This window comes from Castor canadensis, chromosome 8, assembly GCF_047511655.1.
Source record: "Castor canadensis chromosome 8, mCasCan1.hap1v2, whole genome shotgun sequence".
NCBI lineage: Eukaryota > Metazoa > Chordata > Mammalia > Rodentia > Castoridae > Castor > Castor canadensis.
The window spans coordinates 104152269-104224357 of record NC_133393.1 but is presented as its reverse complement, the minus strand read 5'-3'; the positions used below and the strand labels follow the sequence as shown (position 1 = coordinate 104224357).

The 72089-nt window shown below is 38.3% G+C and overlaps 1 pseudogene; it reads right to left on the bottom strand.

Annotated features, from left to right (window-relative positions):
• Nucleotides 1-13682: 13682 nt before the first annotated feature.
• On the bottom strand, nucleotides 13683-55871 carry LOC141425953 (bifunctional purine biosynthesis protein ATIC pseudogene; annotated as a pseudogene).
• Between the last annotated feature and the right edge of the window lie 16218 nt (nucleotides 55872-72089).

Below are 72089 nucleotides of genomic sequence, written 5' to 3'. Positions count from 1 at the left end.
AGTAACTATGGTTTGGGCAATGGGAATAAGGTGACAAAGAAGTGGACTTCTGATTAAACTAAATTATTATTGTTCACATTGGAAATTGCATACTCCAGGACAGCATGGAAAAACTCCAAAGGAAATATGCAATCTAGCTGATCCTTGCAGCCTCTCCTAGTACACTTTAAGCAAGAACTCCTTTATGCTTTATTGGGACACCTCTAAAAGCCTGCAGACTAGTACCACTCCTCTCAGCATAAAGCCTGCAGTGCTTCAGGACCTAGGCCTAACAAGCTTGTCAAAAACTCTGAATTCCTCTCTGAACAACAAGTTAAGGGGTGTTCATCTCTGGAGCATTTATAAAGAGTGTTTTCTTTCTGCACTTGTAAATGTAACATTCCAGCTCTTTGCATCCTTGCTTGAATGTCTCAGGATAGCTACCATTTTCTGGTGTCCAACTCTTACAGTTATAGGTAACTATACTCCCTTCTCTCAGTTTCTTGCAGCAAGATTGTGAGTACTATGTCCTCTTCCTATCAGAACTCATATATCTGCTGGGTTGGTATCATATGCCTTGTAGTTCTAGCACTCAGGAGGTTGAGGCAGTAATCCCAAGTTTGAGGCCAGTATGGTCTACATAGTGAGACCCTGTCTAAAAACAAAACAAAGCAAACAAAACCCTTTTCCTTTCCCCAGAGCTCATCTATCTTGGAAATGAGTCTCACTATAGTCACCTTCAGTCACCCTTGTGATAAATGACTTGCTTTTCAGATATAGTTTATCATGGTGTCTGAAATTTATATCATTCATGGTCACTCTTCAGGACTAAAATAATATTAATCACTATTAAATTGAAGAAAATGGGGATAGAAGTAGAACACACATACTCAAGGCCCTGGTTTTGATCCCTAGAACAAGAACAACAAAAAAGTATTAGATATAAATGGTTTTATTCCATTCAATCTAGACACAATCAGAATTTTCAGGGACTGGGATTCAAGAAAGGTAAACACTGTTGAGGAATGGAGTGAAGGAAACTGGGAAAATGTAAATTTGGAGTACTTTCAGGGAGGACAGACATGGCAGTGCCTCACAGGAAGTCCTCTGAGGAATCAGAGTCACATTAACACTTAGATCCTGAGGGATTTCTGCTGGGTACATGGGTCAAAAACATCGGAAGTGATAAAGCTATACCCAAAAGTTGGAAAAAGCAGATTGAGCTTCTTCTCTGCCTATTTGGAAATACAAGCTTCATTAATTTAAATCATTAGTGCCCTAGAATCAGTAATAGTGATTGCCTTAGAACTGGAGACCTTGGCTATGAAAGTCCTTTTGCTGATTGGGGAAGGGAGTAAGACAGCAAGAGGAATCAATAAATGCATAGTAGATGAATGGAAAATATGCATTCTTTTTAAAAGATTTGTGTGGGAGGTTTCTGAGAGAGCAGAATTGGGAAATAAAAATAAAATGATAGAAAGGAAGGAGACAGCAAAAATAATGCTAGTGTGCTGATGGCATTTATGACAGAAATAGAAGAGGGAGGGAGGGAGGAAAGAGAAGATAGAATCACAGCAGTTCAGAGACTTCCTCTGGTATCAGCACAAAATGAAAGTCATAGAAACAATGCAGCAAAGGAATGAAAGACCAGAATTGACATATGATCTTTTGGCTGAATTAAAAACCTACCAGGGAAATTGATGGAATTGGAGAACATCATTCTGAGTGAGGTTAGCCTGGCACAAAAGACCAAAAACCATATGTTCTCCCTCATATGCGGACATTAGATCAAGGGCAAACACAACAAGAGGATTGAACTTTGATCACAAGATAAAAGCCAGTGCACACATGGGAGATGTGAGGATAGGTAAGACACCTAAAAAATTAGCTAGCATTTGTTTCCCTCAACACAGAGAAACTAAAGCAGATACCCTAAAAGCAACTGAGGCCAATAGGAGAAGGGGACCAGGAACTAGAGAAAAGATTAGATCAAAAAGAATTAATCTAGAAGGTAACACACATGCACAGAAAATCAATGTGAGTCAACTCCCTGTATAGCTATCCTTATCTCAACCAGCAAAAACCCTTGTTCCTTCCTATTATTGCTTATACTCTTTCTTCAACAAAATTAGAGATAAGGACAAAATAGTTTCTGCTGGGTATGGAGGGGATGGGAGGGAGAAGAAGGGGCCATAGTGGGTGGTAAGGGAGGGGGTGGAGGCAGGGGGGAGAAATGACCCAAGCATCATATGTACATATAAATAATAATAAAATAAAAATTAAAAAAAAAAACCAAAAAACCTACCAGGGTGTTTTGTGGAGTTATTGACTTGGCAAGGAAACTTCTTTGATGTGTTCTGTTTCTGACTCATCTAGTTCTATGATGAGAAACATCTTACTTGGGAAATAATATTGTAGCTAGGAATGCATCTAAAAACACTTTCCTAATTCATATAATTTCTTAGTGAATTTCCCCAATGTACACATAAAGAACAAGAGGTATGGGAGTAAGTTTCTTTACTTTATTACATTTATGTTTGGTTTAACTGATTCAACCACTCTTACTTAGTGTATGTATTTCTTTGGTTTATGTTCCCCAATCATTAGCACTAATAAAAATTTCATACTTTTTCAGGAAGATGTTCTAGTCCTCTTAATTGGAAACATGAACACTAATTACAGCTACTATACTGCTTGTGTCATATCCTTATACTTAATGATATGAAATAATTACCTGTTATAGAACAGTCTTTCCTTGAATGAGACCTAGGGATTCTGGAATAGTCTATACTAGAAAAATTAACTCTTACTTCCACTCCACGAAAAAAAAATTATAAACATACCTTATAAACTTTTGATGGCAAAACCATTTTAATGTAATTAGGAAGTAGTTTAAACTTAAATTAGAAAATTCAGAAACCAGAGGTAGAAATCACTTAGAGAGAGAAAGTTAGAAAGAACTTGGGAAGTGATTTAGCAGTCTCCTGGTTTGATAAAGATAAGGTATGAATATTTATGAAGAACTTGGAGGAGACTTGGAGGTCTGAAGCCACCCAGATAGTTAATGGTGAAGGGAGGATTAAATCCTATGTTCCCAACTTTGTTTCATGTTATCTAGAATTAATAAAAAATTAAAAAAACATTTTTATGATATTTTAGAAAAACAGACAAAATCAAACATATTAAATGATAGTTCAAAAGGGATTTCACAAATTATATTCATAGAGAGAATATTTATTCTTATCAGAAAAATAACTTAGGGATTTATAGCTGTATGACTTAGTTTAAGAGAGCTTAAAGAAAAGAAATTTTTTTTTGTGTTCATTAAAGACAGTGAAGAAAAGATTTTTAAAAACAACCTGCCTTGATTTGTATTCATGTTTTGATTTTTTTGTTCTCTTATTTCATTGAGCTGCAAAGATATTCACTAAAGCCCAGTGGAGGTCTTCTTTAATACATCATCAAGCCATTTGGCATTCTTCTTTTTTTTTCATTAGAACCATATAACTAATGAAAGTTCAGCTAGGTTGTTGAAAGTATGTCTTCCTCTTCTCATCTAGCTCAAGTATATTTAATTCATAACTTACTATCCATTACAAAAACATCACTGTGTTGCATAGGAGGAAAGTGTTATGAACAAAATGACAAATTCTATCTTCCATTACACTATAACAATAAAAGCAAATTTCTTCTTTGTTTTGAATAAATTTTAATATATTAATCAAAAGCAGATAGGATGACTTTTCTATTTGAAAATTTATTTCCTATTGTTTTTTCCTTTTGGAAGCTTGGGAAATGAAATAGGTGTTGGAATGAACTTTTTGTAAGACTTACTGTGGACACAACAACATGATAATGTATAAAACTTATATCTGTACATCTCAAATGATTTTAGAACTGACCAACTATTATAAGATGAAATAAGCATAAAATGATCTTCTAGACAAAGAGAATCTAATCATTACAAGACTTGAGCAAGATTGAAATGCACAGCGGATTCCAAGATGGCAACTAGAGGGAGGAAGCAGAAAGCGAGCCTCCTATAGTGAAATCTTGGAGAGACGCTGGAGACACACTTTGCAGGCATAATCACTGAGAAGAGGCATAACTTTGACCCCTCCACACCTCCAGCCAGCGCAGAGAATCTCCACTTACGTTAAACGGAGAAACCAGGAGGGCTCCCGGGCCGCCAGTCACCCACGCCCAGATGGCTTGGGAAGACGCGGACCAGGTGAGCTTCACGGTACCGCAGTACTCCCACAGACAAGCCTGGGCCAGAGCAGCATAGCCCCCTGGACAGACTGACCTCCACCCGGGGAAAAAAGAGAAACTGAGTAATAAGCAATAAGAACAAATAAGACACGCAGGAAAGAGGGTGGGGTGCACTGAGCACCAAAGATTGGGGGAAGGGAATCCTTACCGGGACTGTAAATAAACAAGCTGGGCGGGCCGGAGAGGCTCTGGTGGGAGAGGGGGCAGGGCATGCGCCCAGCAACCAGGAGCAGGAAAGCTTGTGAGAGTGGTGGAGGGAGGAAAATCCACAGGAGAGGAGGGAAGACCCACTTCCCATGTGAACTGTAAACAAACATGGTGGCTGGCAGGAGCAGCAGCACCACCCAGTAATCAGGAGCAGGAAAGCTTGTAAAGGCGGAGGTGGGAGGAGAACTGCACAGGAGACGGGGGAAGACCCACCTCCCTCATGAACTGTAAATAAACACGCAGGCCTGATAACGCGGGTGCAGTGTCACCTTTCCCAGTGCTTGGAAAGGGGAAAGCTTGTAGCAGAGGCTCCCGCACAGGAGAACTCTGAACAAACAAAGCCTGCAGGGCCAGGTGAGTGCTAAGCTCACCCCAGAGATCTGCATAAATAACGCCTCCAGCAACAGCAGGCTGACAGCAGCAGGCAGGCAAGCCACAGCTGCAGATACAATTCTCAGAACTGTCTCCAGACTCTTTTTTTTTCTTTTTCTCCCTACCTTTGATGAGAGAACAACCAAATTACACCTGAAAGCAGAAAAACTTACTGAAACTGTACTGCATTTGAACTTGGGACACTTGGTGGGGTTTTGTGTGTGTGTGTGTGTGTGTGTGTGGTTTTGTTCTACTTTATGTGTCCCCATTGATGAGACAACTACAGAACAACATCTGAGGCACCAACTCCAGGACTGGAGATTGAGACGGACACCCAAATTATTAAGACTGAAACTTTATTGCATTTGAACTTGGAGGTTTTTTGGTTTTTTGGTGTTTTTTTTAAAATTTTCTATATTCCATTTTATTTTAATTCATTTTTATATATAGATATTTCTTTCATTTACTTATTTTTTATTTTTATTCTTATCTTTTTTTTATTTTTTATTTTCATCCTCTCTCTGTCTCTCTAATACTGTTCAGCTTACTGTCAATTATTACACTAATGCTCCCTGTTTATACCTTTGAAACTTTCTTGTCTGAAACCTTGTTCTGTTTTCTTCCTCTTGTCTGTGCATTTGTTTTCCCCTCTTCTTTAACTTCTTGCTTTCCATCTCAACTCACCCTTCCATTCTAAACATTACCATTATTATTATTACAAGCTAGAAAATACTTAATTGCACACAGTACAGGGACAGTAACAACACCAAAGACAATGATGGGAAGACAGAAAAAAGAGGGAAACCAGTTTCCCCACAGCAAAAAATTAGTACAGGAACCAGAGGGGAATAAAGAAAACAGAAACTCAGATCCAGACTCCAACAAAATGAAGATAAACTATGCCAAAGGACCCAATGAAGCCCACAAGAATAATTTAAAAGAAGACATACTACAGGTACTAAATGAGAATTTTATAGAGATGATACTGTATAGGGTCAACCAAAATTTACAGGAGACACTCAAGAAATTCCAAGACAACAAAAACAGAGAATTTGAAAAAGCAAAAGAAAAAATAAAGGAAACCATAGAAGCACTGTATAAACACCAAAGTGAAAGAAAGAACATGATGAATAAAAGGATAAATGAACTCAGGACAAAAATAGACAACATTAAAGAGGAAACCAGCCAGGATATGGAAAACCTCAGAAAAAAGAATGAAACAGAACTGCAAAACAAAACGGAAGGCCAATCCAGCAGAATAGAACAAACAGAAACAGAATCTCAGAACTTGAAGATGAAATGGTAATTAAAGGAAAAACCAAAGAACTATTAATTAAACAACTCAAGACCTGTGAAAAGAAAATGCAAGAACTCACCGACTCCATCAAAAGACCAAACTTGAGAATCATGGGCATCGAAGAAGGACAAGAGGTGCAAGCGAAGGGAATGCGTAATCTATTCAACAAAATAATAACGGAAAATTTCCCAAATCTAGAGAAAGATATTCCCATACAGATGCAAGAGGCCTCCAGGACACCAAACAGACCAATCAAAGTAGACCTACCCCACAATATATCATCATTAAAACAACAAGTTCAGAAAGTAAGGAAAAAATTTGAAGGCTGTAAGAGAGAAAAAACAAGTAACATACAAAGGTAAACCCATCAAAATCACAGCAGACTTCTCAACAGAAACATTAAAAGCAAGAAGAGCGTGGGGTGAGATCTTCCGGGCACTGAATGAAAATAACTTCAACCCCAGGATACTCTACCCAGCAAAACTATCATTCAAAATAGATGGAGCAATAAAAGTCTTCCATGATAAGCAGAAACTAAAACAATATGTGACCACAAAGCCACCACTACAAAAGATTCTTCAAGGGATTTGGCACACAGAAAGTGAAACCCAATTTAACCATGAAAAGACAGTCAGCAACAAACCAAAGGAAAAGAAAAAAACAAGACAGTAGAGAGTAACCTCAACTTAGGTACACACAATCAAACCTTCAAACAACTAAGACAACTAAATGACAGGAATCACCACATACCTATCAGTACTAACACTTAATGTTAATGACTTAATTCACCCATCAAAAGGCACCGCTTGAAGAAATGGATTAAAAAGGAAGATCCAACAATTTGTTGCTTACAGGAGACCCATCTCATTGACAGAAATAAGCATAGGCTAAGGATGAAAGGCTGGAAGAAGATTTACCAAGCCTATGGCCCCTGAAAACAGGCAGGAGTAGCAATACTTATCTCTGACAAAGTAGACTTCAAACCTACATTGATCAAACAAGATAAAGAAGGACATTCCATACTAATAAAAGGGGAAATAGAACAAAAGGAAATAATAATCATCAATCTGTATGCACCCAATGTCAATGCACCCAATTTCATCAAACATACCCTGAAAGACCTAAAAGCATATATAAACACCAACACAGTGGTTGTGGGAGACTTTAACACCCCATTATCATCAATAGATAGGTCATCCAAAAAAAAATCAATAAAGAAATCCAAGATGTAAAATATGCAATAGATCTAATGGGCCTAGTTGATGTCTACAGAACATTTCATCCAACCTCTACACAATATACATTCTTCTCAGCAGCCCATGGAACCTTCTCCAAAATAGATCATATCCTAGGGCACAAAGCAAGTCTCAGCAAATATAAGAAAATAGAAATTATACCATGCATACTATCTGATCACAATGCAGTAAAAGTAGAACTCAACAACAGAAGTAAAGACAAAAAACAAGCAAACAGCTGGAAAATAAATAACTCATTACTTAATGAAGAATGGATCATCAATGAAATAAAAGAGTAAATTAAAAAGTTCCTGGAAGTCAATGAAAATGAAAACACAACCTACCGGAACCTATGGGACACAGCTAAGGCAGTCCTGAGAGGAAAGTTTATAGCCATGAGTGCATATATTAAAAAGACTGAAAGATCCCAAATCAATGACCTAATGATACATCTCAAACTCCTAGAAAAACAAGAACAAGCAAATCCCAAAACAAATAGAAGAGAAATAATAAAAATAAGAGCTGAAATCAACAAAATAGAAACCAAAAAAACCATACAAAGAATTAATGAAACAAAAAGTTGGTTCTTTGAAAAAATAAAAAAGATTGACAGACCCCTGGCAAACCTGACTAAACTGAGTAGAGAAAAAACCCAAATTAGTAGAATCAGGAATGCAAATGGGGACATAACAACAAACACCATGGAAGTCCAGGAAATCATCAGAGACTACTTTGAGAACCTATATTCAAATAAATTTGAAAATCTTAAAGAAATGGACAGATTTCTAGATACATATGATCATCCAAAACTGAACCAAGAGAAAATTAATCACCTGAATAGACTTATAACACAAAATGAAATTGAAGCAACAATCAAGAGTCTCCCTAAAAAGAAAAGCCCAGGACCTGATGGATTCTCTGCTGAATTCTATCAGACCTTTAAAGAAGAACTGATACCAACTCTCCTTAAACTGTTCCATGAAATAGAAAGTGAAGGAAAACTGCCTAATACATTTTATGAAGCCAGTATTACACTTATCCCAAAACCAGAAATGATACCTCCAAAAAGGAGAACTACAGGCCAATCTCCTTAATGAACATTGATGCAAAAATCCTCAACAAAATAATGGCAAACTGAATTCAACAACACATCAAAAAGATTATTCACCACGACCAAGTAGGCTTCATCCCAGGGATGCAAGGGTGGTTCAATGTATGATAATCAATAAACGTAATAAACCACATTAACAGAAGCAAAGACAAAAACCACTTGATCATCTCAATAGATGCAGAAAAAGCCTTTGAAAAGATCCAACATCATTTCATGATAAAAGCGCTAAGAAAACTAGGAATAGAAGGAAAGTACCTCAACATTATAAAAGCTATATTTGACAAACCTACAGCCAGCATTATACTTAATGGAGAAAAACTGAAACCATTCCCTCTAAAATCAGGAACCAGACAAGGATACCCACTATCTCCACTCCTTATAATGACATTCATTAAGGAGATTGAAAAATCTACTATGAAATTTACATGGAAACACAAGAGGCCATGAATAGCCAAGGCAATACTCAGTCAAAAGAACAATGCAGGAGGTATCACAATACCTGACTTCAAACTATAGTACAAAGCAATAGCAACAAAAACAGACATGAAGACTAGTGGAACAGAATAGAGGACCCAGATATGAAGCCACACAACTATCACCAACTTGTCTTTGACAAAGGAGCTAAAAATATATGATGGAGAAATAGCGGCTTCTTCAACAAAAACTGCTGGGAAAACTGGTTAGCAGCCTGCAAAAATCTGAAATTAGATCCATGTATATCACCCTATACCAAGATTAACTCAAAATGGATCAAGGATCTTAATATCAGACCCCAAACTCTAAAGTTGATACAGGAAAGAGTAGGAAATACTCTGGAGTTAGTAGGTATAGGTAAGAACTTTCTCAATGAAACCCCAGCAGCACAGCAACTAAGAGATAGCATAGATAAATGGGACCTCATAAAGCTAAAAAGCTTCTGTTCATCAAAAGAAATGGTCTCTAAACTGAAGAGAACACCCACAGAGTGGGAGAAAATATTTGCCAACTATACATCAGACAAAGGACTGATAACCAGAATATATAGAGAACTTAAAAAACTAAATTCTCCCAAAATTAATGAACATATAAAGAAATGGGCAAGTGAACTAAACAGAACTTTCTCAAAAGAAGAAATTCAAATGGCCAGAAAACACATGAAAAAATGCTCACCATCTCTAGTAATAAAGGAAATGCAAATTAAAACCATGCTAAGATTCCACCTCACCCCTGTTAGAATAGCCATCATCAGCAACACCACCAACAACAGGTGTTGGCGAGGATGCGGGGAAAAAGGAACCCTCTTACACTGTTGGTGGGAATGTAGACTAGTACAACCACTCTGGAAAAAAATTTGGAGGCTACTTAAAAAGCTAGACATTGATCTACCATTTGATCCATCAATACCACTCTTGGGGATATACCCAAAAGACTGTGACACAGGTTACTCCAGAGGCACCTGCACACCCGTGTTTATTGTGGCTCTATTCACAATAGTCAAGTTATGGAAACAGCCAAGATGCCCCAGCACTGATGAATGGATTAAGAAAATGTGGTATCTATACACAATGGAATTTTATGCAGCCGTGAAGAAGAGCGAAATGTTATCATTCGCTGGTAAATGGATGGAATTGGAGAACATCATTCTGAGTGAGGTTAGCCTGGCACAAAAGACCAAAAATCATATATTCTCCCTCATATGTGGACATTAGATCAAGGGCAAACATAACAATGGGATTCGACTTTGAGCACATGATAAAAGCAAGAGCACACAAGGGTGGGGTGAGGATAGGTAAGACACTTAAAAAATTAGCTAGCATTTGTTGCCCTTAACACAGAGAAGCTAAAGCAGAAACCTTAAAAGCAACTGAGGCCAATAGGAAAAGAGGACCAGGAACTAGAGAAAATATTAGATTAAAAGAATTAACCTAGAAGGTAACACACATACACAGGTAATTAATGTGAGTCAACTCCCTGTATAGCTATCCTTATCTCAACCAGCAAAAACCCTTGTTCCTTCCTATTATTGCTTATACTCTCTCTACAACAAAATTAGAAATAAGGGCAAAATAGTTTCTGCTGGGTATTGAGGGGGTGGGGTGGGAGAGGGAGGGGTCGAAGTAGGTGATAAGGGAGGGGGTGGTGGAGGGGGAGAAATGACCCAAGCCTTGTATGCACAAATGAATAATAAAAGAAAAAAAAAGACTTTAGCAACTACAAAAATTTACATAGAATTATAACTAGAACTATTCTGGGGATATTTTCTTGAATTTGCAGTTGTAAGTGAAGCACCTAAAGTGATTGGACAAAAAAATGTTCTCATCAATGGAAACTTTGATAGACTAATACAGTATCCCTATGAATATTCTATTTAAAGTTATTTCCTGCCTATTTAAGATGTCATTGAAACAAGATAAGCTAGGTAAATTCTTATTTTCTTCAAATGACTTTAATTATTTTTATGTTATCCTCTTCTTCAGAAAAATAAGTGTCTTGCTTAATGTAATAAATTGTGATTCCTGACAAAAATCTCAGACTTAAGTTAATAAGGCTTGTGTGATTATTATATCATTTATATCTAAATTCACAAAACATTTATTTGAACTTTCACATGTCATTTCATTCTAAGACTTTTCTCTTCTTGAAACAGTCATCTTGATAAAGTAGAGGCTATCATTTCACCTATGTATAGATAGAAAAACTGAGGCAAAGGCAGCCTGGTTGATTTGTTAGAATGCATTCTAGATATAAAGTTTTCTTCTCTTTAACACATGGATGCCTTTCTAATAAGCAATGTTTTTCAAAATGGGCACATAGAGATGATAGATAATCTAATACACTACAAATATATACAAATACCCATTCTGAATCACATGGAAGATTACTTTACATCTTAACAATCGTAAGGTTTTGGTGCTCCAAATTGCATTTGTGGTTTTTGTTTTCATTTATGTCAAAAGAAGTTCAAAAGATTTTAAGGCTTGCTATAGAAACAAAGGCTTGTGATATATGAATCAGAGGCAACTGTAGGGAGAAATGAGTCAGTACAAGATCAGAATTGTCAGTGCCAGTTTCAGAAAAGCCTGCATTATAGGAAGCTGTACCTTATGCATTTTAAGAGCTGATGTACTGAACAGCTTATAATTACTAGTAAATATAGCAATAAGTAAACAATGAACAAGTATTCTCATTCTGATTTCAATAGCAATTGAGTAAGAAATAAATTTAATGCATATTTTAATAGCACAAAAAGCTAATTCACAGTGAACTATTTGGTTGTATGTAATTAAGAGACAATGACATTTGAGGAATGAAAACAGTATATATGAAATGAGCTTGTTTTGAAATAGTCAATAAACCCTTGAAATTTTGAAAGACAATTTTTAATAATCTACTTTTGTGACCAAGGAACTTCTGTACAAGTATCAAAAAGTCAAAATACAAATACTGATTGAATATAGAAATAGCCAGAATGGACAGTCTCTTTGCTATTGATTTCAATATTGTTGAGTTGTTTCAGCAAGCTACATTTATTACATTAAATCAATAAGTGAAAATTAGCATACTGAACAACTGGAGCTCTTGAGAAGTAAACCAATTTTGTCTTCCATTATTCCTTAAGATATATTTGGTATTCTCTTTGTATGTTAAGAGATGATATATGGGACCAGGGATAGGCCTCCACAGCTTGTCGTAAAGGCCATCCATTCCCTCAAAAGCAATATAAAGTCCTCTGGCTATTCTAAGTTGCAAACATAATTCAATTTAGTGTTTTAAACTGTTGAGTTCAATACATTAACCACTTTTTTTAGCCAAAAGTAAGGCTTCTTATTAACATGCACAGCAGGCACACAGCTCCTACCTGAAATGAGCTGCAGGTGGTAGAAATGGAAGCTTGCTTGGAGAGGATGGGCATATTTTTATTCATGATCTCTATCCCAGCTTCAGGATAAGCACAAGAAAGGCAGAGGAAAAGGGGTTCTAAAAAGTTCTTGTTTGGTGACTTTCTAACATAGTCCACCTTCGTGTTCTCAAAACTTGGTGGAAGTTTAACACCACTTATGACAGGGGTTCCTTTGAAACTGTGCCTTGCTCTGCTTCCCTCCTTTTGCTTACTGCCACCCCTTTCCCCCTTATGCTAAGAGAAGGCCTTCCTCAGGTTCTAGTTAACTAGTGACAGGGGAGCAAAGTGTTTTATGTGTTTCCTGCAGAGAAGATGAAAGAAGACACACCTTTGAATGACCAAGACCTTGCCTAGCACATGGACTTCCTGCCTGTTGTGTCTCTGTACTCCTCCTTTTTTCTCTGATAAAAGCTCTTTGCACCCTGAAGCTCTCCAAGATAGACATTTGAGATGAAGAGGCTCCTTTGTATTGTTTATGGCCTTCCACCCATTTCTGTTACCCACATCTTTGGGATAGTGTTCAACACTATGAACCTCCAGTAACACTCTTGGGTTCCTCAGGAATATTTCCAGCCTCATGTTGGTTCACTCTTTAGCCTCAACAGGCTTCTTCTTTGCCCTTGGTCCTGAAAATTTCTACTCTACCTTACCCTCCCCATTGGTCCTCAGTTCTGTTTCTCCCATGTGACCCCCCACCCCATTTACTCTATGGGAAACATTCATATTCTTTTCATCTTGCAATGTGTGAAAATAACTATATTCTTATGTATGACATCTATTCTGTCTGTTGCCAAAGGTGATCTCAGCTTTTCCAGATTGCTTAGGACCAGTTTGTGGTGTCCTGCAATTGCAGAGAAAGCTGATCAAGTGAAGAGGAGACCAACTACCACTTTAGTGTGGTAGTTGTGGAGGAGAGATTACAACCTAGACATGAAATAGCATTGTCCAAAGCAATGTTCCTTCACCTTTTATGTAATAGCACACATAGAAATGGACCTTGTTGATGTGAATTGCCTAAGTAGAAGTAAATTGAAAGGGACTAAGGGGCATTATTGTAAGACAGAATTTGATATGATAGTAATTACTTAATTTTTATATAACTCCTGGTTTGTTTTAAATTGTGAAAATTTCAGCTCACTTCCATGAAAACCACTTTTGAATGTCAACTTTTAATTTTGAAATTTCTAAGTAGAATTCTTGATCAAAAATTTTAATGAGGATTTCTTTCTTCTTTTAAGGAATAATGTTTTTTTTAAATGTGTTTTTAAAATTTCCCACATCACTTCTTCACCTCCCCATAAACAGATCATGAAATGGTATGTGGTGAATTCAGTGGTGGAAGAACCGAAGGGCCACATGAGCCAACTGAGAGCTCAGGTCATTGCAAGCCTTAGTCATACCCTGTCAGCAGCAGAACTGGAAAAGCTGTAATGTAGGCCACACTGCTCTTTTTAGCTATCTGCATTATCCCTGAAAGGAAAGAAGTTATTGGCACTACCAGAAACTCAGTTTGTCCATCCATTCCTTCTCTGCCTCAGTTAATTACTCAGAGACTTCCCCAAACAGTGCTTTCCACTTCATTAAATCTTCATCCTCACCATGGTGCCCGTCAAGTATTGACTTGTGGGTGGTGTCTAAACCACCAGAAGTTTGCCTTGTCACCTGAATGGCATGTACAGTGTGTCTGAGGCTGTTGTCTAGCTCCACTGTCAAGAACCTGCCCATTGTTGACATAGCACACAGTCAGACTGAGTATACTTGACAGCAGTGGTTGCTACAGTGAGTCTCTGAGGGCAGACTCAAGCAAGACTTTATTCTTGGTAACAACATTGCTAAATAATGACCTGCTGATGGCACCATTACTTCTCTTCTGGTTTAAACAAAGATCAAAGAGAGTTTGAGCTTCATTTTCATCTGGTTTGTAAGACTGGTCCATCTGAAGAACACAGAGGTTTCCATTTTCTTTTTTAGAAAGTATTTTCAAGGCTTTTATTTCATATCCAGGAGTGACAATACCATCACACACTTCTGTGAGGATACTTTTCAGTCAGGACATCACAAGCATTAGATAATACAATAAAATCACCAAATGAGACATTCTACCAGCCCCTCTTCCTCTTGCATGTGCAGTTGACACAGGTGCAAGGGCTGTATAGCAGTCATTGAACATTTACTGAGTGGACTTCCAACAACAGCATCTGCTGAGCTGACATGTTTGAAAGATGACATGAGTTTGGAATGTCTAAAGTGTCTTTGAATTTCTTTGACAGTTGCCAGGCATTCAAAGCTTCATACAGGTGTATGAATCCAGGGGCTCCAGTGAGAACTGTGATGGAAAGCTTGAGCTTCAGGGTTCACAGCTGTGTAGGAGTCTGATGAGGGTTCTTTCCATATCTCCAAGGCATCTGAGATATTCCTATATTGTACTGTTTCTTGAAGTGGCTGAAATTGCTCCATTATATTGTGCTGTATGAGTGAATGCCTTCAAAGCTAACTGGTGTCTTGTCTACAAGGATGTATCCTTATTATCAGAGCTCTGCATTACTGTAGACACTGACATAGTCCTCTGGCTCACACATAATTTGTCACTTGAGCATGATTTTTGGCTGCTATGCTCAGTAAGGTTACTCCACCTATATCCATTTGTTCAACAACCTCCTCATCAGTTATACCTGAAGAAGCCAGTGCCTTCACAAAGAGATACAGATTACAGGTGACAACTCATAAGACTGAAATTGAGGCTGGCCATGTCAGCATTATCTTCTGATACTTTGAGCCAAGATTCCAGCAGGTACTGCAGGTTGCAAGGTTTTCACATATTCCCCCAACATTTCAGGAAATTCTGTTAGCTTAAAGACCTTTGACTGCCAGGCCAACTTCCCTGAGAGCTTTAGTCCCTCCAGAAGCAACTAGATTCAAACCAAGGGAATGAGGTTTCTGAAAAATTCCACAAGGCCAGTTTTGTAGGGACACTAAAAAGGGTCAGCTGGCTGAGGCCATGGCTGCAGTGCAGGGTCCAGGGGAGCATGGTGGCCCTGACAACAGAGACAGAAAAATCTCATAAAGTCCTTAAAAGATACATCTGAGGGGAAACTGAACGATGGCTAATAATGAATGGAAGAAAAGAATACATGGTTTTTCTTCTTTCTATTGGTGGAAATGTTTTTTACCACTGGCTAAATGGGACTTTTGTCTCATGTAATTTAGATACAACAGATGGAGTAGCCTTAAAATGTAGATATGTACAATGATTTCATGGGGCAGTGTTTGAATATTCATTCCTTTTCTAGGAAAGGGAGGAGACTTTTAATGTGCATGCTCTACTTTGCATGTTTCTTAAAATAGGACTGTACATGTTTTAAAGCCCCACTCTATACATGTGTTAAAACCCCAGATATTATACCATTCTAATGGATCACAAGAGGGTAGAATGCAGTTTAAGATCAGTTCTAGTCAGATAATTTTCTCCATCCATCATTTTGGTAGTCACCCTTTTTAACTGGTTTGCCCACAGCTGTCTGTTTTGCTGTGCCTGCTTGCATGTCCTAGCTATAGCCAGATCTGCTGGTTCCCTATTTTACCTTCTCATTAGTAATTGGATTTTGGATGTTGATTCTGCTGTATCTCAAGTGTATGATCATTTATACTTTCTTTTATTTCTTTCACTGCAAAAATTGTAATTGGAATTCATATCCAGTTAAAAGCTTTCATATCAATTACTTCAAATTTACAATGATACTCTTTATATTATTCTTTGTAATACTTCTTTAGGTAGTAACTGATGACTAGTTAATGAAGTATTAACTAGGCATCAATAGAGAAACTTTTAATTCATTTTCTAAAAGTTTTTAAAGATTTCACATGTTGATTGGTTTTTTTTTTAGTAAGTTCAGTGAGGTGCTTACATAATATAAAAATATTCTTAATGTAAAAATGTCATGTAAATTATTACTTTTAATAAAAATACCAAGGATGATCTTTCTTTTTTTATTATTCATTTATTCACATTTACATACATTATTTGGGCCATTTCTCCCCCCTGCCCCACCCCACCCTCTCCCCCCACACCCCCTCACTTCTAGGCAGAATCTGTTCTGCTCTTATCTCTGATTTTGTTGAAGAGAAGACATAAGCATTAATAAGAAAGACACAGCATTTTTGCTAGTTGAGATAAGGATAGCTATACGGAGAGATTCCTAGCATTGCTTCCATGTACAAATGTGTTACAACCCAAGTTGATTCATCTCTAACTGATCTTTTCACTGGTTCCTGATCCTCTTCTCATGTTGACCTCTGTCCCTTTAAGGTTTCCATATTAGTTCCTCTGGAGTGGGGACAACAAACATTTTAATGTTTTGGGTTTTCTACCTATCCACATACCTCCCATATGTGCTCTCCCCTTAGTGCGTGACCTAAGTCTAATAACATTGCTGTATTTGCCCTAGACCTAAAGTCCACATATGAAGAGAACATATGGTTTTTGGTCTTCTGAGCCTGGCTAACTTCGTTCAGGATGATGTTCTCCAGTTCCATCCATTTACTTGTGAATGATAAGATTTCCTTCTTCTTCATGGCTGAGTAAAATTCCATTGTGTATAAATACCACATTTTTTTGAGGATGATCTCTTTCTTGCCCATCATAAACAGTCCTGGCCAACATCCCTGTAACAAAAGGCAGGTTAACAAGAGAAAAGCATAACAAGTTTAATTACATGCATAAACACAGGTGTCTTCAACATATGAAACTCAAGAGTTCAGACAGTTGAAGCTTACATATAGTTCTTCGTAGGCCAGAGGGATGTTGAGAGGGCTGTCAGTAATTTTTGAGGGATAGTAAATACTTTTTAGGAGAATGAAAGGATCTGGGGGCTAAAAATTAACTTGTGAATAATTCTCTTTGGAATTTCAGTGAGCCAGAGAGACAGACATTGTTTTGTCACAAAGTCACCCAGGTGTGGTTGTGTTTCTTAACCTTCTTTTTGTGACAGATGAGGTTTCAGGGAAGGGATGGAAGGTAATTGTATTTTTTTATTTTTGATGGGTTCAGTTTGAAGGCAGATAAGAGAACTCCAGAAAGCCCCCTTCTGTGTTGGAGGAGGTGGAAAGAAGACAAAGGTTAGAGGTACCTCAATTCTGAAGCAACTTCTAAAGCCTCTTAACATATCAAAGCACCAATCTTTGGAAGATCATTGTCTGAGCTCCAACATTGCTCTTTCTGAAACATTCCCAGACATTTCATACACTAAAAAGTTGAGTTGATGGTTCTAGAGGAAAAAATTAGATTAGTAGCTATGTGGCAAAAAATCCTATTAAATCAAGGTTCCATTCCTGAGATAGATCAATCCAATTAAAAGTTGTCTCTGCTTAGGAGGTGGTGTTTGAAGGCATCACATCAATGTTAAGGAGATAGGTTTTTAATAAGACATATTCCCATGGAAATGGAAGAAAAACAAAAGTTAATTGGAACCATTTATAAGCCATATTTCTAAGTCTGGGGTAGCCAGCTGAGATTTCTACATATGGTGTTCAAAACATCTTCATTTGGAGTTGAAAGAGGTATAATGGCAATCTGACAGATATTCCTAATTTGTAGTTTGTGGTGATTTCTCTGAAGTTTACATCAAATTGACCAATTTCATCTTACAGAGCTTTAGGAAAAACACAAGTCTTACTTCCCTTCCTTCTTTTCCTCCCTCCTTCATTCCTTTGTTTGTCATTCCTTCCTTTCTTCAGTGCTGGGCCTCACACATGCTAGGCAAGTGCTCTACCACTGAGTTATATCCCAAACCCTAAAAAGCAGTTTTAATTTCAGTGATTGCATGTCAGAATAATGTGGAGGGAGGGGCTAAATATTACTTTAGAGAGTTGCAGGCAGATAACTGAAAATTCAGAATTTAGTTCAGATTGTAGGTAAAGAAAATCTCAAAGACAAGCACCTATAACCCTGCAACAGGTACATTATAACTTTTCTTTTGAAACATTTTCTCTCTCTCCAGTTTTCTGAATTATATTTTTGTCAAAGATCATCACAGTGAGTTCGGTTTACTTGTAAAATAAGCTTGGTATCATTAAACTTGGCCTAATTATTTGCAAAAAAAATAGAATTGATATAGGGTTTAGGCAGAAAGTTAAGAAACCTGATGGGTGAGAACAATGGGTTGGATGTTGATAAAGGAATCACATCTCAGACTGCTGACCTTTCAGAATGACTTGTGACATACAGCAGGGGCTTGCTGACTCCCAGCTCCTGCAGCCCTAGTTTGACCACCCAAGGTGTGGGAGGAATTGATGACACACAGCCCAATCTCCAGAAGTTAATGGCATATTACCTAGTTTTCAAGGACTAACCACCCTCATGTCCATAGACCCCCCAAAAAATCTTGAAGTCTTAGGACCTCCAGCGCAGGGCTCCTTTTTAAGCCTATACATTCTCTTATCTGAAAGTGCTCTTTTGCTTTGCTTTGCATTAATAAACCTGCTCCCGCTTAAGTCTCCTCTGTGCCTGTCTTTAAATTCTTTCTCTGATGAAGAGCAAGAATTTCCTGGCCCCAGACTTTGTGACTCAAATCTGGTGAAATTATAGCTCTTTTTTTTTTTTAAGTACAAGGAGTTAAACCCAGCTCCTCATGCATGCTAGGCAAACACTCTACTACTTGGGCCCTCTGATGACATATTTTGGAAAGCCAAACTAAGAACCCCAGGAGACCCTTACTCAGGGGCAAGTGACTATTTTTCTCTAACTCTGGTAAGCCTACTTGATTCCTTACTGATATGGAAGGACCATCTTTAGTCTCATTCTGGATATTATTTTGCAAACTTTGCACAACAAGGGAGATTTACTCTTCTCTCCTGTGTCTAGAAAGACCAAATAATTACTCATCAATTTGCCTTTGTATCCTAAACTGTAACTACAGGGTTAACATGCAAATATTTTGGGCTGTTTATACATTTTATTTGTGTATTTCTCTCCCTTTTGCCTTCTTGCTTATACTAAGATAGTTTTGCTGTGTAAAGTCATTGGAAAGTTTTGTTATCTTAGCCAACCCTATTTGGAATGTAATATTCTGTAATGCTTGGATTCATGTAAGACCAAAGGAAAAGCAATATGCCAAGTCATTCTTTTAAAAATCCTAGCAACAAAGTTTGTATATCTCAGCTATGTTACCAGACATTGTCAACCAAAGCATACAGGAGGCACTCAAGAAATTCCACGACAACAAAAATAAAGAATATGAGAAACACAAAAACAAATAAATGAAATCATAGGAATCCTAAATAAACACCAAAGTGAAACAGAAAACACCATAAATAGAGAGATAAATGAATTAAGGACCAAAATTGACAATATTAAAGAGGAAGTGACTCACAATATGGAGAACCTAAGAAAAAAGAATGAAAAAGAAATATAAAACAAAATGGAAGGCCATTCAAGCAGAATAGAATGAACAGAAGACAGATTCTCAGAACTTGAAGATGAAATGGAAAAACTGAAGAACTATTAGTCAAACAACTCAAGACCTGTGAAAGGAATATGCAAGAACTCACTGACTCCATCAAAAGACCAAACATGAGAATCATGAGCATTGAAGAAGGAGAATAGGTGCAAGCAAAAGGAATGCGTAATATATTCAACAAAATAATAATAGAAAACTTCCCAAATCTGGAGAAAACTATGCCCATTCAGATACAGGAAGGCTCCAGAACACCAAACAGACTTGACCATAATAGAAATTCCCCACAACATATTTTCATTAAAACAATAAGCACAGAGAATAGAGAAAGAATATTGAAGGCTATAAGAGAGAAAAAACAAATAAAATACAAAAGTAAACCCATCAAAATCACAGCAGATTTCTCAATGGAAACCGCAAAAGCAAGAAGAGCATGGAGTGAGGTCTTCTGGGTACTGAATGAAAATAACTTCAATCCTAGGATACTTTACCGAGCAAAACTATTACTCAAAAAGGTGGAGCAATAAAATTCTTCCATGATAAGCAGAAACTAAAACAATATATGACCACCAAGCCACCACTACAAAAGATTCTCCAAGGAATTCTTCACACAGAAAGTGAAAGCAAAAAAAAAAAAAAAATATATATATATATATGAAAGGGCAGGCAATACCAAACCACAGGAGAAGAAAAGGAAATAAAGTAGAAAGTAACACTGATGCAGCTTCACACAATCAAACCCTTAAACAACAAAGACAACTAAATGACAGGAATCACAAGATACTTATCAATACTAACACTGAACATTAACAGACTTAGTTCCCCCATCAAAAGACACTGTTTGGCAAATTGGAATAAAAAGGAAGATCCAACAATCTGCTGCCTACAGGAGACCCATCTCATCAACAGAAACAAGCACTGACTGAGAGTGAAAGGCTGGAAGAAGATATACCAAACCAATGGCCCCCCAAAACAGGCAGGGGTAGCAATACTTATCTCAGACAAAGTAGACTTCAACTTATATGATCAAATGAGATAAAGAAGGACATTCCATACTAATAAAAGGGGAAATACACCAAAAGGAAATACAATTATCAACCTATATGCACCCAACGTCAATGCACCCAATTTCATCAAACGTACTTGAAGGACCTAAAACACATATAAACTCCAACACAGTGGTAGGAGGAGGCTTTAATACTCCCCTATCACCAATAGATAGGCCATCCAAACAAAAAAATCAAAAAAGAAATTATAGAACTAAATCACAGCATAGATAAAATGGACCTAGCTGATGTCTACAGAATATTTCATCCAACTGCTGTCCAACATACATTCTTCTCAGCAGCTCATGGAACTTTCTCCAAAATCAATCATATCTTATGGAACAAAGCAAGCCTCAGCAAATATAAGAAAATAGAAATAATCCCATGCATTCTATCTGACCACAATGCATTAAAACTAGAAATCAACAACAAAAACAGCAGTAAAAAACATGCAAACAATTGGAAGCTGAACAACACATTGCTCAATGATCAATGGGTCATTGATGAAATAAAAGAGGAAATTAAAAGGTTACTGGAAGTTAATGAAAATGAAAACACAACCTACCAGAACCTAAGGGACACAGCAAAGGCAATCCTAAGAGGAAAGTTTATAGCCATGAGTGCATATACTAAAAGGTCAGAAAGATCTCAAATCAATGACCTAATGATACATCTCAAATTTCTAGAAAAACAAGATCAAGCAAATCCCAAAACAAATAGAAGGAGAGAAATAACAAAAATAAGAGCTGAAATCAATGAAATGGAAACAAAAAAAGCCATAGAAAGAATTAATGAAACAAAAGGTTGGTTCTTTGAAAAAATAAACAAGATCGACAGACCCCTGGCAAACCTGACTAAAATCAGGAAAGAAAAACCCCAAATTAGTAGAATCAGGAATGCAAATGGGGACATAACAACAAACACCATGGAAGTCCAGGAAATCATCAGAGACTACTTTGAGAACCTATATTTGAATAAATTTGAAAATCTTAAAGAAATGGACAGATTTCTAGATACATATGATCATCCAAAACTGAACCAAGAGAAAATTAATCACCTGAATAGACTTATAACACAAAATGAAATTGAAGCAGCAATCAAGAGTCTCCCTAAAAAGAAAAGCCCAGGACCTGATGGATTCTCTGCTGAATTCTATCAGACCTTTAAAGAAGAACTGACACCAACCCTCCTTAAACTGTTCCATGAAATAGAAAGGGAAGAAACATGGCTTAACTCATTTTAGGAAGCCAATATTACTCTCATCTCAAAACCAGGCAAAGACGCCTCCAAAAAGGAGAGCTATAGGCCAATTTCCTTAATGAACATCGATGCAAAAATCCTCAATAAAGTAATAGCAAACCGAATCCAACAACACATCAGAAAGATCATTCACCATGACCAAGTGGGCTTTATCCCAGGGATACAGGGGTGATTAAACATGCATAAATCTATAAATGTAATACAGCACATTAATAGAAACAAAGACAAAAAACACTTGATTATTTTAATAGATTCAGAAAAAGCCTTTGACAATATCTAACACCACTTCATCATAAAAGCTCTACAAAAACTGGGACTAGAAGGAATGTACCTCAACATTGTAAAGGCTATTTATGACAAACCTACTTAATGGTGAAAAACTGAAACCATTTCCCCTAAAATCAGGAATGAGACAAGTGTGCTCACTATCCCCACTCCTATTCATCATAGTCCTGAAATTCCTAGTCAGAGCAATTAGGAAAGAAGAAGAAACAAAAGGAATACAAATAGGTAAAGAAACTGTCAAAATATCCCTATTTGCAGATGATATGATTCTACACCTTAAAGACCCAAAAACTCCTAGACACCATAAACAGCTAGAGCAAGGTGGCAGGTTGCAAAATCAACTTACAGAAATCATTAGCTTTTCTATACACCAATAATGAACAAACTGAGAAGGAATATATGGAAACAATTTTATTTACAATAACCTCAAAAAAATCAAATACTTAGGAGAAAACTTAACAAAGGATGTGAATGACCTCTACAAGGAGAATAACAAACCCCTGAAGAAAAAGATCAAGGAAGACTGCAGAGAGGGAAAGCTCTCCCATGCTCATGGATTGGTAGAATCAACATAGTAAAAATGGCTATTCTACCAAAAGTAATCTGCATGTTTAATGCAATTCCCATTAAAATTCCAATAACATTCATCATGGAGATTGAAAAATCTACTCTATTGTTCATTTGGAAACACAAGAGACTGTGAATAGCCAAAGCAATACTCAGCAAAAAGAGCAATGCTGGAGGTATCACAATACCCAACTTCAAACTATATTACAAAGCAATAGCAATAAAAACAGCATGGTACTGGCACAAAAACAGACATAAAGACCAGTGGAACAGAATAGAAGATCCAGATATGAATCCACACAACTATACCTACCTCATTTTTGACAAAGGTGCTAAAAATATACAATGGAGAAAAGACAGCCTCTTTAACTAATGTTGCTGGGAAAAGTGGTTATCCGTAGGCAAGAAACTGAACCTAGATCCATGTCTATCACCCTGCACTAGTATCAACTCAAAATGGATCAAAGACTTTAATATCAGACTTGAAACTCTGAAGTTAGTACAGGAAGGAGCAGGAAACACTCTGGATCTAATAGGTATAGGCAAGGACTTCCTCAATAGAATCCCAGCAGCTCAGCAACTAAGAGAAAGAATGGACAAATGTGACTTCATTAAATTAAAAAGGTCTGAACAACAAAAGAAATGGTCTCTAAACTGAAGAGACCACCCACAGAGTATGACATAATATTTGCCAGCTATGCATCAGACAAAGGGCTGATAACCAGAATATACAGGGAACTTAAAAAACTAAACTCTCCCAAAATCAATGAACCAATAAGGTAACGGGCAACTGTACTAAACAGAACTTTCTCAAAAGAAGAAATACAAATGTCCAAAAAAACACATAAAAAAATGCTTGCCATCTCTAGCTATTAAGGAAATGCTAATCAAATCCACACTAAGATTCCTCTTCACCCATGTTAGAATAGCCATCATCAAAAACATCACCAACAAGAAGTGTTGGTGAGGATGTGGAGAAAAAGGAACCCTCATCCACTGCTGGTGGGACTGCAAGTTGGTGCAATCACTCTGGAAAAAAATTTGGAGGCTTCTTAAGAATGTAAACATAGATCTGCCATATGATCCAGCAATCCCAGTCCTGGAGATATACGCAAAGGAATGTGACACAGGATACTCTAGAGGCACCTGCACACCCATGTTTATTGCAGCGCTATTCACAATAGTCAAGTTATGGAAACAACCAAGATGCTGCACTAGTGATGAATGGATCAAGAAAATGTGGTATTTATACACAATAGAATTTTACTCAGCCATGAAGAAGAATGAAATCTTATCATTTGCAAGTAAATAGATGGAACTGGAAAACATCATTCTGAGTGAGGTTAGCCAGGCTCAGAAGACCAAACTATCATATGTTCTCCTGCATATGTGGACTTTAGATCTAGGGCAAATACAAAAATGTTGTTGGACTTGGGTCACATGACAAGGGGAGAGCACATACTGGTGGCATGTGGATAGGTAGAAAACCCAAAACATGAAAGTGTTTGATGTCCTCACTTCAGAAAAACTAATCCAGAAACCTTAAAGTGACAGAGGTCAATAGGAGAAGGGGATCAGGAACCAGTGTAAAGATCAGTTAGAGATGAATCAACTTGGGTTGTAACACATTTGTACATGAAAGCAATTCTAAGAATCTTTCTGTATAGCTATCCTTAACTCAACTAGCAGAAAGTGTTTGTCTTTCTTATGCTTATGTCTTCTCTTCAACAAAATCAGAGATAAGGGCAGAACAGGTTCTGCCTGGAAGTGAGGGAGGCAGAGGGAGAGAGGGTGGGGCCAAGAGTTAAGGGTGAGAAATAACCCAAACAATGAAGTTCCACTTCATTTCTCTCAGGGTGGGCATGTTCTGGTAAGATATCAAAGCATTTGTCTCAATTACTTCACTGGGAACTTTTCCATTTAAATAAGGTATTGAAGGTAAAGGAGAAACTACCAGAGCACTGCCCCCATATACATACACTTAAAATCAGGTATATTATATTGCCCAATAGCAGTAATTGTCATTATAGTGTTGCTCTATGAATCTATGGCTTGAATCCTTTTTTCTGTTTTTTTTTGTGGTACTGGGGATCAAACCCAGGGCTTCATGCATGCTAGGCAAACACTCAACCACTGAACTATATTCCCAGCCCCAAGACTTGAACCTTAATACAAAATAGTTGCTCATTCAAATGAAAAAACTCTGAAAAGTTTTAACTATTTAAGTAAAAGTGCTTAGCACAACTTACGGCTTTAAATATATATATGTATATACATATATATATATATATATATATATGTATATATATATACATATATATATATATATATATATGTATATACATATATATATATATATATATATATATAGGTAGTCTAAATTTTTAAGAATGCGTCTAAGGAAAATATCATAAATCTAAAAAACCACATTTACTGTTAAAATAAAATAAAAAGAAGAGATTGGGGGGCATGGCTTAAGTGGTATAGAGTGCTTGCCTAGCAGTCATGAGGCCCTGAGTTCAATCCTCTGTACCATACATATATACACACATAAATATAAAATACAATAACATAAAATAAAATAGGAAGGAGACCATGACTAAGATTACTACAGGAACAAAAGGCAGGTGCACACCTAGGGCCGGTATGGCTGATATTCTTCCTTACACCCCTCACTCTTAGAAACAATCATACCAATCTCAAAAAGCAAAATAACAACAAACCCCAAACCATACAAACAAGAAAAACCAGGTGCGTCATTAAGCCAGGATGCCTTTGCCTTAATGTCTCCAAGAATAAAATTAGTGAATGAGACTGTTGGAGATCACTAGAAAAGGACAGAAAGCAAAGAAATTCCTAGTCCTTTAAACCTATTACTCATTAAAAGCATGTGTTTTCTTTAGCCCCACCCATGTGTTCTCTTAGCAGCTCCAGTGACCATCCTTATCACAGGACAGGGATGACTGTACAGGACAAAGGGCCAAAAGGAATGCAACAATGACAGGGATAAGCCCATTGTCTATTCCTTTGCTAGCAAGAAAATATCTCTTGAGACTGTGCTCAGGGCCAATGAAAAACGAACAGACCCTAGCCCAGCCCTCAAACTCCCCAGTGTGCGTGAAAACCATACGCCTTCCTTTTTGTGTTGTGGCCTGACTTCTCTCTCCATCAGTGCTTTTCCTAAAACCCTTTTCCCCTAGTTAAAGCTTTTGTCTGTGTATTCATATTCTTTGCCTTAGTTTTTTATTAAAATGTATACATTAGCATATAGTGGAAAAGACTTTCATTGTGAAGTTTATATATAAGCATATAATGTTCTTTGATCAAATTTACCTCATCTATATTACTCTTTCTTAATCCCTTCCTTTCACCAGATTTTAGTGGGTTTCATTATGCTATTTTCATATGTGTATAGTATACGTCAATCATTTACACAGCCCATCCCCATCTCCTTTCCCCCTCCTTGCTTTAATTTTATTTCTATAACACTGAGTTAGACGTTCCCATCTGGCATCACTGTAAATGTAAGCAAAAGTTGGGATATTTTTTGTAAATGACTATACAGTAGTCCCCCTTATCCATGGTCTCACTCTCTGCAATTTCAATTACTCCTCATGGTTAACTGCTGTCTGAAAATATTCAAAGGAAAATTTCATTAAATAAACAATTCGTAAGTTTTAAATTTTATCATAGGTAGATATGTGTAGGAAAAAAATCCATAATACAGCAGAGTTTGGCGCTACTGGAAGTACTATCCACTGAGGTCTTGGAATGTACCTCCTGCAGATAAAGGAAATCGGAAATTTGAGCTTACCCAATCAAAGCATAAGCTAACTTCTTATATAACCATGGACTTTCAAAGAGTAGACCAAATAAGGAAAATATGTTACTGTAACCAAATATTTTGTTTTCTTTGCTTCCGTGTTCACTCTACAAAACCTTCCCTTCTTGCCCCCTCAGTGGTGCCCCAAACCAATTTTCATTTGTTGCTTACTGCTTCATGGATTGCTATTTGCCCAAATAAAGTCTTTAAAATTTTATTGTACCTCATTTTATGTTTTTTTACAGTGTGAATAATTAGGATATGGATATGATACTATACATTTAATTCAACAACAAAATTGAAATATTCATAAAATATAAATACTGTTTATCTTTCTATGTGGAAAAATACTTGGAAAATAAATGCTTTGAAACTCCAAATGCTCAGCTCCCTTTAATTAAATCACATTTAAGTATTATTTGTTCAGCATACCACTGCTAGGGATATACTGGAAGGAATATGAGTCAGGTTACTACAAGGGTACCTGCAGACCTATATTTATTGCAGCACTATTCACAGTAGCTAAGCTTTGGGAACAGCCAAGATGCCCCACTACTGATGAATGGATTAAGAAAATGTGGTATTTATACACAATGGAATTTTACTCAGCCACGAAGAATGAAATGTTATCATTTGCAAGTAAGTGGATGGAACTAGAGAGCATCATCTTAAGTAAAGTTGGCCAGGCTCAGAAGGCCAAAAATTGCATGTTCTCCCTCATTTGCAGATTATAGACCTAAAACAAATACAGTAATATTAGTGGTCACACACTAAGGAATAGGGAAAGGGAAGGAAACCTAAAATTTGAATGTGGTTGATGTGCTCACTGTAGAGGAGCAAATATAGTAATCTGAAACTGGCAGAGGCCACTATGGGAAGGGAACAAGGAAGTAGTGAAGAGCTCTGGTAGAGATGAACCAATGTGGGCTGTAATACACATGTCTATGGAAGCAACACTAGGAATCTCTCTGTATAGCTCTCTTTATCTCAAACTAGCAAAAATGCCTTGTTTTTCTTATCTTTTATGTTTTTCCTTCAACAAAATCAGAGAAGAGCGTGAAACAGGTTCTGTGCTGAAGCAAGAGGAAAGGGGAGGTGGCCCAAATAATGTATACACATGTAAGTACATGTAAAAAAAGAAAAAATAAAATTTTAAAAAGATAAAAACAACATTGTGTTTCCAAAAACAAATAATAATGCATTATGAAATTCCATCCAGCACAAGAGTTTAGGGACTTGTTATCCTCAAACCCAATAGTAAATATGTAAAGAAGTATCATGGAGCAAATTATTATAACCATTTCCTTTCATTAAATAGCACCCAATTTTAAATGACAAGGCTAGCAATCAAACATGCCTGTGATATAGCAAAAATTATAAAATGGAAGCAAAATAAAAGAATAAGTATTTGTAAGCACATGCAAAACAAATTATTTGATGATAGGTAAAGCATTGCTCAGTTTACAAAGAGATTAAATGGATGATTCAATGAGGAGCTGTTACACAAGGGTAAATGCTGTACATGAAGTTGTGTACACTAAGATGATTACCAAATTTAGGAAGAATACAGAAGGAAATAAACAAATATGCTTAAATGTAACTTCAACTGCTGTAAATTTTGGAATGGCTATTTCAAAATAATGCTATGATTAGGCTACAAGCAATTTTGACATACCTTTAGGAAACTGTGCTCCACCACTCTGAACTTTCTTTATGAACTTTTGTATCCTTATTGTCTTGACTGCCCCTATTATATTGTTTTTTAAATTTATCTAATGGTATATCTTTTTTTTTTAAATTTATTTTATTCGTATGTGCATACATTGTTTGGGTCATTTCTCCCCACCACTGCCCCCACCGCTCCCTCCCCCTCCTTACCCTGTGCTACCAGGCAGAAAATATTCTGCCCTTTTCTCTAATTTTGTTGAAGAGAGAGTATAAGCAATAATAGGAAGGAACAAGGGTTTTTGCTAGTTGAGATAAGAACATCTATATAGGGAGTTGACATGCATTGATATCCTGTACGTGTGTTACCTTCTAAGTTAATTCTTCTTGAACTAACCTTTCCTCTAGTTCCTGGTCCCCTTCTCCTATTGGCCTCAGTTGCTTTAAAGTAGCTGCTTTAGTTTCTCTGTGTTGAGGGCAACAAATGCTATCTAGTTTTTTGGGTGTCTTACCTATCCTCATATCTCCCTTGTGTGCTCTTGCTTTATCATGTGATCAAAGTCCAATTCGCTTGTTGTGTTTGCCCATGATCTGATGTCCACATATGAGGGAGAACATATAATTTTTGGTCTTTTGGGCCAGGCTAACCTCACTCAGAAAGATGTTCTCCAATTCCATCCATTTACCTGTGAATGATAACATTTCGTTCTTCTTCACGGCTGCATAAAATTCCATTGTGTATAGATACCACATTTTCTTCATCCATTTGTCAGTAATGGGGCATCTTGGCTGTTTCCATAACTTGGCTATTGTGAATAGTGTTGCAATAAATATGGGTGTGCAGGTGCCTCTGGAGTAACCTGTGTCACAGTCTTTTGGGTATAGCCCCCACGAGTGGTATTGCTGGATCAAATGGTTGATCAATGTTTAGCTTTTTAAGTAGCCTCAAAACTTTTTCCAGAGTGGTTGTACTAGATTACATTCCCACCAACAGTGTAAGAGGGTTCCGTTTTCCTTGCATCCTTGTCAACACCTGTTGTTAGTGGTATTGCTAATGATGGCTATTCTAACAGGGGTGAGGCAGAATCTTAGTGTGGTTTTAATTTGCATTTCCTTTATTGCTAGAGACGATGAGCATTTTTTCATGTGTTTTTTGGCCATTTGAATTTCTTCTTTTGAGAAAGTTCTGTTTAGTTCACTTGCCCATTTCTTTCTTGGTTCATTAATTTGGGGAGAATTTAGTTTTTTGAGTTCCCTATATATTCTGGTTATCAGTCCTCTGTCTGATGTGTAGCTGGCAAATATTTTCTCCCACTCTGAAGGTGGTCTCTTCAGTTGGGAGACCATTTCTTTTGTTGAGCAGAAGCTTTTTAGTTTTATGAAGCCCCATTTATCTATGCTGTCTCTTAGTTGCTGAGCTGCTGGGGTTCCATTGAGAAAGTTCTTACCTATACCTATTAATTCCAGAGTATTTTCTACTCTTTCTTGTACCAACTTTAGAGTTTGTGGTCTGATATTAAGATCCTTGATCCATTTTGAGTTAATACTGGTATAGGGTGATAAACATGAATAGAGTTTCAGTGTTTTGCAGACTACTAACCAGGTTTCCCAGCACTTTTTGTTGAAGAAGCTGTCTTCTCTTCATTGTATATTTTTAGTGCCTTTGTCAGAGACTAGTTGGTTATAGTTGTGTGGCTTCATATCTGGGTCCTCTATTCTGTTCCACTGGTCTTCATGTCTGTTTTTGTGCCAGTACCATCCTGTTTTTATTGTTATTGCTTTGTAATATAGTTTGAAGTCAGGTATTGTGATATCTCCAGCATTGTTCTTTTTACTGAGTATTGCCTTGGCTATTCGTGGCCTCTTGTGTTTCCACATAAATTTAATTGTAGATTTTTCAATCTCTTTGATGAATGTCATTGGGATTTTAATGGGAATTGCATTAAACATGTAGATTACTTTTGGGGCTATAGACATTTTTACTATGTAGATTCTACCAATCCATGAGTGTGGGAGATCTCTCCACTTTCTATAGTCTTCCTCAATCTCTTTCTTCAGAAGTTTATAGTTTTCCTTGTAGAGGTTGTTCACATCCTTTGTTAGGTTTACACCTAGGTATTTGATTTTTTTTGAGGCTATTGTAAATGGAATTGTTTTCATATATTCTTTCTCAGTTTGTTCATTATTAGTGTATAGAAATGCTAATGATTTTTTTATGTTGATTTTATATCCTGCTACCTTTCTGTAGCTATTGATGATGTCTAGATGCTTCTGAGTAGAGTTTTTGGGTCTTCAAGGTGTAGGATTATATCATCTGCAAATAGGGATATTTTGACAGTTTCTTTACCTATTTGTATTCCTTTTATTCCTTCTTCTTGCCTAATTGCTCGGCTAAGAATTCCAGTACTATGTTGAATAGGAGTGGAGATAGTGGGCATCCTTGTCTAGTACCTGATTTTAGAGGGAATGGTTTCAGTTCTTCTCCATTAAGTATAATGCTGGCTGTAGGTTTGTCATATATAGCTTTTATAATGTTGAGGTACTTTCCTTCTATTCCTAGTTTTCTTACAGCTTTTCTCATGAAATGGTGTTGGATCTTATCAAAGGCTTTTTCTGCATCTATTGAGATGATCAAGTGGTTTTTGTCTTTGCTTCTGTTAATGTGGTTTATTACATTTATTGATTTTCATATGTTGAACCACCCCTGCATTCCTGGGATGAAGCCGACTTGGTCATGGTGAATGATCTTTTTGATGTGTTGTTGAATTTGGTTTGTCATTATTTTGTTGAGGTTTTTTTACATCAATGTTCATTAAGGAGATTGGCCTATAGTTCTCCTTTTTGGAGGTATCTTTGCCTGGTTTTGGGATAAGTGTCATAGTGGCTTCTTAAAATGTGTTAGGCAGTTTTCCTTCCTTTTCTATTTCATGGAACAGTTTAAGGAGGGTTGATATCAGTTCTTCTTTAAAGGTCTGATAGAATTCAGCAGAGAATTCATCAGGTCCTGGACTTTTCTTTTTGGGGAGACTCTTGATTGCTCCTTCAATTTCATTTTGTGTTATAGATGTATTCAGGTGATTAATATCCTCTTGGTTCAGGTTTGGATGATCATATGTATCTAGAAATCTGTCCATTTCTTTAAGATTTTCAAATTTATTTGAATATAGGTTCTCGAAGTAGTCTCTAATGATTTCCTGGACTTCCATGGTGGTTGTTTTTCTCTCCCCTTTTGCAGTCCTGATTTTACTAAATTTGGTTTTATCTCTCCTCATTTTAGTCATGTTTGCCAGGGGTCTGTCGATCTTGCTTATTTTTTAAAAAGCCAACTTTTTGTTTCATTAATTCTTTGTATGTTTTTTTCAGTTTCTATTTCATTGATTTCAGCATTTATTTTTATTATTTCTCTCTTTCTATTTGTTTTGGGATTTGCTTGTTCTTATTTTTCTAGTAGTTTGAGATGTATCATTAGAGCATTGATTTGGGATCTTTCAGTCTTTTTAATATATGCACTCATGGCTATAAACTTTCTCCTCAGGACTGCCTTTGCTGTGTCCCATAGGTTCTGCTAGGTTGTGTTTTCATTTTCATTCACTTCCAGGAACTGTTTTATTTCCCCTTTTACTTCATCAATGACCCATTGTTCATTAAGCAATGAGTTATTCAGTTTCCAGCAGTTTGCATGTTTTTTGTCTTTACTTTTGTTGTTGAGTTCTAGTTTTATTGCATTGTGATCAGGCAGTATGCATGGTATAATTTCTGTTTTCTTATATTTGCTGAGGCCTGCTTTTTGCCGTAAGATATGATCTATTTTGGAGAAGGTTCCATGGGCTGCTAAGAAGAATGTATATTGTGTAGAAGTTGCATGAAATGTTCTGTAGACATCAAGTAGGCCCATTTTATGTATTGTATATTTTTATCTTGGATTTCTTTATTGGTTTTTTGTTTGGATGACCTATCTATTGATGTTATGGGGTGTTAAAGTCCTCCACAACCACTGTGTTTGAGTTAATATATGCTCTAGGTCCTTCAGGGTATGTTTGATGAAATTGGGTGCATTGACATTGGGTGCATATAGGTTGATAATTGTTATTTCCTTTTGGTCTATTTCCCCTTTTATTAGTATGGAATGTCCTTCTTTATCTCATTTGATCAATGTAGGTTTGAAGTCTACTTTGTCAGAGATAAGTATTGCTACTCCTGCCTGGTTTTGGGGCCCATTGTCTTGGTAAATCTTCTTCCAGTCTTTCATCCTAAGCCTATGCTTATTTCTGTCAGAGAGTTGGTTCTCCTGTAAGCAACAATTTGTTGGATCTTCCTTTTTAGTCCATTTCATCAAACAGTGCCTTTTGATGGGTGAATTAAGTCTGTTAACATTAAGTGTTAGTACTGATAGGTATATGGTGATTCCTGTCATTTAATTGTCTTAGTTGTTTGAAGGTTTGATTGTGTGTACCTAAGTTGAGGTTACTCTCTACTTCTTTTTCTTTTCCTGTGGTTTTGTGCTGCCTGTCCTTTCATGGTTATGTTGGTTTCACTTTCTGTGTGCTGAATCCCTTGAAGAATCTTTTGTAGTGGTGGCTTTGTGGTCACATATTGTTTTAGTTTCTGCTTATCATGGAAGACTTTTATTGCTCCATCTATTTTGAATGATAGTTTTGCTGGGTAGAGTATTTTGGGGTTGAAGTTATTTTCATTCATTGCCCAGAATATCTCACCCAAAGGTCTTCTTGCTTTTAATGTTTCTTTTGAGAAATCTGCTGTGATTTTGATGGGTTTACGTTTTTATGTTATTTGTTTTATCTCTCTTACAGCCTTCAATATTCTTTCTCAGGTCCCTGTGTTATCTAATGATAATGTGCCATGGGGTAGTTCTATTTTGATCTGATCTCTTTGGTGTCTTGGAGGCCTCTTGCATCTGTATGGGAATATCTTTCTCTAGATTTGGGAAATTTTCTGTTATTATTTTGTTTAACTTATTACACATTCCTTTTGCTTGCACCTCTTCTCCTTCTTCAGTGCCCATGATTCTCAGGTTTGGTCTTTTGGATTCAGTGAGTTCTTGCATTTTCTTTTCACAGGTCTTGAGTTGTTTAACTAATAGTTTTTCAGTGTTTCCTTTAATTGCCATTTCATCTTCAAGTTATGAAATTCTGTCTTCTGTTTGTTCTGTTCTGCTGGATTGGCTTTCCATTTTGTTTTGCATTTTTGTTTCATTCTGTTTTCTGAGGTTTTCCATATCCTGAGTCCCTTACTCTTTAATGATGTCTATTTTTGTCCTGAGTTCATTTATCTCTTTATAAATCATGTTCTTTGTTTCACTTTGGTGTTTATACAGTGCTTCTATGGTTTGTTTTGTTCTTCTTGTGCTTTTTCAAATTCTCTGTTTTTGTTGCCTTGGAATTTCTTGAGTGTCTCCTGTACATTTTGGTTGACCATATCCAGTATCATGTCTATAAAATTCTCATTGAGTACCTGTAGTATTTCTTCTTTTAGATTATTCTTGTGGGCTTCATTGGGTTCTTTGGCATAGTTTATCTTCATTTTGTTGGAGTCTGGACGTGAGTATCTGTTTTCTTCATTTCCCTCTGATTCCTCTACTAATTTTTTGCTGTGAGGAAACTTTTCTCCCTGTTTTTTCTGTCTTCCCATCATTGCCCTTCATATTGTTATTGTCCCTGTACTGTGTGCAATTAAGTATTTTCTAGCTTGTAATAATAACAATGGTTATATTTAGAATGGAAGGATGAGAGGAGAGGGAAAGCAAAGAAGGTAAAGAAAAAGGGAAAAACAAATAAACAAACAAGTAAAAAAAGCCAAAACAAACAAAAGAAAACCATGTCAAAGATATAAACAGGGAGAGATAGTGCACTAACCAACAGTAAGCTAAACAGGCATTAGAGAGATACAGGATAAAAAAAAAATCTCCAAGTTCAAATGCAATAAAGTCTCAGTTAGTAATTTTGGTGTTAGACCTTCAGCCTCCAATCCTGGAAATTGTGTCTCAGACATAGTTCTGTCTTGTCTCATCAAAAGGAAAAAAACCAAAAAAGCAAAAAAAACCAAAACACAACAAAGTGTCCCAGGTTCAGATGTAACACAATTTCAGTAAGTTTTTCAGCATGCAGGTGTCCTTAGGTTGTTGTCTCATCAAAGGAAGGGATAAAAAAAAAAAAGAGTCTGGAGACAGTTCTGTGAATGGCTATCTGAGGCTGTGGCTCACCTGCCTGCTGCTGTCAGCCTGCTGTTGCTGGAGGCTTTATTTATGCAGATCTCAGGAGTGAGCTTAACACTCACCTAGCCCCTCAGGCTTTGTTTATTTAGAGTTCTCCTGGGCACGACTGCCACTGCTACAAGCTTTCCCCTTTCCAAGCACACTCAGGGAGGTGGTGCTACACACACATTCTCTAGCTGGTGTGTTTATTTACAGTTCAGGTGGGAAGTGGGTCTTCCCCCCTATTCTGTGGAGTTTTCCTCCCACCTCCACTTTTACAAGCTTTCCCACTCCTGGTTGTTGGGCGGGTGCTGCCAGTCCTGCCTTCTCTGGCCGGCTTGTTTATTTACAGTTCCATGAGGGATTGCCCCTCCCCCCATCTTCGGCGCTCAGGTGCCGTGCCCTCTTTGCTACGTGTCTTTTTTATTGTTGTTGTTTATTATTCAGTTTGTTTTTTTCTCTTTTTTCCTGGGTGGGGGTTGGTCTGTTCAGGGGGCTATACTGATCTGGCCCACGGTTGTCTGTGGGAGTACCGTGTGCTGCTTAGCTTACCTGGTGGTCTTATTCTCCCAAGCTGGTTAGGTGTTGGCATCTGGCAGTGTGACAACCCTTCTGATTTCTCCATTTAATGTGGAGTGGGGATGCTATGCATGGGCTGGGGATGTGGTGGTGTTGGAGATTTACCTCTTCTTGGTGGTTTTCCCTGCAAGGTGTATCTCCAGTGTGTCTCCAAGATTTTACTTTAGGAAACACACTTTCTGCTTCCTCCCTCTAGTCACCATCTTGGAATCCTCCCCTATTATATTCTTGAAGGAAGTAAGGCAGCTCATAGTAGAGAGCATCTGTTTTAAAGATACAAATTTAGGGATTTAGTATTTGATGGGTTCTATTTAAAAACCTTCAGTTTCTGCATCTTTTCAGACATACCATATTGTTAATATGAATATTATTAGTTACATAATTCTTTTCTACGTAGGCACTCTACCACTTGATCCACTCCACTAGTCCTAATTTATATCTTGAAAACTCTATTAATGCTACAGTTATTTTTATAACAAGTTTATAGTGTTGTAACAATAAAATACTTTTTGTCTACAAGTTTTAGAAGTTCTTTCTTTAAAGGGCCACATGCTTTAAATAAGTGAGAGAAAAATCTGGATAATTTCTTAATATCCTAGAAACACAGCGATATAAGTACCAGTGGGCTTTCCAATTGTAACCTTTCAGTATCTAGACTAATAACATTAAACATTCTTTATTAATTATACTTTAACTTTATATGCAGTACATTTCATATTGGATATTTAGTCATTTGCATAGTTAGGTTAGTATATTTCATAAGTTCAAATGAGATCATACACCACATTTCTTATTTTAATATGCTATTAAATTATATTTTCCTTTTTCATACATAAGTACATTGTTAATCTAGTGTGGGGTTGTGTTGCATTTGTCCCATTATATTTTTAAAAATTGCACTAATCAAATATCAAAAATTATATCAAATATTATTTTGTAAAAATAAAATGCAGAGACAATTTTAAAATGAAACAATCCATAATGTTACTATATAATACTCAAAATTTTTAGCTGATTAGGAGACTTAAATTTCAGTGGTAGCTGCAGTAAAGTTGATATATTTTCATGGTGATTGTACCATGAATCTAAAAACATGGTCAAGTTTAACATCATTTAATACACAGTCAGATCATGTTAATGTAATTTCTTAGGGTTAAATTATTGGGAATCTTTTTCAAGCTGCTTTAAGGTGCTACCATATTTGATAGTGTTGCTGTGGCTTTTCTATTTTTATTGCTCTGAATTTTTTTCTATTTCTAGCAGATTCTCAACTAATGAACAAACACAAAGTTATACTGATTCATTTTTTTGTTGTACTTTTTAGAAAGTGATATTCTGATAAAACTGCAACGTATACTCTCATGCTAAAATAAGTCTAATTTGAGAAATTCTATTCAAGTAGAAAAGTCATGACTTTTAGAATTTCCTAGGAGAATTTCTAAGTGAGTTGCAAAGTATGTTATGAATTTTTCAGATGTTAGGAAGTTTGCCAAACTCTGCAACATTTTGGCACTTGCCATGTCTGTGAGTAGATGTGATGTCCATAATTGTGATTAAAATTGATGATATTAAGTACACTTGTATGGTAAAAACACATGCACATTTCAAAATGCAATAAAAATAGATGTGATACGTATGTTTTGTTCAAATTTTTAATTTATATATTGAATGAAAAGTCTAATTAGAAGAATGTTTTTGACCATATAACTCTGTTTAAAAATCAATATGCATTTCTCATAATAGAAATGTACAAACTGTCCCAGAAGGCTTCCAGTTGTTTAAAAATATCTAAAATGAAGGTCAAATTCATAGAAGCAGAGAGTAGAATGTTAGTTACCAGAGTGGTGGGCACATATTGGTTATAAAGTACAAAGTTTAAGTTAGGAGATCAACAAATTCAGGGACTCCATTGAACAGCACGAGTAAGGATGGATATGTTAATTATTTTTTTTTATTATTTTTTTAGGGGGTTGGTGTTTCTTTATTTTTAAATTTTTATTGTTTTATTATTCATATGTGCATACAAGACTTGGGTCATTTCTCCCCCCTGCCCCCACCCCCTCCCTTACCACCTACTCCGCCCCCTTTCTCTCCCCCTCACCGCCTCAATACCCGGCAGAAACTATTTTGCCCTTATCTCTAATTTTGTTGAAGAGAGAGAATAAGCAATAATAGGAAGGAACAAGGGTTTTTGGAAGTTGAGATAAGAGTAGCTATACGGGGAGTTGACTCACATTAATTTCCTGTGCATGTGTGTTACCTTCTAGGTTAATTCTTTTTGATCTCACCTTTTCTCTAGTTCCTGGTCCCCTTCTCCTATTGGCCTCAGTTGCTTTTAAGGTATCTGCTTTAGTTTATCTGTGTTGAGGTCAACAAATGCTAGCTAATTTTTTAGGGGTCTTACCTATTCTCACCCCTCCCTTGTGTGCTCTCACTTTTATCATGTTCACAAAGTCCAATCCCATTGTTGTGTTTGCCCTTGATCTAGTGTCCACATATGAGGGAGAACATATGATTTTTGGTCTTTTGGGCCAGGCTAACCTCACTCAGAATGATGTTCTCCAATTCCATCCATTTACCAGCGAATGATAATATTTCGTTCCTCTTCATGGCTGCATAAAATTCCACTGTGTATAGATATCACATTTTATTGATCCATTTGTCTGTGGTGGGGCATCTTGGCTGTTTCCATAATTTGGCTATTGTGAGTAGTGTTGCAATAAATATGGGTGTGCAGGTGCCTCTGGAGTAACCTGTGTCACAGTCTTTTGGTTATATCCCCAAGAGTGGTATTGCTGGATCAAATGGTAGATCAATGTCTAGCTTTTTAAGTAGCCTCCAAATTTTTTTCCAGAGTGGTTGTACTAGTTTACATTTCCACCAATAGTGTAAGAGGGTTCCTTTTCCCCCATATCCTCACCAAAACCTGTTGTTGGTGGTGTTGCTAATGATGGCTATTCTAACAGGGGTGAGGTGGAATCTTAGTGTGGTTTTATTTGCTTTTCCTTTATTGCTAGAGATGGTGAGTGTTTTTTCCTGTGTTTTTTGGCCATTTGAATTTCTTCTTTTGAGAAAGTTCTGTTTAGTTCACTTGCCCATTTCTTTATTGGGTCATTAGTTTTGGGAGAATTTAGTATTTTAAGTTCTCTATATATTCTGGTTATCAGTCCTTTGTCTGATGTGTAGCTGGCAAATATTTTCTCCCACTCTGTGGGTGTTCTGTTCAGTTTAGAGACCATTTCTTTTGATGAACAGAAGCTTTTTAGTTTTATGAGGTCCCATTTATCTATGCTATCTCTTAGTTGCTGTGCTGTTGGGGTTCAATTGAGAAAGTTCTTACCTATACCTACTAACTCCAGAGTATTTCCTATTCTTTCTTGTACCAACTTTAGAGTTTGTGGTCTGATATTAAGATCCTTGATCCATTTTGAGTTAATCTTGGTATAGGGTGATATACATGGATCTAGTTTCAGTTTGTTGCAGACTGCTAACTAGTTTTCCCAGCAGTTTTTGTTGAAGAGGTTGCTTTTTCTTCAGCATATATTTTTAGCACCTTTGTTAAAGACAAGTTGGTTACAGTTGTGTGGCTTCATATCTGGGTCCTCACTCTGTTCCACTGGTCTTCATGTATGTTTTTGTACCAGTACCATGCTGTTTTTATTGTTATTGCTTTGTAATATAGTTTGAAGTCAGGTATCGTGATACCTCCTGCATTGTTCTTTTGACTGAGTATTGCCTTGGCTATTCGTGGCCTCTTGTGCTTCCATGTAAATTTAACAATAGATTTTTCAATCTCTTTAATGAATGTCATTGGAATTTTGATGGGAATTGCATTAAACATGTAGATTACTTTTGGTAGTATAGACATTTTTACTATGTTGATTCTACTAATCCATGAGCATGGGAGATCTCTCCACTTTCTATAGTCTTCCTCAATCTCTTTCTTCAGAAGTTTATAGTTTTCCTTGTAGTGGTCATTCACATCTTTTGTTAGGTTTACACCAAGGTATTTGATGTTTTTTGAGGCTATTGTAAATGGAATTGCTTTCATACATTCTTTTTCAGTTTGTTCATTATTAGTGTGTAGAAATGCTAATGATTTTTTTATGTTGATTTTATATCCTGCTACCTTGCTGTAGCTATTGATGATGTCTAGAAGCTTCTGAGTAGACTTTTTTGGGTCTTTAAGGTGTAGGATCATGTCATCTGCAAATAGGGATATTTTGACAGTTTCTTTACCTATTTGTATTCCTTTTCTTTCTTCTTCTTGCTTAATTGCTCTGGCTAGGAATTCCAGTACTATGCCGAATAGAGTGCAGATAGTGGGCATCCTTGTCTAGTTGCTGATTTTAGAGGGAATGGTTTCAATTTTTCTCCATTAAGTATAATGCTGGATGTAGGTTTGTCATATATAGCTTTTATAATGTTGAGGTACATTCCTTCTAGTCGTAGTTTTCTTAGAGTTTTTGTCATGAAATGGTGTTGGATCTTATCAAAGGCTTTTTCTGCATCTATTGAGATGATCAAGTGGTTTTTGTCTTTGCTTGTGTTAATATGGTTTATTATGTTTTCTGATTTTCATATGTTGGACCATCACTGCATTCCAGGGATGAAGACTACTTGGTCGTGGTGAATATTTTTTTGGCGTGTTGTTGAGTTCAGTTAGCCATTATTTTGTTGAGGATTTTTGCATCAATGTTCATTAAGGAGATTGGCCTATAGTTCTCCTTTTTGGAGGTATCTTTGCCTGGTATTGGGATAAGTGTAATACTGGCTTCATAAAATGTTTTAGGCAGTTTTCCTTCCCTTTCTATTTCATGGAACAGTTTAAGAAGGGTTGGTATCAGTTCTTCCTTAAAGTTCTGATAGAATTCAGCAGTGAATCCATCAGGTCTTGGACTTTTCTTTTTGGGGAGACTGTTGATTGCTGCTTCAATTTTATTTTGTGTTAAAGATCTATACAGGTGATTAATTTCCTCTAGATTCAGTTCTGATGATCGTATGTATCTAGAAATCTGTCCATTTCTTTAAGATTTTCAAATTTATTTGAATATACGTTCTCAGCGTAGTCTCTGATGATTTCCTGTCCTTCCATGGTGTTTGTTGTTATCTCCCATTTTGCATTCCCAATTCTACTAATTTTCATTTTTTCTCTCTTCATTTTAGTCAGGTTTGCCAGGGGTCTGTTGATCTTGTTTATTTTTTCAAAGAACCAACTTTTTGTTTCATTAATTCTTTGTATGATTTTTTTGGTTTCTATTTCATTGATTTCAGTTCTTGTTTTTATTATTTCTCTCCTTCTATTTGGTTTGGGATTTGCTTGTTTTTGTTTTTCTGGGAGTTTGAGATGTATCATTAGGTCATTTATTTGGTATCTTTCAGTCTTTTTAATATATGCACTCATGGTTATAAACTTTCCTCTCAGGACTGCCTTTGCTGTGTCTCATAAGTTCCAGTAGGTTGTGTTTTCATTTTCATTCACTTCCAGGAACTTTATAATTTCCTCTTTTATTTCATCAATGATCCATTGTTCATTAAGTAATGAGTTATTTGGTTTCCAGCTGTTGCAACTTCTTTGTCTTTACTTTTGTTGTTGAGTTCTAGTTTTATTGCATTGTGATCAGATAATATGCATTGTATAATTTCTGTTTTCTTATATTTGCTGAGGCCTGCTTTTTGCCCTAAGATATGATCTATTTTGGAGAAGGTTCCATGGGCTTCTGAGAAGAATGTGTATTGTGTAGAAGTTGCATGAAATGTTCTGTAGACACCAAGTAGGCACATTTGATCTATTGTATATTTTAGATCTTGGATTTATTTTTTTTTGTTTGGATGACCTATCTATTAATGATAATGGGGTGTTAAAGTCTCCCACAACTACTGTGTTGGAGTTAATATATGCTTTTTAGTTCCTTCAGGGTATGTTTGATGAAATTGGGTGAGTTGACATTGGGTGCATATAGGTTGATAATTGTTATTTCCTTTTGGTCTGTTTCCCCTTTTATTAGTATGGAATGTGCTTCTTTATCTCATTTGATCAATGTAGGTTTGAAGTCTACTTTTCAGAGATAAGTATTGCTACTCCTGCCTGTTTTCAGGGGCCATTGTCTTGGTAAATCTTCTTCCAGCCTTTCATCTTAAGCCTATGCTTATTTCTGTCAGTGAGATGGGTCTCCTGTAAGCAACAAATTGTTGGAAATTCCTTTTTAATCTATTTCATCAAGTGGTGCCTTTTGATGGGTGAATTAAGTCCATTAACATTAAGCATTAGTACTGATAGGTATGTGGTGATTCCTGTCATTTAGTTGTCTTAGTTGTTTGAAGGTTTGATTGTGTGTACCTAAGTTGAGGTTACTGTCTACTTTCTTGCTTTTTCTTTTCCTGTAGTTTGGTGCTGCCTGTCCTTTCATGGTTATGTTGGGTTTCACTTTCTGTGTGCCAAATCCCTTGAAGTATCTTTTGTAGTGGTGGCTTTGTGGTCCCATATTATTTTGGTTTCTGCTTATCATGGAAGACTTTTATTGCTACCTCTATGTTGAATGGTAGTTTTGCTGGGTAGAGTATTTTGGGGTTGAATTTATTTTCATTCAGTGCCCGGAAGATCTCACCCCATGCTCTTCTTGCTTTTAATGTTTCTTTTGAGAAGTCTGCTATGATTTTGATGGGTTTACCTTTGTACATTGTTTGTTTTTTCTCTCTTACAGTCTTCTATATTCTTTCCATAGTTTTTGAACTTTTTGTTTTAATGATGGTATGTTGTGGGGTAGTTCTATTTTGATCTGGTCTGTTTGGTGTCGTGGAGGCCTCTTGCATCTGTATGGGAATATCTTTCTCTAGATTTGGGCAATTTTCTGTTATTATTTTGTTGAGTATATTGCACACTCCCTTTCCTTCACTTCTTCTCCTTCTTTGATGCCCATGATTCTCAAGTTTGGTCTTTTGATGGAGTTAGTGAGTTCTTGCATTTTCTTTTCGCAGGTGATGAGTTGTTTAATTAATAGTTCTTTGGTTTTTCCTTTAATTACCATTTCTTCTTTGAGTTCTAAGATTCTGTCTTCTGTTTGTTCTATTCTGCTGGATTGGCCTTCCATTTTGTTTTGCAGTTTTGTTTCCTTCTTTTTTCTGAGGATTTCTGATCCTGGGTCATTTCCTCTTTAATATTGTTTATTTTTTGTCCTGTGTTCATTTATCTCTTCATTAATCATGTTCTCTGTTTCACTTTGGTGTTTATACAGTGCTTCTATTGTTTCCTTTATTTCTCCTTTTGCTTCTACAAATTCTCTATTTTTGTTGTCTTGGAATTTCTTGAGTGTCTCCTGTACATTTTGGTTGACTGTATCCTTTATCATCTCTATAAAATTCTCATTGAGTACCTGTAGTATGTCTTCTTTTAAATTATTCTTATGGGCTTCATTGGGTTCTTTGACATAATTTATCTTCATTTTGTTGGAGTCTGGATCTGTGTATCTGTTTTCTTCATTTCCCTCTGGTTCTTGTACTAATTTTTTGCTGTGGGGAAACTGGTTTCCCTCTTTTTTCTGTCTTCCCATCATTGTCCTTGGTGTCCCTGTACTGTGTGCAATTAAGTATTTTCTGGTTTGTAATAATAGTGCTAGTGATATTTAGAATGGAAGGGTGAGAGGGGATGGAAAGCAAAGAGTTAAAGGAAAAGGAAAAACAAGTAATCTAGTAGAAAAAAAAGAAAACAGTGAAACAAACAAAAACACTTTCAAAGATATAAACAGGGAGAGACAGTTTACTAATCAATCGTAAGATGAAAAGGCATTAGAGAGACAGAGAGAGGATTGAAAATAAAAAATAAAAAGAGTAAAGATAAGAATAAAAATAAAAAATTAAATGAAAGAAAAAATATATAAAATAAAACAAGATAAAAAATATAAAATAAAAACCTCCATGTTCTAATGCAATGAAATTTCAGTCTTAATAATTTTCGTGTTTGTCCCTCTGCCTCCAATCCTGGATTGGTGCCTCAGATGTTGTTCTGTAGTTGTCTCACCAAAGGGGAGATATAACATAGAACAAAACTGCACACAAAAAAAATACCCACAATGTGTCCCAAGTTCAAATGCAATACAGTTTCAGTAAGTTTTTCAGCATGCAGGTGTAGTTTGGTTGTTTTCTCATCAATGGTAGGGAGAAAGAAAAAGAAAGTCTGGAGACAGTTCTTGAATGGCTATCTGCGGCTGTGGCTTGCCTACCCGCTGCTGTCAGCCTGCTGTTGCTGGAGGAGTTATTTATGCAGATCTCAGGAGTGAGCTTAACACTCACCTGGCCCTGAAGGCTTTGTTTACTCAGAGTCCTGTGCACGAGCTGATGCTACAAGCTTTCCCCTTTCCAAGCACACTGGGTGAGGTGACACTGCACCCACTTTCTCAAGCCTGTGTGTTTATTTACAGCTCACATGGGAAGTGGGTCCTCCCTCTTCTCCTGTGGAGTTTTCCTCCCACTGCTGCTTTTACAAGCTTTCCTGCTTCTGTTTGCTGGTTGTGTGCTGCTGCTCCTGCCAGCTGGTGTGTTTGTTTATAGTTCACATGGGAGGTGGGTCTTCCCCCCTCTCCTGTAGAGTTTTCCACCCTCTGCCACTCTCACAAGCTTTCCCACTCCTGGTTGCTGGGCGCATGCCCCCCGCTCCACCCAGAGCCTCTCCAGCCCAGCCTGGCTTGTTTATTTACTGTTCTGGGAAGGATTCCCCTCCCCCCCTTTGGAGCTCAGGGTGCCCCACCCTCTTTGCCACATGTTTTATTGTTCTTATTGCTTATTACTCAGTTTCTCTTTTTTCCCTGAGTGGGGTCGGTCTGTCCAGGGGGCTATGCTGATCTGGCCCAGGAATGTCTGTGGGAGTACCGTGTACTGCTTAGTTCACCTTGTCCACATCTTCCCAAGCCATCTGGGCATGGGTGACTGGCAGCCTGCGGGCCCTCCTTGTTTCTCCATTTAACATGAAGTGGAGATGCTCTGCGCAGGCTGGAGCTGTGGAGGGGTCAAAGTTTTGCCTCTTCTCTGTGGCCTTGCCTGCAAGGTGTGTCTCCAGCATTTCTCCAAGATTTCACTATAGGAGGCATGCTTTCTTCTTCGTCCCTCTAGCTGCCTACTTGGAATCCCCTGGATGTTTTAATTATTACAAAGAAATTAAAGCTGGGCAAGGTGGCACAGTCTTGTAAGCCTTGCACTTGGGAGACTGAAACAGAACGATCTTGAATTTAAGGCCCACCTATATTACATACTTAAAAAATTATATTTTTTTATCTATATGTGTATGCATATATATTTAATAAAAACACAACAAAATGTTATTACAATTTTAAATTCTAAACTATAAGCTAATATTTAATAGGATGTGAAAAATACTGTGAAGTTCAGTATACTTACAGTGACTTCTAAACCTCAAAAGTAGCACACCCACACTTTTAGGAGAAAATGTTCCATTATAAAGATCAGCCTTTCTAAAGTATAGCAGTTTTAACCTCATACTATATGGTACTATTTAACAGATGTCCAATCAATTTTATTTGTTACCTTAAATGTGTAATCTCTAATCTTTTTAAAGTATAGAACAAAAAAAGAATAGTATATTTTTATACCCCTTTTTTGGCTGAAATAACCAAAACCAAAAGCCATTCTATCTAAAGCTTATATAGTTATTAAATAAATACAGTGGATACCATAAATAGTTTTCATTTATGAAAACTTCATTTAAAGTTTCTCAAAACTTTCAACTATATTGTGTCATAAAAGAAAATGAGAATAATATATATCCAAATTGAAAAGCAAAACAAAGCAAACAGAAGGAATTTGAAAAGAAATAAAATAATACAGCTTAAGAGTATTTAAGAAACATTCCATATCAGACATAGTCCAAAATGTCTAATTTGAAGTTTCCAGTATTTGATTAAACTTAATTTGCCTACTATTTTTTGAAGTATATTAATTTGCATGAAGCAATTAACTGAGAATTTTACAAATTTATGGCTAAAAATATTATGCTGCCACCTATTCTAGGGATCCAATTCCTACATAGATCCTAAAACTTCATCGCAAGGTCTGGGAGGAATAGATGTATAAATGTATAGAACTTTTCCAAGTTTAATAATCAATTAGTTGATCAACTTGAAAGAACATACAGAGCAACTTTTATTATTTTTCTAAGTTAACACAAAGCTAATTTGCTTTGACTTCATGTTGTCCTACTAATCTTTCAAAATATATTTTTAGGTACCTCTCACTTCTCTGTCACAAAATTCCCCCTGTTTTTTCTGTTTTCTTTTTTTTTTTACTTCATTGGTTTAAATCATTTTCCTAACTGTTACTGACTATAAATTATAAGCAGGTGTATAATTAGGCAAAAGATTTTACCTGAGTAGATATAATGGCCAAGCTATTTTCTGTTCTAGAAAAATATTCACTTATTACCTGTAGTGCATAGAGTACTGGCAGTCTCCTTAACTTTATTTGCACCTAAAAAGCCTGTTAGCTGGAAAGCTTAGGTTGTTTTCATACTTCCAACTCATGTTTTTTAGAAGCATGCACTTATATCTGAAAATATGCTCTTGTCGAAATAAAGGTTTCCATCATTCAAATTTAAGTGGACTTGCTAAAATGCTGACAACTTCCAAGTTGTGGTACATTGCAGCTGATGATAAAACACTGGTGAATTGTGCCCCTTAATCATGACTATCCTGCACAGCAAAGGATGATTGAATAAGAACGATAACTACTTTTTTCATCAGAATAGTCCGTGAACAGTGAGTTTTGTCTTCCTGTTTACTGTCTTCAAGTATATTAGTAATATCGTATCTTTTCTCATGAAACCCATGACTTATGTACCGATTTTCCTTTTCCTTTTTTACCACCAAGTCAGAAGTTTTGTGTATTGTATTAGTGTTTTTCAGAGGAGCAGAAGCTATATGTGTGTATATACATATACACACATATATGTACTTGATATCTATCATCTATCTTCTCAAGAGGAAATTTATTAGATCAGTTTACACAACTATAGATTGGATAGTCCCACATGGATATCCACAGGCTGGAAAGTTGGGAAACCCAGTGGCTGCTCAGTCTAAGAAATTGGGAGCCTCAGAACAAGCGGGACCAAGGAGGCAGCCCCAGTCTGAAGGTGAAGGCCTGGAAGCAACCCTGGGTGCTCACTTGTGCCAGTTCATATCAACAATTGAAGAATCTGCAGCCTGATATCCACTGGCAATGGCAGCAAGAAAAATGTACCTACTCAAGAAGAGTAGAGGCTGCATGAATGCAAGCTTGTGCAAGCTTCCTCCTTCTTCCACTTTTTGTTTCATCTAGTCCTCCAGCCTATTGAACAATGCTGTCTACATTCAGAGCAAGTCTTTTCCCCTCTGTTTGCTGACCCACATGTAATCCTCTCTGGAAACACTCTCACAGACACACCCCAATCTGTGTTTTACCACTTTTCTCAGCATCTCTCAGTCTAGTCAAGTTGACAACAAAAATCAGCCATCAAGGTATTATTTTTGATTACATGAAGATTTCCTCATTGTGTGTCAATCTACAAGATTATAATTTCAAGACAGTCCAAGACAGATGAAAATAATAAAAATTCAAGAAATGACCCACTTTGTACAGTTAACAATGGGTATTCATCTTGTGGTAAGATCTTAGGAACACTAGCTGGAATTACCTTGTTCCTAAAAATGATAGTTGAAGACATCCAATTTATGGGTAAGTTTGTATACATTGGGATTTTTGATCATTAATAACTGATAGATTGCATCGAAAGTAAATTCCAAAGAAAATGACATTCAGCAGTACCATCTAATCATTGTCTCTGAAACTTACATGGAATTTTTCATTGCTTACAAAGTGCTGCAACTTCCTTCCTTCCAAATCCAGAGTTGGAAGCAATGTAACAGCTTAAAATACATGCATTAATAATTTATCTTCACATCTGTGATCAATTATTTTTACAAACATGAAGATATTCTAAAATCTCCTAGACCACAGAATGCAGAAACTGAGCTTACATGTAGTAATTATATTTTTAGAGTAATGAATTTCAGATTCATTGCATCTTCATAGATTTCTGAAATGGCTTTTAGCTAGCATCACACAATTCTAGCCTCTATTCACTCTGTATGCAGGGATAATTTGACTCTCAACTTCTGCCTTTACTACCAGCAATTTACATGGTATATGTGTGGCAATTTTGGTAGTTGGAGGTTCATTATTAATCATTTTTTAAACCATGTTTTGAATATCGTTTTTCTAGCATTTTGGATTTCTGTTTGAGTTCATTTATCACTCTGACAGAAACAGCAGTTGGCACTGAATTGATTATAACTTCCACAAATAAGAGTATTTGTCTTCATAAATACTTCAAAAACTTTAGTAGTTTTGTACTAAGGAACAAAGCTTTTTACAAATGGCCAGATGCTTTGGGGAAGCTGCTTCAAAGACATTTGGCAATTAAAACATACCTTCAATGATATCTGACAACAATCTGGTCTAGTTTCTCTAAAGCAGATAATACATAAATTACCCCACATCAATTTTGACAGAGTCATCTTTTAGATCTTCAAGAAATGTGTCACCCACCAAGCACATTTAACAAGAACATAAAGTGAAATCGATTAGCATGTTTATTCTTGGGAGCCAAAGCCACACTGGCTGCTGGCTGGAAGTCTCAATAAGCTGTGTCACCATGATAAATGTAAGGTCAAAGTAAGCCTAGAGCAGGTGAAAGTTTAAGGGCCAAATGTGGTCTTCTCAGTGCACACAGGAATTAAACTGGTGCAACTGTGGGCCCAACAGGCTCTATTCTGCACTCACAGAACCCAGCAGGCTGCTTGCATACCGTTTATTATTATTATTATCTTTTGGTGGTACAGGGGTTTGAACTCAGGGTCTTAGGCTTGCTAGACAGGTGCTCTACCACTTGAGGCAACCCTCCCTCATCCCCTGCTGTTTATTTTTAGCTTGAATATTTGAAGCTCTGAATTGCTTGTTTAATAACTACTTTAATAACTACTAGGCATTGATTATTATAATTAATTTGTTATTCCTGTTGTTTTAAAGTGTTTTCTTCTATTTTTGTTTTTGCTTTATTTTGGAACACAAAATTCCTTTTCTTCTTCATAGTTATGTGATTGAATTTGTCTGTACCACCAAGAACAATCTTTTCTTGATAGGTGAATGGGGTTAAGCTCTGTTCTGATGTATAATAAATTACCATTTCTTTAAGAATTGATATCTCTACTTTGGGGTTGGGTAAGATTATCTCTCTTCTCTTGGGTCTTTGATACTATTTTGTTTCATTTTATCTTTAGGTAGTTTCTTCTTTACATAAATGTTCAAGTACACCTTTCCCATGAAAGAGTTCTCCTTGTGCCCTAAGTATAGCACCTTCCCAAGATCCTTGGGGCCCATACACTTTTTGACCCCATTCCTTTGAGCTCTCAAATCCTCCAATAGCCACTGCTTTGATCTATCAGGTCTCACATCAATTTGTCTCCAGGAAGATAAGATAATTCTCCTTATCTGTCTTCATTGATCTTACCACACTCCAGTACCACTGCAACTCCCGTCCTGGCCCTGCTGCATTTGCTTCCAGACCCTACACCTCCTGCTGAATTTTAGCTCAGCTGTGGGCTCTAGAACACCTAGGCTGGTCTCTGGTGTTCCAGTTCCCATTTATGTGTAAACCTAAAATATTATAGTATTTTCTGTCCTCTAACTGTAGGGTAAGCATAAAGAATAACAGTGATTTTATTTGCACTCCTTGTTGATTTGGATGTTTTTCCAAAGTTGCATAAGAGAGAATAAGATGCATGCCATTATTCTATGGAAACTCAAAAGCCTCAATTATGGAGAAGAAAAATAGCCATAATCTAGTTGGAAATACATGTTATTGTTTTTCCATACTCTTTTATATTAATATTCTTTTTTGAAAAATGGTCTTTTCAACATGAGAGAATCAAAATAGAAGGTTATGTGAGTGTTTTGAAATTTCATTTCCCTCATTCTTTGTTTTAGAAGTACCTTTTGATTTGGATCTATCGTACAAAATGCTGGAAATCACTCAGTTACTTGTTCAAAGCTTTTTTTTTCCTGGTCATCTAAGCATCAGAAATGCTGTTATAAATCTTAAAATGTAAGAGCTTGTATGTTTAAATTATTTCAGAGTGCATTTTTAGTTCCAATGTAATCCCAGGCCCAATACAATACATTTTTCTTGAAAAAATATAATTTTCAAACTATTACAGTAATTAAGCATTACACTTTTCAAATCCATTTCCAAATACTTGATGTATGCTGAATCAACAGTCCACTGAAACAAAGAATTGAATTTTTAACGTATGCAGGGTTCATTTCAAAACCTATTGTTCATTTGAAAGAAAACGTGACTCGAGTTTAACTGGAAGAAAAAGATACTGAAAAATGCATTTAGATTTTAAAACTAATTTAAAGTATTGTTATCTTTCATATTAACTTTAATATTGGATTGATTTTGTTCAGAGATTATTCTCACAGAGCATGACTTATCTTCTACTGTCCTTTGCAGTAGTTTAAATTGCTACAACATATCCAGGACAATATTGTTATAATAAAATGTCCCATTTGTGATGCCTTATCCTCTAAGAAAATTCTATGTCATAGAAGAAGGTGTTTGGTATATTTCAATAATAACAGTCAAGTCAATAGAGCACTATTAACTCATATTATCTGTAGGGTGCTACAAAAGATGAAGAGAAATGCAACATATACCCTACTTTGAGGAATGTATACCTAAAAAGAGATAATCAAGGAGTTAAGTAGCTAACACATATGAGCATGAATATTACCATAATACAGGGAAAATAAAATGTGACAGAAATAGATAAGACAGATAATCTTTAAGAGGAAAATTAGGAAAGGATTTAATGAAAAATAAGCAGTATAGCATAAAAATGAGTAAGGAGTCATATGCATGCTCCAATGCTTTCTATCTGAATAATACCAAAAATCATTTATTAAATGTTTACTGCTTGGTTGGCTCTATGCTAAATGCTGTACTTCCTTAGTCTCATTATTAATGCTAAAAGATTCTTATTATCCCAATTTTACAGATTAGAAAATTGAGGGTTGGATAAGTAAGCAACATGTTAAGTTCTCACATCAAGTAAGTGCCAAAATTTGAACCCAAATGCTGTACTCTTAGCAAAATGTTTACCTCTTTTGTACATGTAAACAGTTGACCTCTTTGAGCTCCAATTGTCTCATTTTTAAAGTGAGGTTAAGAATACAGAGTGTGGTTGAGAGCAGTGGTATGTGCCTGTAATCCCACCTACTTGGGAGGTGGACATTGGGACTACTGTGAAGACAGCCTGGGGAAAAAGTTATTGGGCTCTATCTCAACCAACAAGCAGAGCACAGAGGTGTATGTCTGTTGTCTCAATCATAAGGGAGGAATAGGCAGGTGGATCATAGTCCACGGCCAGCCTTGGGCAAAATTCGTGAAAACTTATCCAAAAAATAATTAAAGTAATAAGGGCTTAATTATACTAAGTATAATATAATGACTCATGAATTCATATTCATAACAATAATAATAAAATGTTATTATTCATAATAACAAAATAAATCCTAACTTCAATTATAATTTCAGTAGTTATAAATAATTTGCACAGTGGTACAGTGCTGATATTGTTCATTTTAGAACTTTTACCTTTTTAAGTTGTGTTAGGTTTTTGATTCATAAATTTTGATGGTGTGTATAGGTTTAGAATTGTTATGTCTTTTTAAAGAAGTACTTTTTTTCTATTATGAATCATTTCTAACTCTGAAAATACTATTTCAAAAATTTACCTTATTTGACATTAATATCATCAAATAGGAATTCTTAAGCTTATTGTTTGACATGTCTTTTTCTGTCCTGTTCTTTATATAGTCTTTTTGCTTCTTCAAATTTAAAGTGCACCTCTTGTAGACACAATGCAGTGACAATCTCTTCTTTAAATGGCTAGTGGTTCATATACATTTAATGCCATTTTGGATAGGTTAGGTTTAAGCCTAGATTCCTGCTATTTTTTTTCTTTCCAATCTCCCTTACTTTTTTTTGCTCCTGAATTTTTTGGGCATAGATTGAATTTGTTTGTTTATTTCTATTGGCTTTTTACCTATATAAGGCTAACAGTGTACATCCTTAACTTATCAATATATATTAGGAGTCAGTATTTGTCACTTCACCTTGTATTTTACTTACTTCATGATTCCTATTTATTCTGTATCTTCTGGACCTTCCCAGTTACTATTTCATACTTTCATTTCCACTCCCCACTTCACAAATCTGATAGCTTTACAATAATATAACAGTATTAACCACCTACATTTATTATGGTACCATAAGTATATATTTTATTTCTACATACTTAATAATAAAAATCATAATATTATTAGACTTTTACTTTAATGATTCGGATGTCTTTCAAGGAAATTACCAGGTTAAAATAATAACTTTTTATATTACTGTCTTGTTTTCCATTTCCTATCTTTTTTTTTTCTTTAGTTTCATCTGGCACTATTTCATCCTGTATATCATCCTTTAATATTTCTTGTAGCTCAGGTATGCTGACAACAAATTCTGCTAGCATTTCTTTTCTGGGATATATTTTTATTTTGCTCCCTCCACTTTGTTAAAGGAGATGTTGGTAAAAGCAATATCTTTGAATTACTTTCTGGATACTACTATCTCTGATATAAATTCTAGATAGGTAGTACATCTGAAAGGATTAATGGGACTCCTTCTCTGTGACTCCCTTCTCCCCAGCACCATATCCTGCAAATTCTAAGCACTTCAGCCACCCCAAATCCTTTCTCTGTTTGACCATTGAGACTTCTACATTCTGTTCCAAATCCTTTCTCTATGTGACCATTCAGATTATTACATTCTGTTTGGGTTCCAGTTTTACACATTATGATTTGGAAATTTCTCCAAGGAAGCTGGAACGAGTATAGAATTCAAATTCATCTGTTTTCCTTCTCCCATGATTATAGCCTGTGTGATTCACTAAGTCCTGAAAACTGATTTTACACATTTTGTCTAGTGTTGCAATTGTGTATGCCAGAGGATAGCTGGAAACAAGCACTCTATTATGAACAGTTATACATTCTTAAACTCATCCACATGGGGAATACCCTTGCATCAATCTCTAAAGGAATTTCTGATTCATATTTAATAGCTCATTTCTGGGAAAGTGTTCACACTTTAAAAAATTATACCCTTTTCCCATGCTTTTAGAAAGGAGCTCTATCATAAAGTTCTTCCTCTTTCAAAAGTTATTGTGAAGTTCTTCTCTTACTAAGTTCCAAAGGATCCCATAAATGTGACAAGTTAGCATTTGTTGGTGGCAGAGTTAATGTACTATGCTATATATCTTTTGGTTTTCCAGGAAAACTTGTAGGTGCAAAATTTTTAAGTAGATGTGCTAGCTGTACCTTTAAGAGAATATTCAGACATTCTCTTGGTTGGCAGCATCTTATTTATGCCATACAGGGGATCCTATTCTGTAGGTCTATTGTTGCCCTTTTTTGTGATATAAGAAAGTCTGAGACAAAGTTTCATGCAGGGTATTTATTGGTGTGTGTCCTTTGGTTTATCACCTGTAGGAAAAGAAGTAGGGTTAGGCAAGTGGAGTAGATAAATGAGCAACAGTCCTCAGTCAATTCTACAACTAAACAGCCATTTCTGAGTTGGTCCACATGGGCTGGTTACCTCTGTGGAGGAAAGCAAAGGCCTTGAACAGCTTTTTAAGGTTGAGGACCATGCTCAGAGAAGAACTCAACTGAAAACTGTCAACAGCTGCTTCCCAGAAAAGAATGAATGAATACTTCAGCCTAAGGGGACAGGAAACATGCTAATGAAACTACTTGTCCTCCACAAAAGGGAAGAATGATCACAAAGGCAGAGCCAAGGGTGGATCTTTGAGCTACAGAAAGCCAGCCTCCAGTCACTGATCCTTGAGCTACAGAAAGCCAAACCTCCAGTCACAGATTTTTATTAGGAGTTTGCCTGGCTGGATTTCAAAATTGCTTTGGGCAAGTCACTCTTTTCTTCCTTCCATTTTCATTTGAAATAGAAATTGTCATTGCATACCTTTTCCATCATTATGTTGGGAGCCAATAAATTTTCCACAGATGAAGACGAATTTTGTCTCAGAAGAATCATACTCCAAATCTTACTCATAACTTAATTGGATGATGGGATTTGGGGTTTTAGAGCAGATGATATTTGGATTTGGGGGTTGATGCTGTAATAAGGGGAGTTTTTTAGGAATATGAGGATGCATGTACAATGAACATGAACCTGTAGGGGCTTCCAGGTAGACTACAAATAGTCCACAAAGGTATCAATATCTTAATCCTCAGAACTTGTGAATGTGTTACTTTATATAGTAAAAAGAACTTTGTAGATGTTATTAAATTAAGGATCTTGAGATGGGGAGATTATGCTGCTTTATCTGGATGTATTCAAAGTAACTACATAGGTCACTCAAAGCAAGGACTCTTTCCCAGCTGTGGTCAGGGGGAGATGTAACTATAGCATAATGGTCAGGGAGAAGCAATGTTGCTAGGTTTTAAGATGGAGGAGAAGGGTTATGAACAAAGGAATGTGCAAAACTGCTAGGAGCTAGAAAAGCAAGGAAATTAATTGTCTTCTAGAACCTCCAAGAAGGAAGGAAGATATGCTGACACTTTGACTTTAGCCCAGTGAGGCTTATATTAGACTTCTGAACAATATTTTGTAAGGTAATAAATTTTGTTGTTTGCAACCAATAAGTTTAATAATTTAATTTAATAATTTGTTGTAACAGAAACAGGATGCTAACAGAGATTTTAATAATTCAGCTTCCTATACAGTCAAATCCTGGATCTGATTTTTAGCACAGTTTGTTGTCCATGCTGTCCAGCTGCAGGAGATATCATCTCTTTACATGTGTTCATAGAGGACTTTGCATTTCACACTGTGCCTTGTGTTGGTAGGAGGCTGATCTGAGCTTGTTGTTTTCTTCTTTCAGCATCTAAACTGCTCTTAACAACAACCAAGAACCTCTACAGTTCTTAAAATCACCCTTTTCCTGGATATCCTAAGAAGAGAACTGAAAGGATGTGCACTTTGCCCCAGCAGATCCCCATAGCAGAAACCAGTAAAGCCAGCACAGGATGCCCCATGCAGGATAAGATAAACAGGATGGGGGCAGGTGGAATGTGAGGAATGTGAGGAATGTGAGCAGATTGTGAAAGACGACTAGAAGTACGTGCAAGATGTGCCCTGCCTGCTTGCTAAATGTAACCGCGTTCGTGAATACTGATCCTTGAATTTATAGGCTAAGAAATAATGTACTCTTAAATGGATAGGCTGGAAATGTATGTGGTGTTACAAACTCATTGGCTATGTACTGTGTGGGCTTTTGCTGTAACGGCCGGTAGGGGCCTATATAAGATCTTCCCTAAAGAGGCTCGGGGTCTTGTCTGCCCAATCGGACCTGTGTGTCTGTGTGGGAGCTTGACCCTGGTTTGCCAGCTCAATAAACTCTGCTTTGTTGATTGCATTCACACGTGACTCTCTGTCTCTCGGAGGAATAGGATTCTCGGACCCTAACATTTGGAGGTCCCACTGAGATACCCTTTTTCAAGAAGGCAGACTGTCCACGAGAAAGCAGAGGTGATTCCAAGTCCTAGGCATTGGGAGAGTCTGAGATTCTCATTTGGAGGGAACTAATTGGTAGATGATTGTTCCCATTTGGGCCACGGTGGGGATTTGGCCAATCCCCGGGGAGAATCATTCTGGGAATCTCGTTAAGGGGACCACAAGGTCCTGCTGGGAGAGGCTTTCCTCTCATTTGGGCTCGAGCATTTCAGGAATCCTGGTGCCAGGTGAAGAACTAATTGAACTAGTCAACCGACCACCCGTCAAGTGGACGCCTTTCGGCCTGATATCCATATTGGACGGTGAGGAGGTTGAATGGGGTGCGCACCAGTGTGAGAGAAGGACCAGTCCAAGCGAGTGGTGGAGAGTGTTCTGTGTGTGTGGAGTTATTGTTGCTTTCACACTTTTTGTTATATCTCTCCTGGTGGTTGCTTCTCATCCCACAATGGGACAGGGACAAGCAACCCCAAAGTCTTTGATTCTCTCTCACTTTCCAGAAGTCAAAAAAAGGGCATTAAATGCAGGTCTGGTCATTAAGAAAGGTAAGTTCAACACCCTTTGTTCTGCAGAATGGCCCACCTTTGGAGTCAGATGGCCCATTCAAGGTTCCCTCTCCCTAGACCTGATCACTAAGGTCAAGGCTGTCGTTTTCCGACCAGGCAATCAAGGCCACCCAGATCAGGTCCCCTACATTTTGGTTTGGGAAGATTTAGCGGGGAACTCCCCGCCTTGGTTAACAGCTTTTCTGACTCACCCCTCCAGTTTGGCTCCCGGGGCTAAAACCCCAGTCATGCCTGCCTTGGTCATAAAAGAGGAAGAGAAACCTCCCCTTCCCTCCCTGACCAGTCCTCAAAATAGGACACCCTCTTTACCACACCTGGTCTTACCAGAGAGTTCCCCCCTTTACCCGTCACTCGCAGGGGTAGAGGAAGATCGGCCGTCCCCATACGTGACTCCCACTGGTCAGGCCAGTGCTCCAGAGGAGGAAATTTCCTCATCCTCCTCAACAGGACCGACGGCCGGAGGAGGAATGGACTGAAGACTCCGCCCCCGTGGGGTATGGGAAAGGGAGGGAGAAGATGGGCCCTCCTCATCAACACATGGGGAGGAAACTGTCCCCACATTTCCAGTCCAGACGGTAGGCCAAGGAGGACTGGGAGGGGGGCAACAGTTTCAGTACTGGCCCTTCTCCTCCAGTGATCTGTATAACTGGAGGACGCAGAACCCACCCTTTTCAGAAGACCCTAAGTGTCTCATAGATCTCCTGGAGTCCATCATGCATACACACCGCCCCACATAGGACGACTGTCATCAGCTGCTCAATACTCTTTTTACGACGGAGGAGCGGGATCGCATCCTCCACGAAGCTAGAAAGAACATCTTGGGGGACAACGGGAGACCCACAGCCCTCCAACCGGCCATAGACGAGGCCTTCCCCCTACGCCGACCTGATTGGGATTTCGGGACCGCAGAAGGTAGGGAGCGTCTCCGAATCTACCGCCAGACTCTTATGGCAGGTCTCCGAGTGGCTGCTAGGAGGCCCACCAACTTTGCAAAGGTAAAGGCAGTTGTCCAAGGGGAAAAGGAAAGCCAAGCCAGTTTCTTAGAGCGCCTCTATGAGGCATACCGTCAGTACACCCCTAATGACCCCAAGGCGGAGATCCACCGGTCTGCTGTGGTATTCTCATTCATTAATCAGGCAGCTCCAGACATTAGGAGAAAACTCAATAAACAGGAAAACTTAGGGGAGATAACCATTAGGGAAATGTTACAGATAGCGGAGAAGGTCTTTACTGCAAGGGAAACTCCAGAAGAAAGGGAGGAAAGGTGGAGAAAGGAAGACAGGGAGGCCCAGGAGAAATTGAGAAAGGAGGACAGGGAGTTCCAGGCTAAGGAGAACCAAAAGCAACAAAGAGAAATGGCCTGTATTTTCCTAGTGGGTGTCCGGGACCAACCCAGGGAAGGGGGCCACGCCAGGACCCCGGATAAGGAACACTGTTTTTACTGTAAGGAGACTGGGCATTGGAAGAGAGAGTGCCCTAAGTTAAAGGGAAGAAGAGGGTTTGGCAGGAGACCAGGAGGTAACAGGGAAAGGGAACGAGCAGTGGAGCAGGCCAGAGTCCTTCTAGCCAGAGAAGAGGACTGAGGGAGACGGGGCTTGGACCCCCTCCCCGAATCTTGGGTAACTGTATGTGTGGAGGGGAAGCCGATGGGGTTCATGGTGGATACTGGCGCCCAGTATTTGGTCTTAAACAAGGCATGTGGACCTTTGAACAAGGAACGAACAAGTGTCATTCAGGGGGCCACGGGTACCCAGTTATGTTCATGGACTACCAAAAGAAAGGTAGACTTAGGAAAACACCAGGTCACACACTCCTTCTTGGTTGTCCCTGAGAGCCCCGCTCCCTTGCTCGGACGAGACCTGCTCACCAAAGTAGGGGCCCGTATCTATTTTGAACCAGATGAAATAATTGTGACTGATCGGGAGGGGAGCCCGATACATGTCCTGTCCCTATCATTGGCTGATGAATATCGACTGTTTGAGAGCCGACAGGAGCCAGGAGGGGACATAGCCCAATGGCTAAAAAGGTTTCCCACGGCCTGGGCAGAGACTGTGGGAATTGGCCTCGCCAAACACCTCCCTCCCGTAGTTATACAATTGAAGGCTTCCGCTCTTCCCATTCAGGTAAAACAGTATCCTATGCCCAAAGAGGCTCAAAGAGGCATAGCCCCTCATATCCGCAGGCTAATAAAGGAAGGAGTACTGTGGCCTTGTCGGTCCACCTGGAATACTCCTCTGCTCCCCGTCCAAAAGCCAGGAAGCGGGGACTATAGGCCTGTGCAAGACCTGCGAAAGGTAAATGAGCGGGCGGAGGACATTCATCCCACTGTACCAAATCCCTATAACTTGCTCAGTCACCTACCACCCTCACAAGTATGGTATACAACCCTTGATTTGAAAGATGCTTTCTTCAGCATTCCATTGTCAGAAATCAGCCAGCCACTATTTGCATTCGAATGGCAAGAGGATGGGGGCCGGACCGGACAGCTCAGTTGGACCAGACTGTCACAAGGATTTAAAAATTCTCCCACCCTGTTTAGCGAGGCCCTGAGCCAGGACCTGGAGCCCTTTCGCCAGAGTCACCTGCGAATCACTCTACTACAGTACGTTGATGACTTACTGTTAGTGGCAGAAACCCGAGAGGAGTGCAGCGAGGCTACTGAACACCTGCTAACAGAGTTAGGTGAGCTGGGATATCGGGTGAGTGCCAAGAAGACCCACATCTGTGAAAAGTCAGTGACATATCTGGGTTATTGGATCGCAGATGGGGCAAGATGGCTGACTGATGCCATGAAACAGACTATTTTGACTATTCCACCCCCCACATCCACTAGGGGAGTGAGAGAGTTCCTGGGCTCTGCAGGGTTCTGTAGACTCTGGATTCCGGGATTTGCAGAGATAGCCAGACCCCTATATGAGGCCACCAAAGAGGCTCTGGATTGGAGGTGGGGAGAGGAGCAACAGCAGGCCTTTGACCAGCTAAAGGCCGCCCTTCTCCAGGCCCCTGCCTTGACCCTACCAGACCCCACAAAATCATTCACTCTGTTTGTGGATGAAAAAAAGGGGGTAGCCAAAGGAGTCCTGGCCCAACAGTTAGGTCCCTGGAAGAGACCCGTGGCATATCTTTCCAAGAAATTAGACACAGTAGCATCAGGATGGCCCCCCTGCTTCTGCATCATAGCGGCCGTTGCCATGTTAGTGAGAGAAGCAGACAAATTAACCTTTGGACAGGCCTTCCGGGTCACAGCCCCTCACCCGGTGGAGGGAGTCCTTAAACAACCCCCTGGGAAATGGATGACGAATGCCAGGCTCACCCACTACCAGGGGCTCTTGATGGATTCCCCTCGGATCACCTTCACAGATCCTGTAACTCTGAACCCCGCCACCCTGTTGCCCAACCCGGAACTACAGACACCTGTCCATGACTGCAAGGAGTTCCTCTCTGAAGTTACCCAGGTACGGGTTGACCTAAAGGACACCCCACTGTCTGGCTGTAAATTAAACTGGTACACTGATGGAAGCAGTTTTGTCCAAAATGAAGTCCGAAGGGCAGGGGCAGCAGTAGTCGACCAAGAAGGAAACACGGTATGGAGCAGCGCCCTCCCACCCGGAACCTCAGCCCAAAAGACAGAATTAATTGCCTTGGCCGAGGCCCTGGAAAGGGCAGAAGGAAAACGAGTCAATATCTACACCGATAGCCACTATGCTTTCGGTACCATCCATGTCCACGGAGCCATCTATCGCGAAAGGGGATTTCGCACAGCAGAAGGGAAAGGCTTAAAAAACCTGGCCAAAGTCCAGCGTCTATTAATAGCAGTGGAAAAACTGAAGGCAGTGGCAGTGATGTATGTCCCAGGCCATCAGTCTACCAAGACTCTGGAAGCTGTCGGTAACAACAGGGCGGATCAAGAAGCTAGGAGAGCAGCAATGGTGAGTCCCTCCGTGGTCGCGGCTATAGATGTGCCTGTCCCCGAGCTCCCTTTGCTACCTCCCTGACCAGAGTACTCCTCGGAGGATTTCACTTGGATGAGAGCCCACTCCCTCACTAGAAAAAGGGAGGATGAATGGAGAAGCGACTTGGAAGGCAAGCTAATCCTGCCCGAGAAACTCGGCCGATTCCTGTTAGCTAACTTACATAAGTCCACCCACTTGGGGCGGAGAAAGTTGCTAGACTTGCTGACATCTGCACAACTCCGATTTCCGAACCAGACCGCGGCTGTCTGTCAAATTGTGGAGGATTGTGCTATCTGTACAGCTATGAAACCAGGACGAAGGGAGGGGCACCACACAGGTATTCGGGAATGGGGGAGGGCCCCAGGAAGAAGCTGGGAAGTGGATTTTACCGAAGTAAAACCAGGGAAGTTTGGGTACAAATATTTGCTAGTGTTCATAGATACCTTTTCGGGCTGGGTGGAGGTATTTCCTACAAAGAGGGAGACGAGTCAGGTAGTGGCAAAAGCCTTACTAGAGGAAATCATACCCAGGTACGGGGTGCCTGAGGCAATTGGGTCGGATAACGGTCTGGCTTTTGTTAGTAAAATCCTGCAGGGACTAGCCCAGGCTATGGAGGCCAATTGGAAACTACATTGTGAATATAACCCCCAGAGCTCAGGGCAAGTAGAAAGGATGAATAGGACACTAAAGGAGACTTTAGCCAAATTGGCCCTGGAGATTGGCGGTGATTGGGTGACACTCCTTCCCTTGGCCATCTTCCGAGTCTGGAACTCCCCTTATGTCCATAGGCTAACCTCCTTTGTGATCCTGTATGGGGCTCCACCCCCTATCATTCAAAGGACCTTAAGCCTGGGACTAGGTGATCTGGCCCCAAATTACCTGACTATGCTACAGGCTCTAGCTAAGGTGCAACAACAAATATGGCCCTTAATTCAAGCATACCATACTACTGAGAGGGTCCCGACTCCTGAACATGGCATAGTCCCAGGTGACATGGTATGGGTTAAAAGGCATCAGTCCAAAACCCTAGAGCCTAGATGGAAAGGATCTTATGTTGTACTGCTTACTACCCCCACCGCCCTCAAGGTCGATGGAATTGCACCATGGGTACACCACTCCCATGTGAGACGGGCACGTCCTCAGGAGGAGCAGGGAAATTGGACTGCACGACAGCATCCCACAAATCCACTCAAGCTCCGGCTGATACGGGATGCTCCGGAAAATGAAAACACCCCAGATGCTCCGCAGCCCTCCTAGAATGGGATCATCACCTGGGTCCACTACACCCACATCAGACCAGCAGACCTGGTAGCTGTGAAGGAAGACTTCCTGCCAACAAGAAGGGTGTCCCACCACAAGGACAATTCCTTCAAACTCAAACTTCAGCAAACTGGACCTCGGTAACCTTATTCCTTTTTCTAAACCTGTCCACCACTTGCTTGGGGCATACAAATCCACATCAACCTTTTAACCTGACCTGGATGATTGTAGATGTATCCACAGGAGACATTCTTAACCAGACCTCCAAGGTGACCCCTCCCAGCACCTGGTTCCCAGAATTATACTTTGACTTAAGAGCCTTATTCACTGGCAGGGGACAATGGGATTTGCGCCAAAGTTACTTTATGTCTTCCCTGCTTCCCAACCCAACCACAGAAAAAAATGTGGAGGAATCACAGACTATTATTGTAAGTCATGGGGTTGTGAGAGCTCAGGGGACATATGGTGGCCACCCCCCAAACAGGGGGACCTTATTCAGTTAAGTAGAGTCTCTCAATCTGGTATTACATACCACCAACCTAGACCTATAAATAAGGGATGCCCAACTCCCCCCAATTGTAATCCCATTATGATAAATTTCACTGATTTAGGAAAAAGGGTGACAAATTGGGAATTGGGTAAATCCTGGGGAGTCAGACTCTACAAAACAAATCATCCAGGAGCCCTTTTTACCTTGCGGCGTGTGCAACAACCAGTCTCTACTCTAACAATAGGACCTAATCTCATGTTAAGGCCTAATCCTGTGTTAAAGCCAGAGTTGTCTGAGGCAAAATTGGTTCCACGCACAACTCCCCGGATGCCCCAGAACACCACTCCCAATGACTCTCAGAGTCCCAAAGCAACACCCCCAGAACCCACAACCACCATTCCCTTCACTGTACCACCTAGCCCCCTGGAGACCTTGCTGTTTGCTACATTTGAGACCTTGAATAGGACAGCCCCTAATCTAACTGAGGCTTGCTGGCTTTGCTACAGCCCTTCGCCCCCTTTCTACGAGGCTATTGGAAACAATTCCTCTTTTGTAGTCAACACCACCACTCCAACGGGTTGGGAGGCCTGACCCACCGGCCTGACTATGGCTCAGGTCAGTGGCCAAGGGACTTGTGTAGGGCAGGTCCCAAAAGGAAATAAAAAATTGTGCGCTACTATAATTGAGCACCCAAACTGGAATGCCTCCCATTGGATAACCCCGGCCAGAGGTGCCTGGTGGGCATGCTCGCTGAACGGGCTGACCCCCCACTTGGCTGGATCGGTCTTTAATGCCTCCCGGGAATTCTGCCTGATGGTGATAGTGGTGCCTAGAATCCTCTACCATCCAGCTGAATATCCCATTCTTTACTGGTCCGACCCCCCCCCCAGGGCAAAAAGGGAGCCCATTACCACCCTAACCATCGCTACCCTATTTGGAATAGGCCTGGCAGGGGCGGGTACCGGCATAGCCTCTCTTGCCACTCAGCACTCCAGCCTCACCTCCCTCAGGGCGGCCATCGATGAGGACCTAGACCGTATTGAAAAATCCATTAGCCACCTTGAAAAATCCCTAACTTCCCTATCCGAGGTAGTCCTCCAGAACCGGAGGGGACTGGACCTACTGTTCCTTAAGAATGGTGGCCTCTGTGCGGCTCTAGGGGAGGAATGTTGCTTTTACGCCGACCACACCCGGGGTTGTTCACAACTCTATGTCCAAACTTCGGGAAGGCCTAGAGCAACGAAAAAGGGAAAGAGAGGCCAGGGAAGGCTGGTTCGAATCTTGGTTCAACCAGTCCCCTTGGTTAGCTACCCTCCTCTCTACACTAGCAGGACCGATAGTAATCCTCCTGTTACCGGTCACCATAGGACCTTGCATTCTAAACCGACTTGTGACTTTCATCAAAAACCGAATTAACACTGTCCAACTTCTGCTCCTCCGCCAACAATACCAGGCTCTTCATCCCCTTGAGAATGATTCCTCAATATAGCCCAAAGAAAAGGGGGGAATGAAAGGATGTGCCCTTTGCCCCAGCAGATCCCCATAGCAAAAACCAGTAAAGCCAGCACAGGATGCCCCGTGTAGGATAAGATAAACAGGATGGGGGCAGGTGGAATGTGAGGAATGTGAGGAATGTGAGCAGATTGCAAAAGACTACTAGAAGTACGTGCAAGATGTGCCCTGCCTGCTTACTAAATGTAACCCTTGAATCTATAGGCTAAGAAGTAATATATTCTTAAATGGATAGGCTGGAAATGTATGTGGTGTTACAAACTCATTGGCTATGTACTGTGTGGGCTTTTGCTGTAACGGCCGGTAGGGGCCTATATAAGATCTTCCCTAAAGAGGCTCGGGGTCTTGTCTGCCCAATCGGACCTGTGTGTCTGTGTGGGAGCTTGACCCTGGTTTGCCAGCTCAATAAACTCTGCTTTGTTGATTGCATTCACGCGTGACTCTCTGTCTCTCGGAGGAATAGGATTCTCGGACCCTAACAAGAATCTTAACACAAGAATTTGAATGAAAGTAGATTATTGGGTAAATGAAAGCAAAACAAAACAGTAAGAAGAAAGATTTGAAACAGGTATGGGGAGCAGCCAATAGATCTGGTGCCCTGCAGAATAAGGAAACTTAGATCCTATTCATACAATGTGTTGTAAGAGGGGCTGAATTGTGACTATAGATATTGATAGTGCCTACCTTGATCAGGTATGTGTAGCAGATATTAGTAATGTCTACCAAAATAAGTATTTCCAATTCTGCTCTCTGGAAACAGGGAAAGGTTCACTATTTTGTTCTTTTGTGGTTGGGCAAGGCAATGGGGCTAGTTCTAGAGAATGGTTTGTGAGTGGAAGAGATAGAAATACTGTGTGTCACTTCAAGGCCAAGCCATTTCATTGCCTTAGCATGCCCTGGTTTATCACAGTGGTGTACAAAAACACCAATTCTTGAAAACCAAATAGAAAACAAACCTTCTGTTTGATTTACAGAACTTGCCAATTTCTATGATATAAATACTTCTACCATGACCAATTCCAATCTCTTAACACGGTGTCCCTGAATAGAGGGTGGAGAAGAACTGTGTATTGTCAACTCACCTGGAAACTGTCAACTTCATCATATAACTCTTACCACCTGAAATTGGGCCCTTATTGCCACTGTGCTAGGAAATAAACCAATTCTAGAATTATCTCCCTAGGATCACTCTGGTTTTATTTGACTTTTTGAAGTTCTCTCTCCCTTTACTAAAGTGATTCAAGATGTGAGAGATGGCAAACACTGCATCAATGCCAGAGGGAAGAGACAGTTACAGACCTCTAGCCAATGTAGATGAACACATACAATGGGAGTAAGAAGGCTTCTCTTTTACATTGGCATGTTGTTAGGACAATTGAAAATTTGGATTAGAATAACTGAGCCTAATGAATTAATCTCAGGCAGTTTTTGAGACTTAACTAATTTAAATATGCATATGTCAAAAGCGAATGACAAATCCTTGAACAATATAGGTTTGAATGCATGAGTGTATTTACACTTTTTTGTTTTAAGATTTGCAATGATTTGACAAAACTTATGGATTGGGGTTAGTGGTAGAATGTATGCTTAGCATGTACAAAACTTGGGTAAAAAATCTAAAACAAAAACTTATAGACAAACTATGTAGCCTAGAAATATGAAGATGTTAAAAAAAATTCAGTATGTAATGAGTGCATGAAATATATGTAGATAATAGCCTATTTTATCATTTTCTGCCATAAAATATACACAAAATTTTATAAAAGGCTAATATTTATAAACACTTACAAACAAACACTTTTGGACCTAGATGGCACAATTTGTAGTTGAAAAAAATGTAAACAAATGTACTGATGAGCATTAAATCATAGTTTTGTAAAATTAATTGTAGCACTACTAGTACTGCTATCATAATTTTATAGCCACCTCTTGTTGCTATTGCAGTGAGTTCAAGCTTTTCAGGCATTGGCTTAAAACATCCTATGATACTAATTATCTCAGCATGAGCAATTCTCTCTCCAGTATATTGTATATCACATCAAAAACTGATTTCTCATATATTTCTCACCATATATAATACATCCTACATATGTGTTAATTGACTGTTTATGTTATTGGTAAAATTTCCTGTCAACAGCAGGCTATTGGTAAAGTTTTTGAGGAGTCAAAAATTGCATGTGATTTTTCATCTGTGGGGGATGAGATTGGTGACCCTATCACAATTTTGTTCAAGGATCAATTGTACAGGAATGTGATAGTGTGATTCTGGGTCTATTTTTGTCTATCATTTTACAGACCCCATAATTTGAGGCCTAGTCCTTGTTATTTTTTTTCACTCAAAACAATGTTAAGTGCCTTCTAAATATATGATACTAGAGAAAAACAATTATTTTCAAAAGAGCTCTAAAAATGTGATAGGCTATAATGCAGAAATAGGGTAAGCATTTTGAATCACAGAAAATGAAGTATTAAACTCTAATTTAAGAAGGGTGGGGATAATCCAATCAATAAATGGGCAGTCACTTTTCAAACAAAGAAATGAAAATGTTCAACATCTTTAGCCATTAGAGAAATACAAGTTAAAATTACATTGAGATTCCATCTTACCTTAGTCAGATTGGCTATCATCAAAACAAATGTTGGCAAGGATGCGGGGAGAAAGGAAAACTTAAACACTGTTGGTAGACTGTACATGAGTCCATCCACTATGGATATCAGTATGGAGATTCCTTAAAAAACTAAAAATAAAGCTACCATATGGTCCAGCTGTACTATGCTTGGGTATATACCCAAAGGAATCAAACTTAGCTTTTTATAGAGTTACCTGCACACCCATGTTTATTGTTGCACTATTCACAATAGCCAAGTAATGGAATCAGTATAGGTGCCCATCTGTGGATGAATGAATGGACAAAGAAAATGTGGTATATGTACACAACGGAGTGTTATTCAACCACAAACGATAACAAAACTAAGTCACTTGTAGGAAAATGAGTGGGACTGGACATTATTATGTTAAGTGAAATAAACCAGACTTTGAAAGACAAATATGACATGTTTTCTCTCATATGTGGAACTTAGTAGGAAAAAAGACATGACAAAGGGGGACTGTTAGAGATGTGGACATGGATAAAAGAAAAGTGGTACAAAGGAGAGTAAAATAAAGGGTAAATATGATCAAAGTATGTTATATGCATATATAAAAATGTTACAATGAAACCCATTACTTTATGCAATTAACATATGCTAATAAAATAAAAAATAAAGCAAAAAATAACCATGGGGAGATGACCTGAGTTTTCAAAGATGAATAGAAATTGCCAGGGAAGTAAATGGTGAAGAGCTAAAGAACAGGCTGAGTACCACCTCTGAATTTTTTTCATTGTTGCATATGTACCCCTCATACCTATATGTGCCCCATTCTCACGCTATCCAAATAGTTCCCAGGTCAGCTTCCTCTGATGTAGGAGAGAAAAGAGCCTTTCTTGTGTCTGCCCCTAGGCCACCAACCTACCAGAGACTTCTCTGAATGATGTACTCCTCTTCACTGTCCATATCCATCATATGTGCTATGGGTTGAATGTGTCCCCCAAAAGTTTGTATGTTGGAAACTGAATCTCCAAATTCTTATGCTGAGAGAATTTGGAGGTGGGCCTTTAGGAGGTAATTAGTATTATATGAGGTCATGAAGGAGGGCTCCCAAGACCATGATGAGGTTAGTGGCTTTATGAGAGAAAGGAGAGAGAAAGAGAGAGATAGATATAGATATATATATAGAGAGAGACAGACAGACAAACAGAGACATAGAGACAAAGTCAGAGAGAGACAGAGAGACCCAAGTTATCACAGACACACCATGTAATATCCTCCACCATGTTATGATGAAGCAAGAAGGCCCTTACCAGAAATCAGAGCCATACTTTTGGACTTTCTGGCTTCCAGAACCATGAACTGAATGAACTATTATTTATAATTTATCCAGGCTGTAGTATTCTGTTATAGCAACAGAAAATGGACTAAAGCAAGAAGATGCCATTTGTGTGGGATTTGGTGTTCCTGCCTCCATAATAGGACCTCCTTCATGCAAGAAATGTGTGTGGACTTGGCCTTTGTGGGTTTCTAATACTTTCCTTCTCTTCAGCTCTAAGTGACAAAGCTGAATTGTTTTAATACATTTTGTTAAACGGATGGAAGTTAAAAAAAAATAGGAGGTTTAAGGGGAGAAATTTTAAATTATAAGCTTGATATGGCTCTATAATCTGGGGGAAAAGAGAAAAATGGAATGAACCTTTCCCCTCATGAGGCAACCCAGAGGCCATATCCCGCCATTCTCTTGCATCCACTTCCATGTCATCTCCATTTTTCACCTTCTTTAGTGTGAACCTCTTATCCAATTTGAGGAATTCTTCATTCTTTTTATTTTATTTCTTATTCTATAATTTTTACATCTACTCACATGTGTACACATTGTTTGGATTCTTCATTCTTATTCACAAGGATTTCATTTTCCTGCTGAACTCACATAGTAATCCTCAACCGGTATTTTTTTTTTCTTGCTTTTTACTCCACTAGGTTGCATAAGCTAGTCTAGATTTAATGACTCAGAAAACGGAAAGGATAAGGAGGAAGAAAAACCAGAAAAAGAAGCTTAAATCAGGTTTAATTTTCAAAGTCTTAGAAGGAAACAGAAGAGGCTCCAAGCATAAGCAAGAGACTTGGAAGACCTTGAGAGGGGTTGAGGAAGGCTTCTAACACCAAACCAAAGTATTCTGAGTTGGGAGAAAGAGAGAGGAAAAGGAAAGATGCTGCTAAGTGTTAGAGAATGGAGTCTTGAACTAAGCTCTCTACCCCTCTGGACCCAACGGCAGTAAGTCCCAGTCTCAAGGGGAAGCTAGGTCTCCCAGGAGTAGAAGTGAACCAAGCCTCCTTCTTGAGAAGAGCCTTAGAAAAATTGGAAAGACCCTAAAGAAGGAACAGGAACAGCTGGAAATATGTGTAGGAAGAAAAGACCCAATCATGCTCAGGAACTGCTAACTGTCTCTTGTGTTTAAAGGTGTATTGGCTTCTCATCTGCTTATTAAGCAGCTGCAGAGTAATTATATTATATGCAACTCTCTGCCTTAAAGAAAATACCCTCTCAAGATTTAATTCGGTTGTGTGGACAATGAGTACACACTTGAAGTATGGAGGAAAAGTACAAAGAAACCACTGTCCACATTGAAAATCAAATCTCATCAACTGTATAAAACACTCCATTCTCTAGGTCATCATCTATAAAGTTGAATTTTAGTTCTTTAGTGGAAAAGAAAGTGGGTCTGATATTTAATTGTAGGAAATAGATGATCTCATATCTTACTCTAAGCATACAAATTGACACAACCAAAATTCAAGAGAAAAGATAAAAACATCTTAATGATTTCTCTCTATAGCAATTTGTTCTTAGTTCTTTCTCCCTCAACTTGCCTGCACCATCAGAAAGAGCTGTACCTTTGTGAAGTATAGTAACAGTATTAGTTACTTTTGTGTAGCAGTGATCAAATACCTGTCAGAAACAACTTAAAGGAGGGAATATTTATTTGTATAACAGTTTCAGAGGGTTCAGTCCGTGGTTTCTTGGCTCCATGGGTTTGAGCAGAACATCATGGTGGCAGGAGCATGTGGCATGTGGCAGAAAAGGCTCTTACCTCATGGTAGACTGGAAGCAGAGAGCATATGAGAGAGAGAGAGAAAGACAGAGAGAGAGAGAAAGCGAGAGAGAGAGAAGGGTCTAGGGTCAAACAACCCCCAAGCCTAATTCCTCCACTAGACCCCCACCTCCTACCTTTCACTATCTCCCAGTAACACCATTGTATTATGAATCCTCGAAGAGATTAATTCTTTAGATCAGCACACTCATGATCTAATTACCTTTGAAAATGGCATCATAGACATCCTTAGAGGTGTGTTTCACTAACCTTCCAAATGTTGCTCAATCCAATCAAGTTGATAATTAAGATCATATGGAGAAAAGACAGCCTCTTCAACAAAAGTTGCTGGGAAAAGTGGTTATCTGCCTGCAGAAAACTGAAACTAGATCCATGCCTATCACCCTGTATAAGTATCAACTCAAAGTGGATTAGGATCTTAATATCAGACCCAAAACCTTGCAGTTAGTACAGGAAAGAGCATGGAATGCTCTGGAAGCAATAGATATAGGCAAGGACTTCTTTAGTAGAACTCCAGCAGCCCAGCAACTAAGAGAAAGGATGGACAAATGGGACTACATGAAATTAAAAAGCTTCTGCACAACAAAAGAAATGGTCTCTAAATTGAAGGGACCACCCACGGAATGGGAGAAAATATTTGCCAGCTATACATCAGACAAAGGACTGATAACCAGAATATACAGAATATACAAGAAACTAAATTTCCCCAAAATCGATGAACCAATAAAGAAGAATTTTTTCAAAGAAAGAAGTCCAAATGGCCAAAAAACACAAGAAAAAATGCTCATCATCCCTGGCCATAAAAGAAATGCAAACCAAAACCACACTAAGACTCCACCTCACTTCTGTGAGAATAGCTACCATTAAGAACACCACCAACAACAAATGTTGGTGAGGATGTGGGGGAAAAGGAACCCTGATACACTGCTGGTGGAATGTAAACTAATACAACCACTTTGGAAAACAATATGGAGGCTTCTTAAAAAACTAAACATAGATCTGCCATATGATTCAGCAATACCACTCTTAGGGATATATTAGAAAGAATGTGACTCAGGTTATTACAAAGGCACCTATAAACCCAGGTTTACTGCAGCACTATTCACATAGCCAAGCTATGAAACTAGCCAAGATGCCCTACTACCAACAAATGGATTAAGAAAATGTGGTATTTTCTCTAGCAATAAAGGAAATGTAAATTAAAACCACACTAAGATTCCACCTCATCCCTGTTAGAATAGCCATGATTAGCAACAACACTAACAACAGGTGTTGGAGAGGATGCGGGGAAAAAGGAACCCTCTTACAATGCTGGTGGGAATGCAAACTAGTACAACCACTCTGGAAAAAAATTTGGAGGCTTCTTAAAAATCTAAACATAGATCTACCATATGATCCGGCAATACCACTCTTGGGGATATACCCATAAGAATGTGACACAGGTTACTCCAGAGGCACTTGCACACCCATGTTTATTGCAGCATTATTCACAATAGCCAAATTATGGAAACAGCCACGATGCTCCACTACTGACGAATGGATTAAGAAAATGTGGTATTTATACACAATGGAATTTTATGCAGCCATGAAGAAGAATGAAATGTTATCATTCGCAGGTAAATGGATGGAACTGGAGAACATAATTTGAGTGAGGTTAGCCTGGCCTAAAAGACCAAAAATCGTATGTTCTCCCTCATATGTGGACATTAGATCAAGGGCAAACACAACAAGGGGATTGGACTTTGATCACATGATAAAGCAAGAGCACACAAGGGAGGTATGAGGATAGGTAAGACACCCAAAAAACTAGCCAGCATTTGTTGCCCTCAATGCAGAGAATCTAATGCAGATACTTTAAAACAACAGAGGCCAATAGGAGAAGGGAACCAGGAACTAGAGAAAAGGTTAGTTCGAGAAGAATTAATTTAGAAGGTAACACACATGCATAGGAAAGCGATGCAAGTCAACTCCCTGTATAGCTATCCTTATCTCAACTATCAAAAGCCCTTGGTCCTTCCAATTATTGCTTATACTCTCTCTTCAACAAAATTAGAGATAAGGGCAAAATAGTTTCTGCCTGGTATTGAGGGGGCGGGGGGAAGGGGGCGGGGATGGAGGGAAGGGGGGGAGAAATGACTCAAACATTGTATGCACATATGAATAAAAGAAAAAAAAACATACAACATTAAAAAAAAGATAATATGGTACTTATACACAATGGAATTTTATTCAGTCACAAAGATGAATGAAATTTTGTCATTCACAAGTAAGTGGATAGAACTGGAGAACATCATCTTAAGCAAAGTCAGCCAGGTTCAGAAGGCCAAAAATCGCATGTCCTCCCTCATAGGCATATTATAGACCTACCACAAATGCAGTAATATTATTGGATATGGGTCACACTAAGAGGAGGAGACTGCACATGGGAGGAATAGGGAAAGAGAAGGAAATCTAAAACTTAGATGTGGTTGATGTGCTCACTGTAGAGGAGTGAATAAAGTAATCTATGGGAAGGGGACTAGGAAGTAGTGAAGAGGTCTTGTAGAGATGAACCAATGTGGGTTGTAATACACGTGTGCATAGAAGCAATTCTGGGAGTCTCTCTGTATAGCTATCTTTATCTCAAACTTGTAAAAATGCTGCCTTTCTTATTATCGTTTATGTTTCATCTTCAACAAAATCAGAGAAGTAGGGGGGAGGTGAACCAAGCAATGTATACACATGTGAGTAAATGTAAAAATAATAAGGCGATAAAAAGAGAAAAAAAATTAACCAGCACAGTATCACATGTTTTTGTTGTATGGGAGTGGTAACAGACTACATACTGCAGACACCTTCAAAGTGGCTTCCTATTTTCATCCTCTTCTCTTGAAAACAGAGGTTTATAATAGTTGTGCAAGGTAGTTGTGAAACATGTTCCCACTGCATGAGCTTTGGTATTTAGGATCATTTAAAGTGGTTTTTATAGTTAAAGCAATCAATCAAATGAGTAAACTTAGTAGAACAATTAAAATTCTTTCTTTTTTCACATGGTATAAATCCCAAATGAGTCAACTGAGGGATATATTTCACAAACTTGGCCTATGGCCTACCTAGTGAACTAATTTTGAAGCTGAGAAAGACATGGGCAAGGCTCATAACTGATTGTATGCAGAGCCTTGAAGGTTTGTGTTCACTAATTTTCTACCTCCAGGAGCTTATAGTTATTGAGGAGACTGTACTACATACTCAAAGCACTTTGTGAGAAATCACGTATTACTTTTTATAAATGCTATGTGAAATTTCAGTAAATAAGAGCTGAAGGAACAGAGAACAAATGAGTGCTTTGAACAAAGATTTCAGAAGGCTTTTGCAAAGCACTTCAGCAAAATTATTTTTGAATACTTGTGCCACTCATATGGTCCAGAAGATGTATGAATTGTGGCAAAGAGAATATCTGGTCCTTTTTAAAAGTTTTCATTTTCTGGCAGAACAGTGCTTATTTTAAATTGGGCAACTAAGATTGAGCAATTAAATCTAATCCAAAATGGGTACACAATGCTGCTGCATTTTTGTAAGGTTATGACTTGAGTAGTTGAGCATACATTTTTCAGACCAGTTAATGCTTTCTCAACATTACCCAAGTTAAAATTTTTCCAAAGCACTGTCTTGCTATGGAGGCATTCCAGACCTGTATATATTC